Source organism: Podarcis raffonei, chromosome 14, assembly GCF_027172205.1.
Source record: "Podarcis raffonei isolate rPodRaf1 chromosome 14, rPodRaf1.pri, whole genome shotgun sequence".
Taxonomy (NCBI): Eukaryota; Metazoa; Chordata; class Lepidosauria; order Squamata; family Lacertidae; genus Podarcis; species Podarcis raffonei.
The window spans coordinates 18,018,442-18,084,446 of NC_070615.1; the positions used below are offsets into that span (position 1 = coordinate 18,018,442).

General features: G+C 45.5%; 1 protein-coding gene across 2 annotated transcripts; it reads left to right on the plus strand.

Annotated features, from left to right (window-relative positions):
• The first annotated feature begins 6,938 nt into the window (after nt 1-6,938).
• MFGE8 (milk fat globule EGF and factor V/VIII domain containing) lies at nt 6,939-40,693 on the plus strand. 2 transcript variants are annotated; one of them, XM_053365338.1, is made up of 10 exons: nt 6,939-7,171; nt 21,902-22,027; nt 22,907-23,032; nt 24,336-24,449; nt 26,710-26,891; nt 27,440-27,595; nt 30,566-30,710; nt 34,868-35,070; nt 38,375-38,530; nt 38,979-40,693. In XM_053365338.1, exons 1-10 carry the CDS (start codon nt 7,099-7,101, stop codon nt 39,120-39,122), a joined length of 1,425 nt encoding a protein of 474 aa, XP_053221313.1. In that variant the 5' UTR covers nt 6,939-7,098; the 3' UTR covers nt 39,123-40,693. The 2 variants fall into 2 exon arrangements, with proteins under 2 accessions (XP_053221313.1, XP_053221314.1); XM_053365339.1 differs by having other exon boundaries at nt 34,886-35,070.
• Nucleotides 40,694-66,005: the final 25,312 nt, after the last annotated feature.

Below are 66,005 nucleotides of genomic sequence, written 5' to 3' on the forward strand. Positions count from 1 at the left end.
AAACACTGCTTTAAGAGATGTGGGTCATGGGTTTGGAAATACCCTTGGGGAAATAAAAAAGCAGAGTAAAAGTCATTGAGCCATACATGATCAAAGGGCAAAAAAAGGCATGCCAAGAGCTGTGTGCGCTGTAAACCACCAGTTGCCAGGGACTTTTCCCAGATGTTGGCAAGCTCTTCTAATTTAATTTTCTCAAATATTGGATTGTGACGCGTTTGTCTCCTGACAAAGCTGAAAAAAGAAGCCAAGTCTCCAGTCTAGGGATGGACAACTTATTTTTTCTCCTGATGAGAGTCGCATTTCCTTGGGGGCAATATTTTTGGGGCAGGAAACCAAAGATGAAAGGAGGACAGGGTAGAACTCAATGTGGATGGGGACAGAACCACAGACAGTTGTGTGTGGCCAGGCCACCCCCTTTTCTCTCACCTTGCCACTCCTTTCTCTCTCTGGTCGCTTCCAGACCACTGGTTCATTGAGCATTCATCCCAATTTGTTTGCACAAAGCTTGTGGGGAGGTTATATACATCCTCGGCTGTTTATCGAGCATCCATTCCGTATTATTTGCAGGGAGGGTATGCGACGTTGTGTATAGTTGTTACCCTCAACTGCCCTGTTCAACAAACAGTGAGTGATTGTGATCAAAAACTAGTGTGCAATTTTTTTTTATCACCCTATGACAAGGCTAAAATACAGCTTGCACACCTACATTTTGAAACAGGCTATGTGCATAATCAAAAAATGGCATTCAAAAGTCGAATGTATAATAATAATAATAATAATAATAATAATAATAATAATAATAATTTATTATTTATACCCCGCCCATCTGGCTGGGCTTCCCCAGCCACTCTGGGCGGCTTCCAAAAAAAATATTAAAATACTGTGCTACATCAAACATTAAAAGCCTCCCTAAACAGGGATGTCTTCTAAAAGTCTGGTGGTAGCTGTTCTCTTTGACATCTGGTGGGAGGGCATTCCACAGGGAGGGCGCCACTATAGAAGGGAAACTCCCAAGGTACGCTTTTCAGCTCGAGTCTCTTTAACCGGCCTTGTGAATGTTGGGAGATCAGGTCCTTGGGATGAAAATAAGAACCTAAAATGAGCCTAAAATGCTTGACTAGACCGAAGCCACTTCTAAGCCAGTATCCTGATATCCTGTTCTCACAGTGGCCAGCCAGCCAGATGCCTGTAGAAAACCCGAAGATGGATGTGAACACAAAAGCACACTCCTCACTTTTATTCAGGGGCAGGTTTCCTTTGAATGTGGAGGCGGTACACTATCATGGCTGATATTGATTCCAGCCTGATCTTCCAACTACAGTGGTACCTCGGGTTACATACGCTTCAGGTTACATACGCTTCAGGTTACAGACTCCGCTAACCCAGAAATAGTACCTAGGGTTAAGAACTTTGCTTCAGGATGAGAACAGAAATCGCGTGACGGTGGCACGGCAGCAGCAGGAGGCACCATTAGCTAAAGTGGTGCTTCAGGTTAAGAACAGTTTCAGGTTAAGAACGGACCTCCGGAACAAATTAAGTACTTAACCCGAGGTACCACGGTATGTGTCTAATCCCCTTTTAAAGCCATCCAAGTCGGGGCCCATCACTGCATATTGTGGGAGCAAATTCAACAGAATTCTTTCCTTTTGTCTTTCCCGAATCTTCCACCATTTAGCTTGATCCAATGGCCCTAGAGGCCCCATTTTATTTATTTACTTGTTGTTTAAAAAATAATTTTATTGTTTATTTAACATAATTGTTACAAAATATAAGCAAAATATTACAAATACATACATACGTACCGGGTATATATTTCAAATAAGCATATATATATGAAAAAAGAAACAGAAGAGAAGAAAAGAAGAAAAGAAAAAAAGAAAAAATAAAGAGAAAAAAAGAAGAAGAAAAGTCGGAAGAATTTCTTCCAAGTTTATTCTTCAAATATCTCAATATGAAAATAATAATAAAATTTCATTGATTGACTTCCATCGCTTACACTACACTTCCTATATACATTTTCCATTTTATTTATTTGCTATTGAATTTCTAACTTCCCCTTTCCTCCTGTTATAGGAAAATCCTTGGACTCACTTGGATAACCAAACAAAGACACCAGTCAGGAATAGAGGAGCAAAACAGCAGCCAGTAGGCCCGGTCTTTATTCAAAAGACCGTTGCAACAGGCCTTCCACTCACCACATGGGAGAAGCAGGAAGAAGCCCAGAACAAAGGATGGCTCCCACTTTTATCAGTTTTACAAAGATACCCACACCACCCCTAAAATTATATCATGCATACATCACAAATACATCACAGCTTGGGAGGTGTTGCAGGAATTTATATATAGGTTGGGGGGGTTGCCCCTCCAGCAGATACCATGCACATGCAGCCCACTACCAAAATCAGCTCAATCACTTTTGTGACTTTTGTGATTTGTTCCCACAAAACACTTCATCACAGTTTCTTCTTATCTATTCAAAGGGCCTTTACTGCGCGATACCAAATGTAAGAATTCACTGATAAATGTATCTATGTACTGGTTCACTGGGAAAACTTCAGAAATTCACAGAGACATGTGAGTTTAGCTACTCAGCAGCCCCTCTGCCTGAGTGATAATTCCTGGCCTCCTGATACCTGAGTGCCAGACAGGTAGCCATTCCAGAAATAACAAACCCAGATGGAGACAAAAGGGTGTGATTAACTTGGCTGGGAAACAGGGAAATGTAAATATCTCTTTTGTTACACTTGATGGGTGTTTGGTAGAAGGCAAGGAGAAATATGGGGCAGGGTCCAGGATGCTCAGATTACTGCCACCAGACCTCCCCTTTCATGATGTAACCATGATGTAGTTTGTGTGTGGGGGGTGTAACATGGGGATTAGCAGCTAATAAAAGTTTGGGTTCTTCCATCTTGTTTCACCTGGTGGCAGGTGGGAGTCCTGTCACGACAGTCTTCAGTAAAGACCAAGCCTACTTGCTGCTGTTTTGCTCTGGTATTCCTGGCTGGTGTCCTTGTTTTTTGTCCAAGGGAGCCCTCAGTTTTCTCTGTTAACAGTGGGTCTGGTGACAGAAACCTGAGCATCAGGTTTGTCCCCATCCTTCCCTTGACCTCCACCTCACACCCATCAAGTAAGACAAAAGAAGTTCCTGGTTTCCGAGGCCAAGTTAATCACATCTCTTTGTCCTGACCAAGAACCTAATCTATTCCTGGATGGTTTGCCATTGTCCGTGGGATGACTGCCTATCTGACACCCATTTGCCAGGATGCCAGTGATTATCTCTTGTGCAAGAGGCTGCTGTGCACGTGATCCCAGGTTTCAGGGATTATGGCTGCCCACATCCCAGCCTCCCCCCTTCGCAAGCCATTCCTTTCCTGAACAGAACAAAGTTGGAATGGTGCAAATCCATACTGGAAAGATTTTATATGACTTTCTAAAGTTTTCCCAGTGAGCCAGTAAAAGGTAAAGGTAAAGGTACCCCTGCCCGTGCGGACCAGTCTTGCCAGACTCTAGGGTTGTGCGCTCATCTCACTCAAGAGGCCGTGGGCCAGCGCTGTCCGGAGACACTTCCGGGTCACGTGGCCAGCGTGACAAGCTGCATCTGGCGAGCCAGCGCAGCACACGGAACGCCGTTTACCTTCCCGCCAGTAAGCGGTCCCTATTTATCTACTTGCACCCGGGGGTGCTTTCGAACTGCTAGGTTGGCAGGCGCTGGGACCGAGCGACGGGAGCGCACCCCACCGCGGGGATTCGAACCGCCGACCTTTCGATCGGCAAGTCCTAGGCGCTGAGGCTTTAACCCACAGCGCCACCTGCGTCCCCCACAGCGCCACCCGTGTCCCAGTACGTAGATACATTTATCAGTGAATTGTTACATTTGGTTTTTAAAAAAACCAAATTAATTTATTTAACATAATTATTACAAAATATAAGCAAAATATTGCAAATACATACATATATATTTCAGATAAGCACACACACACAAACATATATAAAGAACAAAAGAGGAAAAAAGAGGAAGAGGAAAAAGAAAAAAGGAGGGGAAAATAGAGAGAGAAAAGAAGAAAAGTTGGAAGAATTTCTTCCAAATTTATTCTGCAAATATCTCAGTATGAAAATATTAATAAAATTTCATTGATTGACTTCCATCGCTTACACTGCACTTCCTATATACATTTTAAGCAAGATTGTATCTGTTATTCCGAATTGTTACATTTGGTAATATGCAGCAGAGGTGCTTTGAATAGAGATGGGGAAAACTGTGATGAAGTGTTTTGTGGGGACATTTGCTGAAGTGATTGTGTTGCTTTTGGTAGTCGGGGGTGTGTGTGCATGATATCTGCTGGAGAGGCAACCCCCCCTTTACATAAATTCCTGCAATACTCCAAAAAGCTGGCTTCGGTGTTCCTCTCCCCCCTCCTCATTTTATCCCAACAACAACCTTGTCAGTTAGGTGAGCAACTGGCCTTAGGTCACCCAGTGAACTTTGTGGCCAAGTGGAGATTTGAACCCTGGTCTCCTAGGTCCTAGTCTGACACTCTAAACACTACAGCATAGTGGTGTTATAGGTAAAGGGTAAAGGGACCCCTGACCGTTAGGTCCAGTCGTGGATGACTCTGGTTGCGGCGCTCATCTCGCTTTATTGGCCGAGGGAACCGGCGTACAGCTACTGGGTCATGTGGCCAGCATGACTAAGCCGCTTCTGGCAAACCAGAGCAGCGCACGGAAACGCTGTTTACCTTCCCGCTGGAGCGGTACCTATTTATCTACTTGCACTTTGACGTGCTTTTGAACTGCTAGGTTGGCAGGAGCAACAGGAGCTCACCCCGTTGCAGGGATTCGAACCACCAAACTTCTGCAGCGCCACCCGCGTCCCAGTACTATTATAACGTATTATAATTAATGCTAGTATTATAAGGTGCCGGAGGGACGCGGGTGGCGCTGTGGGTAAAAGCCTCAGCGCCTAGGGCTTGCCGATCGAAAGGTCGGCGGTTCGAATCCCCGCGGCGGGGTGTGCTCCCGTTGCTCGGTCCCAGCGCCTGCCAACCTAGCAGTTCGAAAGCACTCCTAAGTGCAAGTAGATAAATAGGGACCGCTTTCTAGTGGGAAGGTAAACGGCGTTTCCGTGTGCGGCTCTGGCTCGCCAGAACAGCGATGTCACGCTGGCCACGTGACCCGGAAGTGTCTCCGGACAGCGCTGGCCCCCGGCCTCTTGAGTGAGATGGGCGCACAACCCCAGAGTCTGTCAAGACTGACCCGCACGGGCAGGGGTACCTTTACCTTTACCTTTATTATAAGGTGCCATGGCAAACCTAAGTAGGGTTGTCACCTGTTCTGTATAAATACAGTATTGTCCCATATTTCAATGTAAAATGCTGCATCCTGTATTGATGCACCTTTGTCCTGTATTTCAAGTCTTCTCTCTCTCTCTCTCTCTCTCCCTGCCAAGTTAGGGATCCTCTCCAAATGCATGTGTTTGAAAGAGTGTATTTAAGTTCTGGGTAACCAAGCACAGACACATCTACAGATTCATGTGTGCCTGTACGTGTGTGACAAATTCCAGAGGGGCCGTCCTGTTAGGCTGCAATAGATCATAATGCCTTTCTATTGCAGTTGGAAAGACAATAAGGTCCCTACCAGAGCAGAATGGCAGACCAAGTTGTTGGACTATGCAAAGATGGCAAAAATGACCGGGAAAATCAGAAACTTCAACAAAGGTTCAAAACTTCAACAAAGAATGGGGAAAATTTATACAGTGGTACCTCGGGTTAAGTACTTAATTCGTTCTGGAGGTCCGTTCTTAACCTGAAACTGTTCTTAACCTGAAGCACCACTTTAGCTAATGGGGCCTCCCGCTGCCGGAGCATGATTTTTGTTCTCATCCTGAAGCAAAGTTCTTAACCCTAGGTACTATTTCTGGGTTAGCGGAGTCTGTAACCTGAAGCGTCTGTAACCTGAAGCGTATGTAACCCGAGGTACCACTGTAGTTGGAAGATCAGGCTGGAATCAATATCAGCCATGATAGTGTACCGCCTCCACATTCAAAGGAAACCTGCCCCTGAATAAAAGTGAGGAGTGTGCTTTTGTGTTCACATCCATCTTCGGGTTTTCTACAGGCATCTGGCTGGCTGGCCACTGTGAGAACAGGATATCAGGATACTGGATTAGAAGTGGCTTCGGTCTAGTCAAGCATTTTAGGCTCATTTTAGGTTCTTATTTTCATCCCAAGGACCTGATCTCCCAACATTCACAAGGCCGGTTAAAGAGACTCGAGCTGAAAAGCGTACCTTGGGAGTTTCCCTTCTATAGTGGCACCCTCCCTGTGGAATGCCCTCCCACCAGATGTCAAAGAGAACAGCTACTATACTTGAGAGACCACTGTAAGCATTTGAACTCTTTAGCAGGTCTTAAATAACTCAAGTAATGTTACACAGACTTTGGACACAATGGAGAACCGAAAAATTAGATAACTTATAATATGTAGCTGAAAAGGTTAACTAAAGGTTAACTAAAGCACCCATGTAGGGGAGGAGGGAAGTCTCAAGATTGGGAAGAATCTTGTGTAATTTTTATCATTTGTGATTTGGAATGTGAACAAATTTGTAAAATCAAATGAAAACTATTTAATGAAAAAAAATAGATCATAATGGTTTGCTTTGAAGTCACTTTGCATCAGATGGAAAATAAAGAAATCGGGGGCTCCCCCCACCCTACTCTGTCCTGTATTATACCAGAACAAAGGTGGTAACCCTATTTCAAGCACCACTGCGCTTAGCCAAATGTTGGCGTCTAGGCGCCCAGCCGCCCATCCCTCCAAATGGGCCAAATGGCTTTCCTTGGCGCTGTTGTTGCTCCTGCTCCTTCCGACGCCGCTCGCCATTGGCTCGACAGCCGGAGCACGTGGCGGCGGGGCGTAATTGGCAGGCTGAGCCTTAAGGGAAAGAGGGGGCGGGCTCGCTCGCTGCCTTGGGCTGCACTGAGTCATTCGCCTGTGCGGAGTAGGAACACAAACAGGCGGCAGAACTTGCTGAGCTTGAGCGGAGCAGGACGAGACGGGACGGGAGGCGCGCTCAGCCCAGCCCCGCAGGGGAACGACGCACCATGAAGGGACCCAGCTCCTCGCAGCTCCTGCTGGGGCCTCTCCTCGCCTTCTGTCTGCTGGTTGCTGTCAGCGGTGAGTAGGCAGCGCTGATTTTCCCTTCCCTTCTCTCGCTTCCCTGCCTGGTTTTTGGCTACTGGAGGTGGTGGGTGGGGAGCCCTTCTTAAATTGCGCGCGGGGCGCCTCGAAGGCGAAGCTGCCCTGGCTTTAAATCCGTTTGCAGCCCAGCCCCTCTCGATTTGTTCCTTCGCTGCCGACCAAATCCTTCCACGAAACTCGCGTTAAAGCGCCGTGAAATCTCGAAATGCCCATTTGAAAAGATCAGCCGTACGCACAAGCAGGGTATGTTTACGCTTTGGGTTGGAATGCGTTTTGGTTAGGGTTAGGGAAAAGCGCTCTGTACATGCTCTAGAGGCTCTGTGCGCAATGATGGATTCGCGGCGGGCGGCGCTAAGTCCTGACTTTATTTTTATGGTTCTTCTCCTCCCTGCCTGTGTTTTGGGGGATTTAGCCTTGACAAGCTCTAAGACGAAGACCTGGTTATGAAGTTTAGAGAAGCAGGCCCTGTGTTCAAATTGTGGAGGGAAACGGTGGGGGAAGGGAAAGGGAGCTAGTGAAATCCACAAGCCTCTGACTCGCCCAGTTTTACCCTATCTGTATCGTTCCTCTAGTAACATTTTACAAACAATAGCTAGTGGGGTCAAGCAAAGAGTAAGGCTGTGCTCTCTTCCCCCACCCTCTGAACCTTGACTTGATTTGGGGATCATCAGACTAACATTTTGCAATGTGGGAAAATAGGCACCATATTTTCCCACGGGAATTGGTCTGTGGAAATCAAAGTGAAAGGAGAGCCTAAGGGGGCCTGCTCTAGGCTTTCAGGGTTGTCTTGGGTATAAGTAACCTCTTTTCTTAAAACTTGGTGCTAGAGATTTATTTTTGTTCTCCTTCTGTACCAACCTATTTCCAGGACTTAGGTACGTGTGCATGTTTGGCTTAAGGGACTTCCTAATAAATCTCCCAAGGGTGTTTTTGTGTGCTTGTGGGCAAGATGTCGGTAGGCTTTTGTGGGGATGTGGAAGACACTGGATCAGTGCAGTGACTCATTTCCGAAAGGAGCTTAGGGACATAGGAAGCTGCTTCCATAACCGGTCAGATCATTGCTCTGTCTAGCTCAGTTTTGTCAACACTGGCTGGCAATGGTTCTCTGGACTTTGAGGCAGAAGTCTCCCCCAGCCCTTACTTGGAAGCCGCTGTCTGGAAGTTTTACCTAGATGTGCACCACAGACTGAGGCTCCTATAGCTTTAAAGGCACCATGGTTTGGCTTAACGTTGCATCCAGACCTTGGCCCCATGGTTTGTCTTGTTCCAGACAAACCATGCACTTTAACCAAGGTGTGTTCCTGGCGTACCGCTTTATCTAGGGTAGACAAACCATAAGTCTGGGTTTTCGCAATATGCCAAACCATGGCTTCGTCCCTTGTAGGGCAGCGGCATTGGGGAGGAGTATTGTCGCAGTGATCTTTTATTTATTTATTGGTTATTCATTAAATTTGTATACTGCACTATACCCGCAGGTCTCAGGTTGCAACATAAAATCACAATATGAAAACACGAAATGCACAATAAAAACAAAAGTCCCTTCAATCAGGGAACCTGCTTGCTTGCACTAAGCCATGGTTTGGTTTAGTTTTACCTGTAAGTTGGGTCAAAGTGATGGTCTGAAACTAAAAACTATTACTTCTTGCAAAATAATGCAACTTCTTTCCTGCTCACCATGGAGGTACTCCCAGTTGCCTTGAGTATGAAATGTCACCTCTTTCCGAAGTGTGCCCTGGATGACTTTAGGCCAGTAGCTTTCTCATAGCCTAACCTATCTCTCAGGACTGTTGTGAAGATGCAGTGTATTGAACTCCCTGAAGAAACGGTGGAATATAAATGAATAAGTACATAGGGACACAGGAACCCGTCTTAGGTGGAGTCAGATCATTGGTCCATCTAGCTCAGTATTGTCTACTCTGGTTGGCAGCTTCTCCAGGGTTTCAGCCATACCTAGAGATGCTGAGGATTGAACCAGCAACCTTCTGCTTGCAAAGCAGATGCACTACCACTGAACTGCGCCTCTTCCCTAGTAAGCTCATTGAAAAGGAATTCCAAACAATTGCTTTCAGGATTGGGATGTAAGCATCATATTTTTCTTACGCCCTAGCCATGGCAAATAGGCCTTGGACAGCCAATATAATATAGTGCAGCGATGGGGCGAGGGCAGATCTGAGCTCCATCTGCACTATGCATTTAAAGCGTTATCTTATCACTTTAACAGTTGTGATTTCCCCCAAAGAATCCTGGGAACTGTAGTTTGTTAGTTCCATTCTCAGAGCTGCAAGTCCCAGAGTTCCCTGAGAAGAGGGATTGGTTGTTAAAGCACTCTGGAAATGGTAGTTCTGCTAACTGAATAGGGGATCTTCTAATGACTCGGCACCCTCAACAAACTACACTTCCCAGGGTTCTTTGGGGGAAGCCACGACCAATTAAAGTGGTATGATGCAGCTTAAATGTGTAGTGCAGATGAGGCTGTGGATATGATAGTGGCTGGTGATCACCTCATCTGCAAGGAGTCAGATTCCTAATTGCTTATAGTACTAGTAGCAACCAAATGACTCCTGATTAACACTGCTGAAAGGAAACTTGGGATTTTTTGTTTGCAAGGACTGTGAGCGCCATTCAGTTTTGGTACGTGGAGCAAACACTTGGGCTCAGAATTATTTAATTTTATATGCATTTCTTTTGCTCCAGTTTCCCATGGGTGGACCTTGGGTACATAGTAAAAATGACAACAACAAAGCATATTCTCCAAGCCTGAATTTTGCTCACTCCTTTTCTAGTGGATAGGCTGTTGGACTTGGGTCAGGGAGACTTGGGGTTGAATCCCACTTGGCCCTGAACCTCATTAACCGACTGCTGGCCAACAGCTCCCTCTTAGCCTAGCCTACTTAACAGGGTTGCTGTGAGGACAGAACGTGCGTGCATGGGAAGGAATCATGTACAGTATGCCGAACTTGAAAGGAGCTAAAAAGGATATACCAAGAACTCAGGCCACAAGTTTCAATATAAGGAATAATTCCTACTCGACAGTTGAAAAGAAAAACGTGTATATTCTGCTAAGGATAACAGTTTGAAGCTAATGGTAAATTTAAACACAACGTGTAAGTACAGTAGTTTTAAGGTAAAACGTTTAAGTACAGAAATAATGTAGTTTCAAATATTAAATGATACAGACTTCCAACAGATTTATAGCCCTCAAAAAACCGAGCTGAAGAAGGCGTTTACTCCGAAACAGGGCCCTGTCCTGGTCACCACTACTGAGTCGTACATCTGATTCACACTCCGGATACTCCTTTTCGGCCCTATTTGATTCTTTATTCTGATTCTATATAATATGGACTCCTTTTGACTGCCATTGAGACTTGTACAAAATAATTGTTGTGTACTGGTATTTTATGTACCTTTATACTATATTACTGCATATTTGAAACTACATTATTTCTGTACTTAAACGTTTTACCTTAAAACTACTGTACTTACACGTTGTGTTCAAATTTACCATTAGCTTCAAACTGTTATTCTTAGCAGAATATACACGTTTTTCTTTTCAACTCTCGAGTAGGAATTATTCCTTATATTGAAACTTGTGGCCTGAGTTCTTGGTATATCCTTTTTAGTGTATTTCCAACAAGAACTTGAAAGGAGAGCAGGATAAAAAAACAAGTTAGCAATAGAATGAGGAAGTTGAGGGCATATGTTCCTTGTAACATCTCTTCCCACACTTGGCAATGCTCCTTTGTGTGGTCAGAATCGGGGATTTTTTCTTCCACAGTTTTACCTGGTTCCTAAGGCAACTGCTGGAGGAGAGAACACAGCATATTTATATTTCTGATTGATGGTGACAGTGGGGAGGAGACTGTTTAAATGCTTACTGCAGGGCTGTGATGGGTACGGGCCTGAACCCAACAGTGAGCTAAGCATTATCTGCCTCCTCTCTTGTTAGCACTTTAGGGCAGAGTCAGCACTTCTAAGTCTTTGTTGGAGGAGGAAAAAAACAACAACCCGGAACTCAGGATGGTGGAGGTGCAGAGATGTATGTAGCTGAAAGGGATTAGAATGGATTCTGCATGAATGAAAATCCCAATGGATTCTGCTGTTGGTGCAGTCTGTCCTCTTGTCTTCTTTCCTTTTTAAAATTCTAACTTAAGTTCCACATCTGGCATCCTCTGGGCCATCCAGCCCCCTTCGTTGGTGATAAAGGTCCCCCACTCACTCGCCACACCAAAATATATGGGTGAATAGGGGAGCAGCCTCTGATATTTGGCAGATGGGACACTGGTGGCACTGTGGGTTAAACCACAGAGCCTAGGACTTGCCAATCAGAAGGTCAGCGGTTCGAATCCCCGCGACCTTGTCCCTGCTCCTGCCAAACTATCAGTTCAAAAGTGCAAGTAGATAAATAGGTACCGCTCCAGCGGGAAGGTAAACAGCGTTTCCGTGCGCTGCTCTGGCTTGCCAGAAGCGGCTTAGTCCTGCTGGCCACATGACCTGGAAGCTGTACACCGGCTCCCTCAGCCAATAAAGCGAGATGAGCACCACAACCCCAGAGTTGGTCACGACTGGACCTAATGGTCAGGGGTCCCTTTACTCTTTACTTTACTATCAGGCCCACAGGGTATTTAAAGTATATTGCTTCCCCAAAAGAATCCTTGGAACTGTAGCCTGTCAAGGTTGTTGGGAATTGTAGTTCTGCAAGGGATAAACTGCAATTCCCAGGGTTCTTTGAAGGAAGATGTGGGCTTAAAATGTTCTTTAAATGTATGGTGTGAATGTGACCTAAGCCACCTTCAATCAGTGATGCCCCTGCAAAAATAATTCTCATTCCTTCTGCCAAGCGATTTAGAGTCAAGAGTACAGAAAATGCTACTCTTCCCAATGAATCAAAACTCTCTAGGAATGATTTGGGCTTTTATTTGGGGGTCATGAAACATAAGGGAGAGGTGGGCAACAGGAATTGGGGCTATTCCAGTTCCAGGCAAGATGAATGGAATGAGAATGTTATTTTATTATTAAGGTATTTATATCCCACCTTTTGACTTGGAGTTCCATTGTCACAGAAATTGTAGCAGGAGTTCACAGACAGGAGAGTCGCCCTTTAAAACTCACTTTTTCCTTTGCACGCTGTCTACTTTCCCCTCTTCTCTAGCCTTAAAGGAATCCTGTTTTTCCCCAGGCACTTCTGATTTTGGGAAACAGACACCTTGTTCTCACACATGGGGGCATGATTGTGTTTCTCATCCGATTTCCTTGCCTCGTGACAGTGAGTGAAGTGATAATTGGGAATTGGTTCTGACCCAACAGTCCCGATGCAGACACATAGTATTCTTTTAATCATTAGGCAATCCTTCCCTCTGCAAGCAGACAATAGTTTCTTATCCCAGCCAGAAGATACGTTTCCCCCTTTCCATTGTTTGCTGGTTTGTGTATCAGGGCCAAATGGAATGAGCTGGGTTTTAAACAGTAGCTAATCAAAGGACACAAACATTCTTAGCCTGCAGTCAGAATGGGGGAAAGGAAAAGAATATAAAGGAGCACCAATGGGTGTGGGAGCAAACTTTTTATTCTGCAGGGACACCCTAAAGAGGACCCTTGTTGTTGTTTAGTCGTGTCCGACTCTTCGTGACCCCATGGACCAGAGCACACCTGGCACTTCTGTCTTCCACTGCCTCCCACAGTTTGGTCAAACTCATGCTGGTAGCTTCGAGAACACTGTCCAACCATCTCGTCCTCTGTCGTCCCCTTCTCCTTGTGCCCTCCATCTTTCCCAACATCAGGGTCTTTTCCAGGGAGTCTTCTCTTCTCATGAGGTGGCCAAAGTATTGGAGCCTCAGCTTCAGGATCTGTCCTTCCAGTGAGCACTCAGGGCTGATTTCCTGAAGAATGGATAGGTTTGATCTTCTTGCAGTCCAGGGGACTCTCAAGAGTCTCCTCCAGCACCATAATTCAAAAGGAACAGACGACATGTAGGATATGGCACTGCCTTGTACCAGATCAGGCTTCTTGTTCATCTAGGCTAGTACAATCTACTCTGTTTTATATTATAGTTGTTGCTATTTAAATTTACTAGTCCCTTTATAAATTATTGTTACAGAAAGCATAAAACAAAAACAAAATTTTAATCAACTGTATTTTTACAAGGCAGGATTAAAACATCCCACTTGCCCAAGGCCTAGCAGAAAAGCCTGGCACCTAAAATATGTAATGATGGCGCCAGGCAAGCATCCTTCAGGAGAGCATTCTCTGAGTGGCGAACCACCACTAAAAAGGCCCTGTTTTCGTCCAGATCTCCCATGGAGGGGGCACATGAGATTTTAAGCCATTTTTATCTACACCACTGCTCAGAGACCTCTTGCTCTGGGGCTGCTTAGGCATGTCAATAATAAATAAAAGAAATAATAATGCATACTCAGATTGGCAGCAGCTCTGAAGGATTTCTGGTGCGACTCTCTCTCCTATGACAATTGCCTGCTACCTGTCCTTTCTAATTGGAATTGTTTGGGATTGAACCTGAGACTTGTAGAGATATCAAAAGCCATATTATACCAAGTCAGGTCACTGGCCTGTCTAGCTTCAGATGTTAATGATTAAAAGGGTTTATATACTACTTTCATTTCCAGAAGAACTGCTTAGGCAGTCCACAAACAAATAAAGGCAGACATCAAAATTACAAGTATAAAAGCAACTGTAAAAAGACAGCTTCCTGGAATGAAGATGTTATTTTATTATTAGGGTATTTATATCCCACCTTTTGACTTGGAATTCCATTGTCACAGAAATTGTAGCAGGAGTTCACAGACAGGAGAGTCACCCTTTAAAACTACTTTTTCCATCGCACGCTGTCGACTTTCTCCTCTGCTCTAGCCTCTTCCTTGAAATAGTAAGCGGCTTGCAGAGCTGTGCAGAGACCTACTTAATGCCTGTCCTATTAGGAACACACCAGGGAAATTAATTGGTTCTGCTGTAAATTGAGGATAAATGGCGCACCGCCCCCCCAAACCAGAGAAACTCAATTCATAACCTTTTCATGAGAAATAATATGTTTTATGAATGAGAAACCGTGCTTTGTGAATGAAGCTCATGTCAAATTATACATTATTAAACCAAAAGGTGGACAGAACAGCAGTGTTCAGACTGTATTTTACTCGAGCAGCCACCTCTGAAGATGTAGCCAGGAATCTCAGAAACCCCTCAATGGGCTGAGAATGTGTCAAGTACTCTGTAACTGGGTTGGATGAAGTTGCTCATCAGTAGAAGGTGGGAACTGTCAAATGGGGGTCTTTTGCTTATCAGAGAATTTGGGCAAGAGCAAGAAGAACAGATCTTGGAGGGAGAAGGAGACAGGGGTAGTTAAAGTGTCTGGACAGTGAAATTAAATGTGTCTAACTATGGATGGCAATTCAGAAAGTACCATGATGGACAAGTTTGGAAGCTATGTAATCACACATGCTCCAATTTTGCTGAAAAGCTCGCGGATAGTTTTCCTGAGGTTTTAAAAGTTGATCCCCACATTGTTTTCCTTGACGCTTGAGTTTGTTTTATTCTGGATTGTTTTATTTGATATTTTAATGTGTTTTTAACTGCTTTGAGATTTTTTATTTAGAATATAAAGTGCTATAGAAATTAAATGACTAACAACAACAACAACAATAACAATGAAAAACTTGATCCCAGTGGAATGGTGTCTAGACATTCCGTTGGGGTGACCCAACGGTGATTAGCTTATATACCTATCTGGGTTTCTATAACTGGTCCTCCAGGGGTTTTTTATGAAAGCTCCCATCATCCCTGACCATGGCAGTGCTGGCGAGGGCTGATGGGCATTGGAGTCGAAAGCAGATTGGGGAAGGCAGATCTGGTTGTTGTTGAACTTTAGCTCCCACCAACCTCAGCTGCAGGATTGCTTGAAGCATTGGGTCATGAATTCACCCTCCCTTAAAGGCAGCCCCAGAGCAGGCATTAACATCTCTCCTGCTGTGGCCCTGGCCTCTGTCCCAGAATGCCAGGTTCTGAAACCACCTCTACTTGGTTTCTGAAATTTCTGGGACGTTGCCCACCCTCAATACAGCCAAATATTATTTTCCCAGCCTTTTAAGGGTTAGAAACTTGGTGGTGATGGTGGGTTGTTTTTAAATGAAAACTTGGGGTTGTATTCAACTAACTTTTTTAGACCAATTGAAATGAATGCCCATTAAGTATGATGAGTCAATTCCATGGATAGACAAACTAAGGCCTGGGGGCCAGATCAGACCCAATCGCCTTCTAAATCCGGCCCGCGGACAGTCCGGGAATCAGCATGTTTTTACATGAGCAGAATGTGTGCTTTTGTTTAAAATGCATCTCTGGGTTATTTGCAGGGCATAGGAATTCATTCATCTCCCCCCCCCTCAAAATATAGTCCAGCCCACCACATGGTTTGAGGGATAGTGGACTGGCCCCCTGCTGAAAAAGTTTGCTGACCCCTGGAACTCTTTGAGTAAAAGTTAATTCAGTACAACTCAGAGGTTCACTGAGCAGGAAAAAAAGGGTTCCCTGGATTCTGAATTTTTTTTTCTTACCCTTTTGCAAAACTCTGGCATTCACACATCCCTGCTGATTGCTAATGCATTTCTGTTCAGCCACCTCCTTTCACTGAAGACGCTCAGTGTTGTTCTTACAAAAAATTTTTTTCCTTCCAGTAGCACCTTAAAGACCAACTAAGTTAGTTCTTGGTATGAGCTTTCGTGTGCATGCACACTTCTTCAAATACACTTGAAACAGAAGTTGCCAGATCCCTCTATATAGTGAGAAGGTGGGGAGGGGTATTAGTCAGAAGGGTGGTGGGAATGGGTGATTGGCAGATAGCTGTGATGAGCCTGTTGACGACTCTTAACGACTGCAATAGGTCTTACAGGAAAAAGCAAGGGGTGAGAAGGTGAAAAATGGCTTTGTCATGTTGTTCTTGTTTTTGTACAGTGGTACCTTGGGTTACATACGCTTCAGGTTACAGACTCCGCTAACCCAGAAATAGTACCTCAGGTTAAGAACTTTGCTTCAGGATGAGAACAGAAATCATGCTCCGGCGGCACGGCAGCAGCAGGAGGCCCCAGTAGCTAAAGTGGTGCTTCAGGTTAAGAACAGTTTCAGGTTAAGAACAGACCTCCAGAACGAATTAAGTATTTAACCTGAGGTACCACTGTAGTAACTTGGCCACTCCACTCCACGGGAACCTGGCTCTCAGTTGCATTAATTGTCCAAAAGGCAGGGCAGAGAGACATAGAGGGCAGCTAAGTACTCCTGTCTGTTTGGGAGCAAGTCAGATCGGAAGCGATATCTCAGATTCCTATGGCCATCCCTTCCTCCCTGGCTGTAGCTCGTGGCAGCGCATTGATGGAAGATGAGGTCATCTGGCACCAGCCAGGGCGACAGCACAGGCAGTGCCTGAGCTCTGTTGCTTTTTTTATTTCCCCTTCCCAGGCTGGGCTGTGAGAGCTGCCCATGCACCTCTCAACACAGTTTGGAGCCTGGTTTCTTCTTGGCCAGTTGGAGGAGTGGAGTGTTAGGAAGTGAGATTAACCCCAGGGACTTCTGCTATAAAAAGACTTACGAGCAATAATGCTGGGAGGAGTAGCTTAAGCTAATGAAATCTGTCTGCCATGGACGTTAAAGCCCTACCCCAGCAAACAAGGAGCCTGGAGGCTATTTTTGGAGGATCTGCCTTGGGTCCTCTACAGCGGGAGATTCAGAAGAGGCAAAACGAAAGGAATTCTTCAAAGAGAAAGTACTTCTTTTCTCCGTGCGTAGTTAAACTGGGATTCACTTCTGCAAGATGATGTTGTAAACAAAAATTGCCCTTTTCCCTTATGGGGTATCCAAGAGCCCATGTAGAGTACTTACATAGGTTCCCTATTGGTAGGAGAGAATAGCAGAGGCCAGCCAGAGAATATTGAGAAGCAAAGCAGCTAGTAAGCTTGATCTTTATTGATCTGTTGCAACAGGGTGCTCCCCTCACCCGCAGGAGAGAGGAGGAACCCAGAAAAATGGCGTGCAAGGCCTTATAAAGACTTTTGAAATTGCCACCCTGTAGATCAAGACCACCCCCAGAAACATTATACATACATCACAGAAGGGGTGTAACCTAAGACCACCCCTCAGATACATCATACCTACATCACAGAAAAGGCTGTCTAAACAGAAATTTGAATGTTGTTTTTCTCCTGTCCTTGTTTATCTCCTGTCTGGCATGTTACTTGATTGGATTGCCTGGGTAGCCTGGCCAGTCTTTTGTAATGATAAATACTTAGTTCCTGGGCCATGTCACAGGCTCACACCCTATTCATATCTTAAATGTGCCCTTAAGACAGGATTTGTGAGGAAAGATACCATGGGAGATTTCCCACTTTGACCTTGCAGAGAAAACATTTGCTCAGTTTAGGAATCAAAATGGTTCCAGGTCGGTCTTCCTGTGCTGATCTATGTACGTGCTTGGTTGGTACACTTATGAACATTACCATATATCTAAGACCATAAAATTCCTATCACAATGATGACTAGAGCTAGGCAATATATCAATACATTGCCCAAAAATGGTTTGCAGTCCATATTGTGATACCGGTTTCATAATTTTTGACCTGGCAATATGTTGCGAATCATCATGTGCGTGTGTGTGCTGTGCAAAAATCACGATGCATGAAAAACTGTGAAGCCAGCCAGTGCTTCGACATAGCTTCCCTAGGCATCTGTTTGGCCTCTATGAAAACAGGATGCTGGAATAGATGGACCTAATTCAGCAGGCTATTCTAATGTACTTAAGTATACACAAGTACTTCTCCACAGAGCGCATAGTTAACTATGGAATTTGCTGCTCCACCAGGTGTGGGAAACATTTGACCTAGTTATTGTTGCTGTTATTTTATTGAATTTACATACTACCCCATACCTGGAAGTCTCAGAGCGGTTCAGAGTAAAGATAAACATAAAAACTACAACTTACATAATCAGAATAAAAAGAACAACCCAATAATGCCCCCCCCCAAAGAGCCACTTTTTGAAAGGGCATAGGATGTCAATCAGAGCAATCAGAGGCCTGGTTAAAAGGGAACATTTTTGCCTGGCGCCTAAAGGTGTATAATGAAGCTGCCAGGTGAACTTCCTTGGGGAGAGTATTGCACAGATGGGGAGCCACTGCAGAGAAGGCCCATTTTTGTGTTGCCACCCTCCGAACCTTTCATGGGGGGGGGGTCACCGGGTAGGGTCAAATGGGAAGAGGTGGTCCTTGAGGTATTGCAGTCCTGAGCCGTTTAAGGCTTTATAGGTCAAAACCAGCACTTTGAATTGGGCCCGGAAACTAATTGGTAGCCCGTGCAGTCGGACCAGGGTTCTACTTGTTGCTGAACTCCTATCAGCCCCAGCAAGCATTGCCAGTTGCCAAAGATGATGGGAGTCAGAGGCGCCATCTTATCAAGACGATTGAGGGGGCCCAATGTTTTTTCCCCCTCTTTTCTCGAGAAGCATTTTATTTTAAAAATCTGATTTAAATAAAAAAAAAATCCTTTTTAAAAAATCATTGATTACATGATTACAATATAGATAAGGGTGGTCCAACATGCAAACCACAGTTTTTAGCGGCTCTCCATCTCCCCACCCTCTAACTCCACCCAGGGCAGTATGAGCAAGGCCGGTGGAGAGCGTGTGCCACAGCCAAAGGCTCAAGCTACTGCTGCTGTTCCTCCGCCACTGCTAGAGATTGTTGGAGCCGCCAGGCTGTGCTCTTGGGCCAGCTTGGAGCCTGGCAGCATCCCTCCAGAGCAACACAACTTCCCAGGGAGCAGGTGATTTGAGTGCAGACAGTTCCAGGACACTAGGAACTGCTGCAGTGGGAGCCATCCTCACTTGGAGTTCGTCTTGGCTGGGCTGCAGAGATATAAGCCACCTAGCACCCCCAGGGCTGGGCTTCAGACGGCCAGGGCTCATTGAGCTGGGTGCTTTGGGTGGTCCCTTTGGATGCACAGCCATCTCTGAAAGGTTTGTGGGGAGCCTGCGGGGGGGGGGGAATCCTGGGGCACCAGATACCATGGGCTGCCTCCCTCCCTGTACCAGATTTGATCTTCCAACTTTGGCGCCCAGTTGGTGGTTTGGGGCAGGCATGGCAGCCTCTGGCCCAGGGACTTTGGGGGAGTGTAGGGACGCGGGTGGCGCTGTGGGTAAAAGCCTCAGCGCCTAGGACTTGCCGATCGAAAGGTCGGCAGTTCGAATCCCCGCGGGGGGGGGTGCGCTCCTGTCGCTCGGTCCTAGCGCCTGCCAACCTAGCAGTTCGAAAGCACCCCCAGGTGCAAGTAGATAAATAGGGACCGCTTACCAGCGGGAAGGTAAACAGCGTTCCATGTGCTGCTCTGGCTCACCAGATGCAGCTTGTCACGCTGGCCACGTGACCCGGAAGTGTCTGCGGACAGCGCTGGCTCCCGGCCTATAAAGTGAGATGAGCGCACAACCCTAGAGTCTGGCAAGACTGGCCTGTTCGGGCAAGGGTACCTTTACCTTTACCTTTACACCCCCAAAACCCTTCACCAATGGCAGGCAGGCAAGATGGTGCAAGCTTACCGCCTAGGCACTGAGGTTGCCATGCCTCTATCTTAGCAGCAGCCACCACTACCACTGCTGACCCTTCTTCTGGAATTCTTTGTCAGGCAGACTGCTGTAGTTTTCAGGGGGAGTATTTTATAGCTAGGCTGCAAAATCATGAAGTGGGAGAGAATGGAATTTTGGTACAGATAAGAAGTGCAAGTGTAGGTGTGTGAACATGTTTCAATACAGAAGAACTCAGTTTCTTTCTTTTTTTTACAATGCAGATAAGTCTGAGCTTTAGGATTCACCAATCGGTGTGGAAGAGAAAAGAAATTATATATTTATACAGTGGTACCTCGGGTTAAGTACTTAATTCGTTCCGGAGGTCTGTACTTAACCTGAAACTATTCTTAACCTGAAGCACCACTTTAGCTAATGGGGCCTCCTGCTGCTGCCACGCCGCTGGTGCACGATTTCTGTTCTCATCCTGAAGCAAAGTTCTTAACCTGAAGCACTATTTCTGGGTTAGCGGAGTCTGTAACCTGAAGCGTATGTAACCTGAAGCGTATGTAACCCGAGGTACCATTGTATACTCTCACTCAACTGTGAATACTATAATTTACGATAGGGAATTCTAATTCCATGTGCAGCCAACTTGTAATGGTCACATTGTGAAATACTTAGCACTACACACAAGCCACAAAAACTACATCACACACTTTGTACATATGAAGCATTGCGCATATTTACACTCCAAATAATTTGTTGTTGAACAAGAATTTACATACTAGCCATCTATCGTCAATTGTGATACAACAGAAAGAAGCCTACAAAGAATTATACTGCAAGGTTAAGAGGCAATGGAAATAAGAGTTCCAAAGAAAGTAACTAGACATGACGTAATTCACACAATTAGCAATTATGTTAACCATTTTCCCCAGAGTAAATAGCCATGCAGTAGGTGGGAGATCCAATTCAGGTCTGCAGCAGGGTACCCCACCCTCCACCAGGGTCCAGATCCAGATCCACCCTCCTTGCCTCCCCATTACTCTAGAAATAAGCCTAATCTGAAGCTCCGGAGGGCTACTGGTGCAGTCAACGTTGCGCTACCGTGCACCGGTAGCACAGCACGAGGCGGCTTCCTAGCATAGCTGTCAACTTTTCCCTTTTCTTGCGAGGAATCCTATTCGGAATAAGGGAACTTCCCCTTAAAAAAAGGGAAACGTCGACAGCTATGCTTCCTAGGCGATACCCCTATTTAAAAGGGCGCCGCAAGGTCTCTGGGAAAACGTGTGCAGAGGCCGCCGATCAACATCAACCATGCCGCCGGCCCCCCGACGACCGAGGCCTGGTTCCGGCAAAAGACAGGCCGCTCAGGAGCCCTATGAGCAGCGCGTGCGGTTGGGTGGGCGTGGAAGGGGACCCGCAACTCTGATCAGTGACCGGCCTGAGGGGGCCCAATGTGATGTTGCGATGAGCCGAACTCCCTCTGAACATTGAGAGGGCCCACCCCCCTCAAAAAAACATGGCCCCCACTGAACTGCTTCAACCCTTAGGTGTTGGCGTGCCTGATGGGAGTTGTAGTTCAGCTACATCTGGATGCCCAAAGGTTCCCGACGCCTGTGAGGATGCTCCCCCCCCCTAAATAATCCCTAGAAAAACAGGCAGGATAAAAATGGTTTCTGGGGATTGTTTTTGTTCTATTTCTTAGCACATGCTGTACCATTGAGCTGTGGCCCCTCTCCAAATACAGTGGTACCTCGGGATAAGTACTTAATTCGTTCCGGAGGTCCGTTCTTAACCTGAAACTGTTCTTAACCTGAAGCACCACTTTAGCTAATGGGGCCTCCTGCTGCCGCTGCTCCACTGGAGCACGATTTCTGTTCTCATCCTGAAGCAAAGTTCTTAACCTGAAGCACTATTTCTGGGTTAGCGGAGGCTATAACCTGAAGCGTATGTAACCTGAAGTGTATGTAACCCGAGGTACCACTGTATGTTTTCTGTGACCCCCCCCCCCCCACTCCTGGACACAATTGGAAATGGGAACCTCAGACAAATCAGCATCCTGACCCCCTTGGTATTTATGATTCAGAAGTGGTGGGGAAGAGGGACCTTCACTACAAAGCTGCTGCCTTCCACTGATTCACTCTCTTGGTTTTCCAGGTGACTTCTGTGAAGAGAACAAGTGTCAGAACGGAGGAACTTGCCTGACCGGCATCACCGAATCTCCTTTCTTCTGTATCTGTGCAGAAGGCTTCACTGGGATTGATTGCAACGAAACCGAGAAAGGTAAATGTGGTGTTTGGAGCGCTGGGTTTATCGTTAGAACTTAAGCAAGCAGAGGATGGTTTATGGTGATTATTAATATAAATTTATAGGCTACCATTAAGCCGTCAAAACGATGTGCATAATGAAAATGGAATACAACACAAGCTCTAAAAAGAGTAAAACCAACTTGGGATGAATGCTCAATAGTGAAGTCGCTTGGAGGAGCCCAGAGAGGAAAATGCAGGATAGGTAAAAAAGGTTAAAAGCACCTCTGGATGGTGAAGTCCAGTCAAAGGTGACTGTGGGGTTGTGGAGCTCATCTCGCTTTCAGGCCGAGGGAGCTGGCATTTGTCCACAGGCAGCTTTCCGGGTCATGTGGCCAGCATGACCAAACCGCAGAATAGATTGGGCATTGGGTAAGGGACTGATCTGACTCCTGGCACAAGTTCTGCAGTGGTCTCAAAATCTCTCCACCTTGGGACCCCAAATGCTTACTGCAACAATGGCAGAGTTAAAATAAGTGCAAGCCCATCAGTCCTGCTAATTATGCCATTGTTATTCCATTGCACTTCAGAATGCTAATGACATGCACATCTCATTTGTTGGGAAAGGATATTCACATCCCGATTGCCATTTGCAAACCATCAGCTGCTCTGACATACATGATTTCTTTAGAACATAAGGAGTGTCTTGCTGGATCAAGCTAGTGGCTCATCTAGTCCAGCACCCTGTTCTCACAGCGGCCAACCAGATTTCTAATGAAATTGCATGTATGTTGGGGGCGCTGATAACTCTGCAGGTGGTGGTTTGTCGACCTCCTCTTGCATAGTTAAATCTAGCAGGGGCTGTGAGATGTCCTTGTTTGCATCTGATTTCTCTTTCTGCACCTCTTGTTTTCAGGTGCCTGCCACCCAAACCCCTGCCAGAATGGGGGCGAGTGCCAGGTGGTTCCCAACAGGGGTGACGTCTTCACCGAATACCTTTGCAAGTGCCCCTCGGGCTATGAAGGCAAACACTGCGAAAACAGTGAGTGTGAGATGTGTCTTTGGGAAAGCTGCAGCTGCAAACGGAAGAGCAGCTCGCACTGGCTTGAAGCAAATAGCCCATCAGTCTGGTACCCTATTTCCAGCAGTGGGTAGCTACGTGCCTCTAGGAAAGCCCCCAAGCAGGGCAACAGCCACCTCTTGCAATTACATCCATGTTTATAGTAGGCAAGATTATACATTTATATCTCTCTTTCCCTCTAAGGAGCTCAAGGGCGGTGTGCATGGTTCCTGCTCTTTCCCCATTTTTTTTCATAATAAATTTTACTATTTTATTTTAAATTTCAATCCAATAATAGCCTCATTATAACAGTACCAAATTGTAATACAACTACTAATACCGATGGTTCAAATACCAAATTCTATAATTTAGGTGGCCTCCCGCATGCTGGATGGTTTGATGATTTTCTTTTATTTCTGCGTTCCAAAATCTTATTAATTTCAATTACATTCCGGTCAAAATAATAATCCCTTATACAACAGCTGCAGTATTAATAACTTCTATTTGTGTTGACCAATAAATAATTTATAGACGTACAAGTGAGGCACTCAAACGATATCCTTGTTCTTCCTGTGTGTGGCAATTCTGTCCCTTCTCTTTCCCCATTTCACCCTCACAAGAACCCTGTGAGGCAACGAAGGGGGAGATGTTGTGACTGTGGCTCAAGCTCACCCAGTTAGCTCCCTGGCAGAGTGGGGATTTGAACCCTGGTCCTGCAAGTCCTAGCCTGACATTCTAACCAGTGCACTAAACTCGCTGTTCATACTCCGTACTCTTCTCTGCGAGTCTGTTGTTGATGGCAGATACAGCTTCAGCCGGTAACTGTTACAGCTGTTCAGCAAAGAAAATCACAATTTATCTGTCTTTTGGCAACTAAAAGTAGCATCGAAGATAGGAAAAGTACAGTGGTACCCTGCCTTATCTTCTGTTTGGCCACAAATGACCTTCAGAGATTTGCAGTCTTAAGACATGGCTGGCAAATGCAACAAAGCTTTCTTTTATGGCTTTCTTTTCGTTTATAGAGTTTATATCCTGCCCTTCCTCCCCAAGGAAGGCAGGGAGGCAAATAGATATACAAGAGAAAAACACATCAAGCCAATTCTAAAACGGACCGAAACATTCTAGCAGCAATTACAATTTGAAGCATGCTTCCATCCAGCAATCTTGAGGTTGCTAGGAACAATATTCTTAAGCCATCAAATGCCTGGGTATTTAGTCAGACGGGGGTCCTGATTTGGCTGCATTGGGGGCGAGCAACTCAATTCTTCTTTCCTTTTGGCTGTAGACATGAACGAATGCTCTTCGCAGCCCTGTAAGAATGGAGGAACCTGCTTGGATCTCAGTGGGGACTATGCCTGCAAGTGCATGCCGCCCTACCTGGGGAAATCCTGCCAACTCCGTAAGTTCCTGCTCCGTGACAGATGTGGAGGGTGGTAGTGATGAAATGACCAAGATCCGTTTAGAGCACAGCTGGTGAATCATTGGTCCTGCAAATGTTGTTGGGCTAGAACTTGTAACATCCATGACCATTGGCCTTGCTGGTTGGGCTGTTGAGAGTTGGGATCCATCAAGATCGGGGGTGGGGTGGGATGTCTCCCATTTGTGATCCAGCCCAATAGTCTGCTTCTGAAAACTAGTGGCTGGAAGACCCTGGGGAAGCTTGCAAACAGGTTGATGAACTGAAGTTTATTTGCTTACACTGATATCTGTTCAAAGAGCTCAAGGCAACATGCACTGATTATCTTCCCACCCTCGAGTTTATTCTGTGAGGTAGGTTAGGCTGAGAAGACTCCAAGTGGCTCAGAGAGCTTCATGGCTGGGATGGGATTTGAGCCTGCTCCTAGTCTGTTTTTTTTTTATTTAAAAAAAAAACATTACGCCAGCATTTTGTATTCAGAAATATATAGAAGATTGTGTATACGCAAAATAAAATTCTGCCCATGGATAACCCAGTTTCTGCATTGTTACCACCTGTATACATGCAGAAATCTTGCAAAATTCTATAAGCCAATAGTGAGCTAAGGTGCCCTCTGCATTGTGAAGCAGTCATGGCTTCCAACTAAGCTCTAATCTCTTGGAGTGCAAATAAAAAGAAATAAATATAATTTATATATATGTGTGTGTGTGTGTGTGTGTGTGTGTGTGTAGACACACACACACACACACACACACAAATGACCTACCTGTGCAATGCCCTACACTAGCACTATGCAGTAGAATGAAAGACGAATTCTTCTGACTGATTTGCCCTTTCCAGATCAGTGCAGGAACCAAAATGCAGCTATCCTTCGCAATGTTCACTTCTTCACTTTTCCAACCAAAGCGTATGCGCAAGAATGTGTACCTTGGGGGGAAATGTGTACACAAAAATGCGTCTGTATTAGAGAAAATAATGCATGCAAATTCTACATGTAGTGGGAAACGGCTTGCAAAATGCATATGAAGCAAAAGTGCTTTCAGAAATGTATGTTGGGAGAAATGCATTTTTTGGGGGAGAGGGGAAGATTGCAAGACTGGGAAAAAAGACAAAATGACATTTACAGATTCAACCACCGCTACAAGAAAGCCTCTTGAGTGTTCACCACCGTTCCTTACTCTCTTTTAAACTTGGGTTCCCGCTCAAGCTATGCCTGCCCAGTTCTCGTGAACTTCCCTCACATTTACACGTCAGAGATAATTAACACGTAATTGTCTTCTCTGCTTAACTTAATTTAAGCATGAAGTGATTGAGAGTCTCAGTCCCCCAAAAGCTCCTCTAGGACTTATTTTCATGATGTTCTGCTTCTTGGTGACACTTTTATTGCATAAACAAATTAGACACTTGAAGGGAGATAAGAACTAGAAAAACACATTATTCTGAATAACCCCACAAAGATATTTCCCCTCCCATCTCCTTGAGGGCTTCTTTGCTAGAAATAGGGAGCAGGAGCCATTGGCTTGAGAACAGCATTCCTTTGAGGTTGAACCAGAGCTTGCACCCACCTCCGGTCAGAGATCAGGGATCTTGCAGGCCCCCAGGTTCTCCAGCAGCCAAAGATGGCATATGTATGTGTGCGAGATTAAATTATATACATTTATTTGTATATAGCTATCCAGCCATCCCAAGGACCAAAGTTTGAACCATATGAAAAGTAACACAAGGCAACATCATAAACAAACTTATAATGCCATGTTTCCCTGGCAGGTTGCAACATGCTTCTTAAAAAGGGAGGGGATGTTCTTCTTGTTTAACAAATGTTAAAATAAAATAACACGGTATGGAATAAATTGAGTGCATGCAGATCTGAATAAAATTCTATAAAAGCACAGAACAAAGTCTCTGCTTGAGACTTTGAAGTCTCACTTTGCTTCATATAGACTGATAAATACTTCACAGCCAAAAAGTCTGATTCTCTCCTACTCTTTTGATGTGGCAATTCTCTCTGTGTTGTTGTTGTTGTTTGCAGGGTGCCAACTCTCTCTCGCTGTGTGTGTGTTGTTTTGCAGAGTGCAAGAGGCAGGTCCCTGCCCCAAGGAGTTTACAGTCGAAAAGCTGACACAGGGGAAGAAACTGGGGAGGGGAGGCATTTATTAACAGGGAAGCAATATGCGATGGTTTCAGTGTCTTCTCTCCCTCCTTCCCTGCCCTCCTCCCTGTGGTCTTGGTGCCCCCCCTCCAGGATGTTCAAATTTGCTCGGCATGGAATCAGGAGCCATTTCGAACACACAGCTCGCCGCCTCTTCAGTGCACTACGGGTTCCTTGGCCTGCAGCGCTGGGGGCCAGAGCTCGCCCGCCTCAACAACAAGGGGATTGTGAATGCCTGGACCTCCAGCAACTATGACAGGAGCCCTTGGATTCAGGTAATGGTGCGCTTGGAAGCAGCGAGTCCAATGTGGGCTTCAAAACGTGGGAGGCCAAAAACTAAGCAAGGAGCATTTGTCCATACTGGGAGGGCCAGGTGGAAACAGGCCTTTGATAGACTGAGTCGATTATGTAATAATGGTGAATGTGCTGTTACGGTTGAGGCAGCTTGTTTGAATTATAGAAACATTAATGCGACTTCCTTTTTATGGTGTAATGTATTTTAATGCAAGTTGCTTTGATACCTTCTTAGGTTACAAGTGACCAATAAGTCTAATAAGCATAGCTTGGATTGTGTTGCTTTCATTGTTTTTAAGGCTGATGTTTTAAGGCTCCTTTGGGAGGGAGGGATATAAATGGGAATTAAATAAATAGAGAAGGGTGGGGGTGATAAGAGAAATGGGTGCTTCAATGTTGCTGTGCTTGTTTCTGTGACTCCCAGCATGCTGTTGGGCATATAAGCCACACACAAAACATCTGATTAGTCACAAACACACACACATACAGAGATGTTTATCCAGTTTCTGCCTGCTTTTCCTCACCCCAGGTCAACCTGATGAGGAAGATGAGGGTCTCTGGCCTTGCCACGCAAGGGGCACGCCGCGTAGGCCGCCTGGAATATGTCCGGGCCTACAAAGTAGCCTACAGCCTCGATGGGCGCGAGTTTGTGTACATTAAGGATGAGGAGCAAGATCATGACAAGGTGAGCAAAGCGGGCAGGTGCTGCAGCTGTGCCTGAAAGGTGGAGAAACAAAAAAAAGTGGATGGTAAGATGGTAACGGTAAAGGACCCCTGGATGGTTAAGTCCAGTCATAGGTGACTATGGGGTTGCGGCGCTCATCTCGCTTTCAGGCCGAGGGAGCCAGATTTTCGGGTCATGTGGCCAGCATGACTAAACTGCTTCCGGTGCAATGGAACACCGTGATGGAAACCAGAATGCATGGAAATACCGTTTAACTTCCCGTTGCAGTGATACCTATTTATCTACTTGCACGGGTGTGCTTTCGAACTGCTAGGTTGGCAGAAGCTGGGACAGAGCAACGGGAGCTCACTCTGATGCAGGCATTCAAACCGCCGACCTTCCGATCAGCAAGCCCAAGAGGCTCAGTGGTTTAGACCACAGCGCAACCTGTACCCCTGAACGATGCTGAAGTGCTTTATAAAATAATTACCTTGTTTTTCTTAACAGCAGCCTCCCAAGGTAGGCCACTAAAACAGCACCTTTGTTGTTAGGCTTGGCACCATCCCACAGCCGCTTTTTGTAGTTGCTTCAGATGCTGATGCCTGCCCCACGACCCACAAAACTGGGATTTTGATTGGTGCAGAGTGGCAGTTGCTTGAATTTCCCACAGAGCTCCTGATGTACAAAGGACACATTGATTTCCTTGCCCATTTTCCCCCCTCTGGCCGTTCTCCCTTTGGCCCCTGTATGTGGCCTCCAGAAGGTTGTCCATGAGGGGATCTGGCCCTTAGTCTAACCCCCCCCCCAACTCTTGCCCTAGAGAATGATTAAATTTAGCATGTGTATTTTACTTACTTTTAGTAAACTAAAAACAGTGGGGTGACTCCCATGCTAGCCGTACTCCGAGTAGACCCATTGAAATGAATGGACCTAGGTTAGTAATGCCCTTTTGATTTCAAAAAAGTGCTCTTACCATGACTAGCATCGGATGCCTTAGTATCTATGTTAGGCAAAGTTGCACACAAAAAATGGCCTGGATTCATAAGCTGGACTGTAGGAGGGCCTCCCGAGATGGGCAGTGCATTGGACAAATGCCTTGCTTAGAAAAAAATGGGCTTCCTCTCTGCCACCGGCCCTCTTTTCCATTGAAGCGCACCACCTTTTGCTACAAAAAAGGAACAGTTTTGAGCACAGCATACATTTTTAGTTGCAATCGTGGAAGAATCCACTGTGATTGAAACATATCTGAGCTTGTCAAATGGTGTTGCAAAGAATCTTATGAGCGGCAAGAAATTTTCCATGAGGACTTAAAAATTGCCTTTTGCAAACTAAGGTGGAGAAGTGAATTTAAGATTTGAGGGAAAAAAACAAAAACCTGAGACAAACTGAAATTGGCAGGTGTGCCTTGAGGGCTCTCCTGCCCTGCCCTCCCTGTTTCCTTTAGATTGCTGCAATTCCAGCCTCTCCCAACCATGGAAGAAGAAACATTTTAGCTCTTCTCAGAGAATACTAATGATGCTTAATTCACTGTGCTGAGCCTGGTGGGGCCTTACTTGTCCCCATGCAGGTGTTGAGGAAGCTATGCTGAATATTTGGAAGTCCAGAAGTTCTTGTGAGTTTTTCTGCAAGCACCGACAAAGCCCCCCTAAGCGTGATAATCAGAAACACATTGCATAGTAGCCATTCCTCAGACCCACCCTTCCTCACCCCACCTTAAACGTTTTCTCTTGTCCCAGTGGAAGCCTGATAAAGGTACATAAGAGTTGATTTAGCTTCTGCATGAAAGGGGGGGGAGTTGGTGTGGGGGGGGGGTCCCAGCACACGAACAGCCCCCACCTCACCCCAATTAAATAGCTGGTTTAAGCTGTTCTGATTATACTTACAACAAGTTTGTTTCGTGAGCTAGCAGAACTGTTTGAGTTGGTATCCCGCAAGACAACAGAGGTTTAGGACCAGAGTTTTCCTTCTCCTATATATTGGCTCCCTCTGTTATTCCTGCAAGCTCCAAACTCCTCTATAGTAGAAGTAGAAAGAACATAGGGAGCTGCCTTAAACTGAGTCAGACCATTGACACATCTAAAGGTAAAGGTAAAGGACCCCTGGACAGTTAAGTTCAGTCAAAGGCGACTATGGGGTTGCAGCGCTCATCTCGCTTTCAGGCCAAGGGAACCTGCGTTTGTCCACAGACAGCTTTCCGGGTCATGTGGCCAGCATGACTAAACTGCTTCCAGTGCAATGGAATACTGTGACGGAAACCAGAATGCATGGAAATACCGTTTAACTTCCTGTCGCAGTGGTACCTATTTATCTACTTCTGCTGGTGTGCTTTCAAACTACTAGGTTGGCAGGAGCTGGGGCAGAGCAATGGGAGCGCATCCTGTTGCGGGGATTTGAACTGCTGACCTTATGATTGGCAAGCCCAAGGGGCTCAGTGGTTTAGACCACAGTGTCACCCTCATCCCTTGATACATCTAGCTCTGTATTGTCTTCACCGACTGGCAACACCATCTGCCACTGAGCTACAGATTTTCTGTTGTTATTTCAACTTTCCTCCACTGAGTTCAGGATAGTTTGCATAGATGCAGGTCACCACACGTAAAACTTGCTAGAAGTGAGAGCTGGATTTGAGCTCACAATCTCTGTCAACAAGTGCCAGCATTCTAACCATTCTGCCATGCTGCCTCTTTGAAGTAGCTGCCTAAGAAGATGTCCCCTTTAGAGAGCAGATGTAACTCTAGACCAGGGGGTGTCAACCTGGTCCCTACCACCCACTAGTGGGCGTTTCAGGATTCTAGGTTGGCGGTAGGGGGTTCTACGGCACAAGCTGAACCCTCCTTCCCTCGAGCACTGGTGGGTGGTAAGGAAATTTTACCATCAAGAAAGATGCATTAGTGGGCGGTAGCTATAAAAAGGTTGACTATCCCTGCTCTAGACCATCAACTCTGTTCCTAAGGTCTCATCCTTTCAGTGTTGCCCTCTCTCCTCTGGCAGGTTTACACCGGCAACACAGACTATGAAGACACGGTGACCAACCTCTTCAATCCTCCGGTTACGGCCCAGTACCTCCGCATCTACCCTGTGATCTGCCGTAGAGCCTGCACTCTGCGCTTTGAGCTGGTTGGCTGCGAAATGAATGGTAAATGCTTCCCATTGGTCTAAGGCCACTGGCACCGTATGTTTAAAGCACTGCGATGCCACTCATGGCTTCCCCCAAAGGATTCTGGGAACCAGGAGTGGTTTACCAGCCAGTCCCTCTTCCCAGGGAATTATGGGAATCATAGCTCTGTGAGGGGAATAGGTAACGGTAAAGGGGTAAAGGGACCTCTGACCATTAGGTCCAGTCGTGACCGACTCTGGGGTTGTGGTGCTCATCTCGCTTTATTGGCCGAGGGAGCCGGCGTACAGCTTCTGGGTCATGTGGCCAGCATGACTAAGGCGCTTCTGGCGAACCAGAGCAGCGCACGGAAACGCCGTTTACCTTCCCGCCGGAGCAGTACCTATTTATCTACTAGCAGTTTGACGTACTTTCGAACTGCTAGGTTGGCAGGAGCAGGGACCGAGCAACAGGAGCTCACCCCGTTGTGGGGATTCGAACCGCCGACCTTCTGATCGGCAAGTCCTAGGCTCTGTGGTTTAACCCACAGTGCCACCCGCATCCCGTGAGGGGAATAGGGGTCTCCAAATAAATCAACACCACAACAAACCACAGCTCCCAAAATTCTTTGAGGGAAGCTGTGACTGTTTCGAGTAGTCACATAGTACTTTAAACGCATGGTGCGAATGTGGCCTAAATGTCTTTGGTGGTGGTGGACTTTCTTGCATGGATAATCAGAGGGCAGCAGCACCCTGGAGAATTTGACTTCACTGTCCTTGCCTCCATGTTGGAATTCTTTTTCCTTAATCTGGTTTGGGTAAGCCAAAATTTCAATGTAGGTCTAGGGATGGGGGTATAGGTCAATGTTGGTTTCTCTGTTTCTCATTTTTCCAGTTCTAAGTTCAGTTCTCCACATTTGCACATCACTTTGTGAACTTTGTTTTTAAAAAAGAAAAGGTCCTCATGAAAATTCATTGGCTTTTCATTGTGAATTTTCCCCAATATATACATTTTTGCAAAGCCATCTCTTCTAATACAATGGATTTTGGTATATTATTTTCACTAATATATTTTCACCCTTTACCCTGACATATATATTTTTTGCTACGTTACTTGGCTGTGGAGAACTGCAATTCAAAATTTGGAAAAATGCAAACTTTCCAAGGGTAGCTGTATGTTTGGTTTTCATGTTGCTTTGGAAAAGGCAAACCAGGTATGCTCACCTTAAAATGTGAACAGAATTGAATTTCACCCCTGTCCCCATTGCAGGTCACCCAAATTGCCCTGGGGGAATTCTTCAGGGTTGAAGCGGTTGCCTTTGCTGACCTCTAATTTCCAAAATCTGTTGGCACTTAACTGTGAAAACTGGGACTCTCAGATTGGCCACTTGGGTACTGTGGATAATTGCCAGCGCTGTCTGCTCTGTAAAGAAACATTTAACATTTCTGTGCAGAGGCAGCCCAGATTTTGCACTAAAAAAGGGCCGAATTTACTACCTGTTTTTGCATGACTTCTTGCTGTTTGTATCATATTTTTAATCTGGCCTTGTTTGGGCCACGGAGAGGGGAACTGAGAATCTTTCTCCAAGTTGCTGGGAAGCTAAGAAAAGACTAGACTTGATAAGCAGTCCTCACTTCTGAACTTTAAATATGCATCTGCCTGGCTGGGGTTTGATGCATTGCTCTGTCTCCTCTTTATGGGACAAGCTCTCTGGGATAGCTCAGTTGGTAGAGCACGAGACTCTTAATCTCAGGGTTGTGGGTTTGAATCCCGTGTTGAGCAAAAATATTCCTGCATTGCAGGGGGTTTGACCAGATGATCCTTGTGGTCCCTTCCAACCACAAGAATCTCCACCGTTGGGCTTTGCTCAAAATAGTCATTTCCAGTTTGATCTTGGAAGCGGCCCCTTGGTGAGGACTGGCCTGGTAGGACTAGGCTTTCTTTGGCTTCCCTAACAGTGATGAAGTCTTGGTTGTTGGGTCCTGTTGTCCAGGCCAGGAGGTCTCCCTATTGCAGTGGTGCTGTCAGGGCGGGACTTATGGGCAAACGCCTGGGGTCCCCAGAATAGAATGAGTAGGTGGGCTCCCCAATCCAGGAGGGCTGGCTTAACTAGGGCTGCCATACGTCCGGGAATTGGACTGTCAAAATGGCGTCTGGGTGGATTTTTACCAAGTCGGCAAAATGTCCTGGAAAACCCGGGTGTATGAGATTACGCTAGTAGGACTGCAAGAAGTTCTGTAAGGAGGACTATTTGAAATATTGCAAGAAAGACTATGAGGAGAATTGTTAGTTAATGATAATTAAGAGTAATAGAGAAATTAAGAAATGCAGAATAAGTGATAAAGAATGGAAAATCATCAGAGGTGTTGACAGAAGTCTAAAATATTGTATAAGATAAGAAGTTATGTTAATTGAATGTTGGAAATGATACGAAAAAACCCCTATAAAAATGTGTGTGTGTGTGTGTATGTATGTATGTGTGTATATATATATATATATATATATATATATATATATATATATATGCTTTTTAAATCCCCCAAAAGCTCCAAAACTTTTTTTGGGGGACATGTTCCCAGAGAAAGGTCATCAACTTTGCCTACCCTCCAACAACTTTGTTCGGATTTTCACTTTTGGAAATATGGCTTAACGCGTTTCCAGAATAGAAGTAACGCATATTAGCATTTTCAATTGGCAGGCGGAAGCCCAGAGTCTAAAATGGCTCGACTTGCACCACTGCCCACATCCAGACTTTGGGGCTCTTTCTGTTTCTTCCTCCTTCTCTGCATCCATAATTACAATCGTACCTTGGTTACCGAATGCCTTGGTACCTGTACGTTTTGACTCCTGAAGGATTGAAAACCAGAATTGTGTGTTCTGGTTTTCGAACGATTTTCGGAAGCCAAACGTCCAGCATGGCTTCCGATTGGCTGCAGGACAGCCAATCAGAAGCCGTGCCTTGGTTTTCGAATGGTTCTGGGAGTCAAACCGGCTCCCAGAAGGCATTCTGTTCGAAAACCAAGGTACAACTGTACAGTGACACCCTCTGGTGGTGCTCAGAATGATAGGTAAGCTGACGGTTTTCCTGCTTCTTACTGTCACAGCTCTGTTGTAGCATTGTAAATTTGCTTGGTGCTTTGCTGAGCAGTGTCACAAAACCCAGACTGGCCCCTGCCCTGAGGACCTTACAGCTGAAATGTTGGTGGAGGATGACAGAACTCAGTATTGCCCACACAGACCGGCAATACCTCTCCTGGGTCTTTCCGAGTCCTTCCTGGAAATGCCAGAGATTGAATGTGGAACCTTTGCATACAATGCAGATGTTCTTAACAATGAGCCACAGCTCTTCCCACCCTCCGCATTAACCCATGACTTTAAAAATATGTACTTTAAAAATTATCATTTAATCACAAAACGCCAATTAAACATCTTTGCTCTGAGTATGCATCTCAAATAGTTTATCCTAGAACAGCATTTGGGTGTGTTGTGATTTGAGAAGCGTATCACAGAATTCAGAGAAGTGGGAAATCTGAAGGATAATTATTGAGGAATATCCACTGGTGAAATCGGAATGGAATTACACCGTTATTGGGTAAAAACCAGGGTGGCTAACCTTTGATGCTCTAGATATTCCTGGACTGCAGCTCCTATCATCCCCTGACCATTGGGGCAACAGGAGGTGTCATCCAGCAACACATGTTAGATGCCGAGCTCTTGCACCCTCAAAGTGACTTGTAAATATTTGTGGACATCATTGGGATTCCATCCTTTGGGTTGGCTTCCTCCTGTCCCCCCTGCCTTTGTGTTTCCATCTGTGCTTTGGTTTCTTGTTTTTAAAACAGTTTCCAGAAAGCTGCAAGACTTGCTTGTCCCTAATGGTGGACAAGTTGGTTTGAAGCATCAATCAGCTCTTCACCACTGCTGATGTTCAGAGCACAGGGATGCAGGTTGCAGAATTCTGCCTTAGAACCTTCCCCAGAATCTTCGCAACACATGGGAGTTTCTGTGGCAGGCATGTTTCTACGTGGGGGATCTAGGCCGATGGGTCAGCATGGAAAGTTTTGAAAGCTGCTGCTTTGGGGAAAATGTGTTTGTGTGTTTCTGTCTGTCTGATGGTGCTTAATTTTGTTTTCTTTTGAGCATCTGTTGCTTCCGGTCTCTTCCCTTTCACTGTGTCTGTGTAAACTGTTGTGTTACAGTGTATTTCAACATGGCAGGTTGCTCGGAGCCGCTGGGCATGAAATCCCACTTCATCAGCGACCAGCAGATCACAGCCTCCAGCGTTTACAAGACATGGGGCATCGACGGATTCACTTGGTACCCGCACTATGCCCGCCTTGACAGGACGGGCAAGACCAACGCTTGGGCTGCCCTCCGCAACAAACAGGACGAGTGGCTTCAGGTAAGGCCTTGCCGCTCCTATGCAGGAAGGAGGGGCGGAAGGGCAGTGCAAGCGTGAAGACTGGGCACTTGAATGTGTGGCATAAGAGGAGCCTTCAGGTGGCCCATCTAGCTCACAGTGGCCGACCGGATTCCTGAAACAAACTTGGAAGCTGGGAATGAGCACAACAGCATCCTGCTCACCTGTGATTCCCAGCACCTTATATTCAGTGCCTGGAAGATGACCATCATGGCTAGTAACCATTGATAGACGTCCTCCGTGAATTTGTCCAATCCTCTTTTAAAGTCATCTATTTGGATGACGATCATTGCTTCCTGCAGCAGTGAGTTGCAGTTTAACTATGCCACATGAAGAAGTACTGTCTGAAGAATTACACCCACACCCACCCACACACCCCTTTATTGCGGTCCATAAACCCAAAATACACAGTACAGCAATGGTTATATATCAACCGTTATTGAGGTGTAAGAATGGCCTTTCAAGTCTACAAAGGTGCTTTAGCCCGTACATACTGGTTTCTAATTCTTACTGCCTCTGGGAATTTTTTTGCTACGGCTAGTGTAATGGTATCAGTCTTATCCTTGAGGAGAATCTCAGCATAAAAGGAGTCAGCCGTTGTAGGTTGTTCTGTTAATATTGGTTTGATTAGATGCTTTCTAATCTGTTTATACAAACAAGAGTTTAGTAAAACGTGTTTCATACATTCAACATCCTGGGAACATGGGCACAGCCTGTCTCGGTATGGGAGGCCAGCTAATTGAAGAATTCCTTTCCTTTTACTTGTTCTGAATCTCCTGCTGGTGCTCGCGGTAGGCGAAGGGCCCAGATCCAAGTGGTTTTACCTTTGCCCTGCTGGCTCCCCCCCGGAAGACCCACAGTTTGGTCATAAATTTTGCTGTTTTGTTTTCTAATTTTCATGTTTGTATTCTGCATTTTATTTTGTGACCTGCCCTGAGATCTTACGATGAAGGGCGGCATATAAATCTAATCAACAAATAAATGAAAATAAAATGGCAAATGGCAGAAAACCCGACTGCTGTTTGCTCTGAATCAACGTTTTCCTGGGGAAAATCAGCAGAGTAAATGCATACGCCAAGAGTCTCCAAAGTAGTTCCTTTTTATCAGCCCTGAATCTCCCACTGAATCTGCTACGAGGGGAGAAAAACATCTCTCTATCCATTCTTTCCATGCCAGCCATAATTTCATAAACATAGCATGTCACCTTCTCTACCACCTTTTCCTCTCAGTGAAATGGTCCCAAATGCTGCAACCTTGCCTCCATGCCCTTAATCGTTTGGTTTCCCCCTTTTCTGAACTTCCCCAAACTTTTCAGTATCCCTTTTTGAGGTGAGGCAGCCAGAACTGAACACAAATTCCAAATGCGGTTGGCACCATTTAAGGTGACCTTTTATAAGGGGGCATAGGGGGCTAGGAATTTGTGCCCTAAACTTCTCCCAGCAGCTGTTCACATCCTTATCGTGTGGTGGAGATTCACAAGGGCAGAGGACCCTTCTAGACTGCATGTGTTCAATGCCATACCGACAAATTTAGGTTCTGCACTGAAAGTCGATGTGGGACTTTTGCACAACAAACCTGTTTATTATCTCCCCATTCACCACCAAAATCGATTTTTTGTATGTGATGTGGATGGGAAAATGTGCAGTAATTAACGTTTGCTTGATGTTAGCATCATCAACCCCCCTGCAAACAAATTGAAGAAATCCTCAATAAACAGTGGATATTGCACAACCTCCCTACAAACTTTGCTGCATTCAAATTGGGTTGGAGGCTCCATAAACAGTTTGCCTGGAAGTGACCTTAATCCATAAAAAAAGCAAGTGAGTTAATGGTAATCCAACCTCTTTCTTTTTCACTTCAAAAAAATAAAATTGCTGCGAGCCAGGATTATTCGTTTCCAGAAGTAACTTATCTCAAAACGGGAAACAATTTAGACTCAAGTGCTTCTATACACACCCTGCTCCAAAGGTTGTTATCTTCTCTTGCTTCCACCCTCCTCATCCCATTTAGTCAGAGGCCAATGTGTAGCTGCCTGTATCTTGTCTGTAGCTGATCCTTGCTACTAGTGATGTTGATTATTTTCACATCCCTAGCAGCACATATCCCAGTGCTCTCAATGAAAATTAGGGGCGGAAGTTCCCGTTTCTCTGGCAAGAAACTCTCCCTAAACAGACATCTAAAAACTAACACGTGCATAATCCACGCTTACCTTTTGCCCTGCACTTTCTAGAGACAGGTCTGAGTGCTTTACCCCAGCGCTTTCCCCAGGAAAATCTGCTCTCTTAACACTGACTCAGAACAAACAGCAATTTTGGTTTTCCGTGGATAGCAGTTTGCTCCGATCAGCAGCGAAGACCATGTTTTTGCAGGGAAGGCAGAGTCAAAGGGGGGGGGGGAGCGCTTGGATATATGGTGCTTTAAAACGCGTAACTGTGCCAGGAATGTGGTGTGGGAATGTTATATAACCCTTTGTGGAAAAGTTGTGGATAGTAGGAGATGATATATTGATTAAATGTTATTCTTCCTTACTCATGCTAGTGAGTTAGTAGCAGAGTACATTCCTTTGTATATTGCAGGAAGCTAGTTGCAGATTCGTTTGAATATCTTTAGTTAAGTAATCCAATCTGGCATGCCCAGTTTAGAGTATGTTCCTGGTAAGACCCCTTTGATTCCCCCCAAAAAGAATAAAGACACAAGAGTCTTCCTTATAAGTAATGAAAAGTTTACTCACATTCAGTTCACAGTATGATCCTGAAGGCAGGCTTTAGCTTGTAGTTACAGAAGTGAGTTTGAGTTCATCCCATATGGGAATGAGCCCATGTGTTGCTGGCTGAGAGCCAGCAGACAGCAAAATACATAAGTATCAGAAGAGAGCAGCAAAAGAGGAGGATGGCTGAGTGACTGGCCCTTTTACAGGGTCTCAAAGGGTTATGCCCATCTATCTAGTCACACACAGAGGATGCTCCAGACCAGGTGGGACAGGAAGTCCTCCTGCCTGGAGTAACATCCCCCTGTGTGTCCACTCTGGGCAAACAGGAAGTGTTTTATTTTACTGCTACAGTGATGTCACATCCCACACATGGCACAAAAGGAAGTCTGGATGAGTCCTCAGTTGTATGCAAACTTGCCCCCAGGTTTGGATGCTTTTCCTGCAAATCTTCTGAGTCTTAATAGAACTTGTGTGTTGGGGTTAAAAGGTTTCCAGGGAAGGTGGCCTCACCTGAGTCCGGGCCCCTCATTTCTTCTTCATCGTCACAAATTAAACGCCATCCTTGTTTCCCTACAGATTGATCTTGGGGCCGAGAAGAAGGTGACAGGGATCATTACACAAGGAGCTCGTGACTTTGGGCACATTCAGTATGTTGCTGCCTACAAAGTGGCCTATAGTGATGATGGGAAGTCCTGGACTCTTTACAAGGATAGCAGGACAAACGCCACCAAGGTAGGCTTGGGGAATTTTGCATCCTCTGTGTTTTAGAAACCACTCCCATCCTCACTGAGGAATAGGAGAGAAATTCAATTCAGTTTGCATTTAAGGCCAAATCTTATCAAATCTGCGCTCTCCAGGACAAGATGAGAACCTAAAAAACAGCCACCCTTCAAAATCTGCACTTATCCGAAATTTGCGACGCAGTTCCCTGACATTTTTCAGTGCCTAAAAATGAATACTTTAGTGAAAATAAACATAGAATGCAGCATTATATCAATAGAAATTGCTTGCAACAAAGGGTACATTAGCCAAGTGTGTATGTGTATTAAAAGAGAAGTTCACACTAAAATGCTGAAGGATCAAGAAAGGGTAACCCTTGCTTACAGCCCTGCGAGGTCGGCCGGCCTGCTTCCTTCCCGCTCTTGTGTTTTCTAACCGTTCTTTCTCTTCACCGGCACAGATATTCCAAGGCAACTACGACAACAACTCGCACAAGAAGAATGTGTTTGACGTTCCCTTCTACACCCGCTTTGTGCGCATCCTCCCCGAATCTTGGCACAACCGCATCACCTTGCGAGTGGAGCTTCTGGGCTGTGATGAGTAGCCCCCTCACCCCTGACCATGGAGGCCATGAAGCAGAGAGCCAAACTGACTTCCCCACCCACTTTGTCTCCTGCCCCCTGCATCCCCTGGACCTGTGGCGCTTTCTGTTCCCAAATCCACTACTCCTAGTTCCAATTGATAAAAAATCCTATGCCCTGTGTTAGGCACTGGGAACACCATTTTTTGTAGAGCCAGCAGCTATCAGGGTCCGGGGGCCTTGTTACCTCCTTGACCCTCTGCTTGTCTTCTATCTCCTCCTCACTTTTTGCTTTCGAAGAACGATTGACAAGCTGGCTCCTTCAGGGATTGGCTTACTTTGTTTGCATCACCACGGCCCCCTCTTGCGGGTCCCTTGCACTGCACTTTAAGAGCCACTGTTGAGCGTCTGGGCTCTTGCTTTTGTAAGCCCTACCCCATGCATGGTTGATTCCCTCCTGGCGACATCGTCGCACACACAAACCGGTTCAAACAGTCCTTGCCCTCTCTCCAGGGAGCCCTGGAAACTGTGGTTCAAGGTGTGGGGCGACTATAAAGGAAAATGCTTAGCAGCCTCCTGGAGCCACATTTCCCAGAATTCTTTGGAGGAAACAATGTCTGGTCTAAGACGCAAGTTTAATAGCCTAGGTACGATGTAGGTCACAGGCAGTGCTGTATATATACTCCCTTGCATTAGCATTATTTTTCAAAATATGATCAGAACTTCGGACCAAAAAAACCCAGGGTTTCAAAGTTCTAAGTTTTTGCAAGATAAGTTGAAGTTTAGCGTAATTTATTCTGCTTTCACAAGTCACAGAGAAGCCCATAATGTCCCTACTTCCTGGAAACAGAGGCTTCCGCCCCTCTCGGCTCCTCACATGTAACCACGCGGTTGCCCACACTTTTCCAAGTTCGTTTTCAAAGCCATGAGGGACTAGCAGCTTGCTTTTCCTCCTCCATCTATGGAAGTCACTGCATGAAATCCACATAGCCCTGCTCCCAGTTTACCTGTTCCCTTGATAAACTTTTCTCAGGATGCTAAAAGATTGGAGACTGGGTGAACTCACAGATTTGTAAAGTATTACTCAAACTTTGCTGGGGCTGTTTTGGCAGTAGTTTAACCTTTCCCCAACCCTCCACTTTTTGCATACCGAAAAAGACACGGCACTGTTGTTGCTGTTGTTTGTTAAACCCACTAGGTCCCTCTCCTTGCGACTAATGCAACAGCTTCCCCTAATTGCTTCTCTCTTTTGGAGACCACGCTTGGCAGAGGCCCTATGAAGAAGCGGGGCTCTGAGAAGCTGTGTCAAGGAAGGAAGGACAGCGTTTTAAAACGAAAACAAATGTGGAATGTCCCTTTTGGAAGGGGTCTGTGTGGTGGCGGTTGGGGGAACATATGGCTTTCGGTAAGACAAACCTAATAAGAGGGGCTTCAAGTAGGGCCACCGTCTGGGATCTGGAAGCAATTAACCCAGAGCACAGGGGTTTTTTTGGGTTTTTTTAAGCCATAGGAAATTCTGAGGGTATCCGCTATGGCTTCACAGCAAGACACAGTCCCTAAGTAAAGACTCTCAGTATTAAAACAAACTTTAAGAACTCTTGCTTTTTGATGTCTCTTTCAAGGCACGGAATCCCAGGCAGAACCAATGGATGGGGGAGAGGGAGGCGGAGTTTGGGGTGAGAGGTAATACTGTAAGTTCCTGGCCTGCTGTACAGATGAAAGAGATGGGCAATGAAAGTTGTCTTCAGGTGGCCAATGGTATTAAGTGAGCAGCGGAGAACCTTGGCCCTGGGAGCCCGAATAGGCCCCTTCAAGCCTTTCTGTGAGACACCCCCACATCAAGCCTCTCACCGGCCCTGTTCTCCCTCCTTATGTATATTTGCCTGGCTGGAAAATGTCCTTGCACTTGGGTGATGCTTCTTCCCTAGTGGGAGGAGGGAGAGGGGTGTATGAATGTGTGTAGAAAGTAGCTCAGGTGCTCTAATATGCAGCCTAAGGGCCACACACAGCCCTCAAGGCCAATGGACAGGGAGGTCTTCCAGCTTCATGCTTCTGGTGCTATATTAGTGCAAGCATAACAACATCCAGTGTTTGGAAAGAGTGACAGCCAATCAGAAAGGAGCCTAAATCTGAAGATGCCCTGCTGCAAGATAAGGCAGATCCCAATGAGCTGAACTAACTCTTCACATGAAGCAGATGCACTGGGTAGCCTTTCCTTCGCTGTGGTTAAGGGTTTGGGAATGAGGCCACCTATTAGTATGCATTCTTTGCCCGGCTGAGACTGCTCAAGCACAAATCCCGGTTGCTTTTCATGACTGGTTGAGGAATATATTGACATTGTTAACCAGGGTTCTGAAGCTAGTTGCAGAACCAAGGTCAATAGGTACCCTGGTGAAGACTTGTCCTAATATAAATGTTAACCCTGGTTAAGGCTGGTGTCAGGGAGGCAGGACTAGGGTGTGCATAATGCTATGGCTTGTCTCTGATGTCTTAAACATGGTTAAGAGGCAGATCGCATTACATCTGTGCCGGCCTATAAGAGGGAGTCCCATCCATTGTGTTGCACCATGGCAGACCATCTTCGCGGTCAGTCATTGCCCCATGTGCTGTTGCCTGCTCACTCTGCAGTGTTCTGTGCTTTGAGCAAACCTGTTCAGAGCACGCCTGGCTGAGGCTAGCCATGCGCCCTGCCTGCAGAGGATGGTCTTCTGTTGGAAGGTCAATCAAAGGACAGTCTTCAATTGGAAAGACTGCCTCTATTTGAGGCGCTGCCCATTTTGAGTTTTAAAGACACCAGGGAGACCATCAGGTGCCTTGAAGTTGCCTACAGGCAGCACCCAGACAGCAGATGAAGAAGACTCCCAGCAGCCAGCTCACCTGGTCATCTCCCCCCCCCCCCCAAATGGAGGCATATATTGCCTTCAAGTTACAATTTTTCTAAATTTGCACTGATATATATATAAATGCACATTTTATGCAAAACACTGGTCTATTGCGCTCTTGCTACTTGACAATGCACAAGTAACCACCCATGTCTGGCCTGTGGAATACAGGTGTGTACTCAAAAAGTGCCCCACATCAGCACAAAACAATTGCATCTCTGGCCCACACAGGCCCAGTCTGGGTTTGGCTTTGGCAATTCCACTGTCTCCACTAAGGAGGAAACAGATAACCTACTGAGTAGGGTGGGAGAGCTCAATGCATCTGGCAAGGCTGTTTATATTATGTGTGTGTCAATCACATTTGCACCATACATCTAAAGCATTATGATACCACTTCAGTCCCCTCTTCCTGGAAGCTAGAGTTTTCTTTTAAAGGGTGCTGAGGCTTGTTAGGAGACCACCTGTTTCCTTCAGAGAGCTACAGTCCCCAGAGTTCCCTTGGGGAAAAACAGGATTTATGCTTAAATCACTCTGGTAATTGCAGCTCTGTGAGCAGCATAGAGGTACCGATGATCAGTTGTGTTGTACCTTTGCATGTAGAGTTTCAAGTGAAAATGGGTCACTTGGAGCCATTGTGGTGTCAGGTGATGGAGCGGTGAGCAGCCCTGCCCAGCTGTCAAGCTTGACTCATGGAATGTGGGGGCAGTAGAGATCTGGCTTGCTGGATAAATGCAGGCCCCACCCCTACCCTACTGGCTGCACTTGCTTCCTGATCCACAAATGCTTCCCGGGTACATCATGCCAGCCTTCCAATGCCATACTTTCAGGTCTTAGATTACAGCTGCAACTTGTTCCAGCTGCAGGTCACACTGCGGATGGGATTGTGACGTCTGTTGCTGCTGGGAACCAGACTCTTAAGTCAAAGCATGAGCTCAAGAGAGACATTCCTTTGGGGAGGGTTGGCTAAGCAAGCTCCAAAAAAGAAAAGCTGCTGATGTGTTAGAGATGCCCAGAAGGCTTTGATTATCTGTGTGCAAATGAGAAAAGGCATCAGCTGGCGATGGGGAGGGACTGCATCATCATAAGAAGATGAGGAATTAATGCAGGATCCTGTCCCAAACAGTAGCCAACCAAACACCTCTTGGGAAGCCCATAATAAGCAGAGCATTGAGGCAATAAATATTTCCCTGTCTGTATCAACTGGTATTCAGCAGGATATCACTCTCAATATCAGTTTTCTGCCTCTGATACCTGAGGCAATGCATAACCACCATCAGTAGTGACTGGTGCCTATTGGGACTGGGAGGGTGTAAAGGAGGGAGGCCAACAGTAGGTGGCACCAGAGACAATGGCAGGGGAAACAAACTCATTCTGCTTTACTGCAGAGTTCCACAGTGGCAAAACCGAGACTAAGGAGGAAGAAGCAGATAGCCAAAGCCACCTTCCAGGACTGGTGGCCTCGGTGGACCTGTTTACATTAATGGACCAGCCTCCACTGTTTATCATGACCAGCAGCCATGGACAGACTATTCATCTATGCATTTGCCTAATCTCCCTTTATTTGTGATTTATTTTCTCACATTCATATCCCACCTTTCTTCCATGCTGGCATACAATTCTCAGGTGCAGACCAGAATTAGGTCGGTTTAGTTTCAGCATCATGGTGGTCTCATGTGCCTTCACACCACACCCTGGTCATTAAAGCCATTGATTTTATGCCTTTGGCCATTGTTACATCTTGTGGCATTTCCTTTTGGGTTGTCTGAAGCCCTATTTTTCTTTGGGTGGTCATGCTATTTTAAACCAACCACATGACATGTTCACACCATACATTTAAAGTAGTACTGTACCACTTTAAACAGTCATGTGGCTTCTCCCAAAGGATTCTGGGATCTATAGTTTGTTAAGGACACTGAGGGGTGCTAGGAGACCCCTATCCCCCCAACAGAGCTAAAATTTCCAGAGTTCCCCTGAATTGTTAAACCGCTCCCACAACACAGCTGATCCTAGAAGCCTTGCTGTCAAGCCTCACATATGATGATGGGGCAAGGGGGCATGGTTTGGGGAAAACAGCCAAATTGGGACCCTGATTGAAGTCCACCATACCTGTTGCAAGAAATCATGATGATGATGGTGTTCAACCTAGGAAGCTAATGGAAATCTGCTGGCATGTTTACTGCCATGAAATTCCACCTATTCTCAACCTGTATGTTTGCATGATACACTAGGCTTCCCCAACCCAGCCCTAAAGAGTAGGATAGGATTGGTGCGTGGAAATTGCAAAAAAGCAGGTTTTGGCTAAATATGAGAATAATTATCTTATGATCACCATGGTACCAGCTATGGAGTCCATTACCCTAGGAGGTGATAGACTCTACTCCACTGGTGGAGGCAGTAATGTTGTCACAACAACAATGGTCTTGTGCGGATGCGTGATTATCATCTTCCAAAGCAACTGCTCTATTCCCAACTTGAGAATGGAAGGCGTAATGCCTGTGGACAACAAAAGAGGTTTAAAAACACTATCAAGGCAAATATATAAAAAATGTATAAACACTGACAACTGGAAAACACTGGCCTGTGAGTGCTCCAATTGGAGAATAGTCTCTACCAAAGATGTCATGGACTTTCAAAAAGCACAAACTCAAAATGAAAGGGAGAAATGAGCTAAGAGGAAGGCACGTTTGGCAAATCCCTACTGGGATCAACTCCCACCTGGAAACCTATGTTCCCATTGTGGAAGGATGTGCAGATCCAGAATTGGCCTCCGCAGTCACTTGCGAACACACTGTTAAGACATGGAAGACAATCTTACTTGGCCACGAGTGATTGCCAAAGAAGAAAGAAGTTTCCAGATACCAGTTGCTGGAAGCCACAGGAGAGAAGAATGCTCTTGTGCCTGGGTTCTGCTTGAGCATTGACCCACAAGCATCTAGTTGGGCACTGTGAGAAGTGGATGCTGGATTTGATGGGCCATTGGTCTGATGCAACAGGTTCTTATGTTCTTAGTGGAGGCATTTAATCAGAGGCAGCAGGGATGCTGTGGCTGCCAGACTCCTGCATTGGACAATGACCCCCAGGGTCCTTCCCAACCCCACAATAGCTAAGAGCACCAAGGTACAATGCAAAGCTCAGCCTGTGATTTCTCGCACAATGCAGCTGATGATGAATGGTGGGAACGGCTGACAACGTATTGTAGGAATCTTCTGGGGTTTTTTTCCATCTGTAAGAACAAACAACTCTCTTGGCATATCAGCCAGTGGAGTGCCAGGTTAATGCAGAGTGAATGGCTTCCCTGCTTGGGAAGGTCTGTAGCTCTGTGGCAGAGCACATACTTTCCAGGGGCCCCCAGATTCAATCCCCACCACCTCCAGGTAAGGCTGGGAAAAGATTCCTAGCTGAAATCTTGGACAGCTTCCTAAGTTCCTAAATACAGAGTGTTCTCTATTGAGGAAGCAGCAAAGAGCTTACAACAGTATGCAACAGAATAGTGGAAGTGGGCAGAGGACACAATGTGATCCTGCAGACGAGAACAAAGGTGTTACAAGGTACTCCTGGTTTGTTTGTTTGTTTGTTTGTTTGTTTGTTTGTTTGTTTGTGTGTTAAGTGACATCATACTTATTTCTTGGGGGGGGGGGGTTATACAGTGGTATCTTTGTACTCAAACGGCTTGGCTCCTGAGCAAATTGGCTCCCAAATGCCACAAACCCAGAAGTGAGTCTTTCGGTTTGCGAATGTTTTTCAGAAGCTGAATGTCTGACACTGCTTCCGTGGCTTCCGCCTGAGTGCAGGAAGCTCCTGCAGCCAATCGGAAGCCACACCTTGGTTTTCGAACAGTTTTGTTTTTTGTTTTAAATTTTTTAAATACTAAATTTTATTAGTATTTTCCACACAACAACAACACGAAAAATATCAAAAAATAACAAAACACAAAAACCAGCATACGAAAAACTCAAATCCATATCTTACAAGATAATAATAAAAACACTAAAAAGAAAAACAAACATTGACTTCCACCAATCCCACAGCATCTCCTTTACCTCTCATTGTATCATCCTGTTTTCCTATCCTAGCATCTAGATATAAATCTCTCTTTCTTATCCTTTCACTTCACGAGGTTATTCCAGACTCAGCTGGATTTCTGTCCTCAAACCCTGGCTGTTAGGCACTCCCATTCCTTTTTCACTTCACTTTTTGGGTTTTGTCTTATTATATCTGTCAATTTGGCTAATTCTAAATATTCTGAAAGCTTACATTTTCGAACGGTTTCAGGAGTCAAATGGACTCCCGGGACAGATTAAGTTTGAGAACCAAGATACCACTGTACTCAGTTTAGAGGCTGTGTGAATGGTTTTATTCACACCTCTTGCACACAACCATGAAATCTCACCTTTGTGTTTGGTAGCATGACTACAGAGACTGTGGTCGCAGTGAACTCTGCCCTTGGAGACTCCTGGCTATGCTGCTGCTGCTTCTCCACCTTCTCCTTGTGCTTACTGCCTGCCCACTTCTTGCCCATACAAACAAGTGACCAGAACAAGGAGCTACATCAGAATCCATCACTTACCTTGGGCACTCATGGGTAGCTGTGCAGACTGGGCCCAGAGCAAGCGGCAAGCAATGTGGGAGCAGGAAGCACCTGGTTAGACTAAGAACAGGTGTGGGGAACTGTTGGACCTCCAGATGCTGCTAATGGCCAGCAACACCCTGAAAGTCAATGGTTTCCCACACTTGACATAGAAAGTTACGTTATACTGAGCCAGACCATTGGTCCATCTAGCTCAGTGTTGTCTATGCTGACTGACAGCATCTCTCCCAACTCTCCCTCTGGTCTACCTGGAGATGCCGGGGTTAAACCTGGGACCTTCTGCCCCTTTGCATGTGTTCATCTAGCCCATCATCATCATCGACTCTTACTAGTGGTGGCTCCCCAGGGTCCCAGGTAGAAGTCTTTCCCACTACCTGTTGCCTGAGGTCCTTTTAATGGGAGATGTTGGAGATCAAAACTAGGACCTTGTATGTGCAGGACATGTGAAGAACTTAAGAAGTGCCTTCTGGATCAGGTCAGCAGCCCGCCTAGTCCAGCATCCTGCTCTCACAGTTGCCACTGAGATGCCTGTGGGAAACCTGCAAGCAGACCTGCGCACAAGAGGACCCTCCCCCTCCTGCGATTTCCACCAACTGCCATTCAGAAGCACTGTTGCCTCCTCCAACCACGGAGGAGGAGCATCTCCATCAAGTGCTCTGCCAGGAGGTCCTCCCTTACCCTACATTGGCTCCCAGTATGTTTCTGAGAACAATTCAAAGTGTTGGTGCTGACCTTTAAAGCCCTAAATGGCCTCGGTCCAGTAGACCTGAAGGAGCGTCTCCACCCCCATCGTTCTGCCCGGACACTGAGGTCCAGCGCCGAGGGCCTTCTGGTGGTTCCCTCACTGCGGGAAGACAAGTTACAGGGAACCAGGCAGAGGGCCTTCTTGGTAGTGGCGCCCGCCCTGTGGAATGCCCTCCCACCAGATGTCAAAGAGAACAACAACTACCAGACTTCTAGAAGATATTTGAAGGCAGCCCTGTTTAGGGAAGCTTTTAATGTTTGATGCATTACTGTATTTTAATATTTTGTTGGAAGCCACCCAGAGTGGCTGGGGAAACCCAGCCAGACGGGTGGGGTATAAATAAATTATCATTATTATCATTATTATCATTATTATCATTATTATCATTATCATCATCATCATCACCTTCAAATGGTGGTTCCGATCCACAAGAAGGGCAAGTCTGAAGTTCTGTGAGAAAGAACATCCCTCTTGGCTGCCCAAAGAGCTATTTAGACGCCTCTCCACTTTGCAGGGAAACTGTCCGCAGGATGATGCCTCTATAGGCAGATTGTATCACCCAGGGTGGGAGAATCTGAGCCTATTTCCAGAGCGGTTGAACAAATGCCCCCTGTTCTCAGGGTTTGTGAGCCGTTTCAAAGAGAGAAAAGGGGCTCGTTTGAAGAATATTGGGAGTTGGTTCCTCTCTCTCTCTCTGTGCTTTTTGTGACCAAGCGGCTCATAAGCTTTTGTGCCTTAGCCATGCCCCACAGATGCTCTCATTTGGCAACCGCTCCCAGCTCATCTGGCCCTGAGCTGCTTCTCTCTCCCCTATGCATGGGAAAGTGTGAGCCCCAAAGGAAGGGCTCAAACTGCAGCTGTTTAACAATCAAAGGTTTTTAGGTGCCAGTCCCAGAGGGAGGATGGATCAGCTCTTAATTGCCTCCCAGCTTCTAGTAAATTCCTCAACCCCTGGCTGCTATCCGAGACAGGCACGGATATAATAAAAGTCTGTGCCAAGACAGGGCAACAACCTTGCCAAATCGGCTAAAACCTTGCCCTGTGATCCCACTCCACAATTATAAATAGGACTGTCAGCTCATTAATTTTATTTTTTATTTTAAAAAGAAAGCTGAATAGCGATCTGGCTTTTGACTGATCAATAAGTGGATTAAAAATTTCATACACTTACTTAATGCAACTCTTGGAGAAAGTTGCTTTTCTCCTGAGGATCCTGAATGATCCATTGAAGTGTGAGATTATTGCAAGTTATAAAACTAAATTATGTTACTGTTAGGACTGGATGAACCAGTCCATTTTCTCTCAGGCTCACATTTTTCCAGTGTTGAGTTCCGTTTGCCACATTTCCGCATTGCATTTTAAATATTAATATTACAAGATATATTTATACAAAATATATCCAGTATCCATAAATGTTGCAATTTTTTAAAGGTCATAATGAAAAGTGATTTTAGTGCAAACTTTTTCTCACACTTCTACAAACAATTTCCCCTGATATACACATTTTTGCAAGCAATTTCTTTTTGCAATTGCTGGCATTTTATGCAAGCAAATTTGCCTACATAATGCATAATTATCTGCTATTTTCATGAATGTATGCATAGTTTCCCCAATATGCACCCTTTCATACCCATTATTTGGTCGCATAACAAAATTTGGAGACATTACCATTTAAAATAATGGCTATGTGTTTCAATTTGCATATTGCTTCACATGAAATTCTGGACCAAAACACATTCTTCAACCACCTATGCATGTCTGCTCAGGAGTAAGTCCCTTTGCTTCCAGTAGATAGTGTTTTAGAATCTGAGCAGGGAAGTTACAAATTCAAACCTTAGCCATGGATTTACCATGTAATCTTAAGCTTCACCTGCAGCATGGAATAGATCAACCTTTGCCAAACTGGTGTTCTCTATGGTAGCTTATAGCCTACTTTACAGGGTTGTCATCAGGAGTACAGATATTTTGCCCTTGTGAAGCATTTTTAGCAATTCGGCAAAGCACTGTGTAAATCTCCTTTTTCTGTTTGTGCGTTTAACCGGAGATTTGTTTAAACAATAGTAGAAGTTAATGGTACAATGATGTTCCCCATTCCAGCGATTTCAAACACATCGGCTTCATCCTGCGAGTCTCCAGAGATGCACATAACTCGCTGACGATACCTTGACACTTTGATGTTCTCCAGGCCCCGTAGTTATAAAGGAATGGATTATAGCAAGATTTTCCTGGCACCTCTGCCTTTTGCCACAAGCATCCTTCCGACATTTTTTCTGGGGAGCAGTTGCTGATAACAGCTCCAGGATGTAGAGGCAGGAAATCGATGGGAGCCCCCCTCATGCTGTAGGTCACGCTGCAGAGACAAACATTGTCTTTAACTCCTGGCTATCAGCAGGCTTGTTCTGCTGGGTGCCTGGAAGACAGCTGCTCAGGAAACATCAGGAGATGGGCATCCTTGTCTCCTGCGACCAGGAAATTCCTGGCTGCAAGCATAGCACCAAAGGGTGGGTTTTTGGGGGGTGGGGTGGGGAGAAGCTGTTCAGTGCTTCAGTTTCCTTTAGAGCAGGCATAGGCAAACTCCGGCCCTCCAGATGTTTGGGACTACAATTCCCATCATCCCTGACCACTGGTCCTGTTAGCTAGGGATGATGGGAATTGTAGGCCAAAACATCTGGAGGGGCGGAGTTTGCCTATGCCTGCTTTAGAGCATCACTACAAGACCATTTCCCCAAAGCAATCAAGGTCATGAAAATATTGATTCCACCAGTCATCTGTAGAGATCAAGGCAGCAGACTTGTTCTCCTTTCAGTCCTCCTAACAGCCATGTGTGGTGTGAAATGTGGGCGATATTAAGTGGCCCAAGGATAGCCTTTAAGTTTTGTGGGTAACTAGAGAGTTGAACCTACACTGGCGATTTCCTGGCCATTTCACTAATTGCATGGACAGCTTGGTGGAAACCAGTCAACGCTGGATCCCTGATAGGATAGGCTGAGAGACTCTGTCCAGTTTTACTTCAGGATAAGCACTTCAGAGATTTTAATTTGTATGTTGTCTTTCAGTCGATCTCACCTGTTTGTCTTTGACCTTGTTCTTAAATCAGTTTGGGTCCTTTGTGTGTATGTGAGGGACGCGGGTGGAGCTGTGGGTTAAACCACAGAGCCTAGGACTTGCCGATCAGAAGGTCGGCGGTTTGAATCCCCGTGATGGGGTGAGCTCCCGTTGCTCGGTCCCTGCTCCTGCCAACCTAGCAGTTCGAAAGCATGTCAAAGTGCAAGTAGATAAATAGGTACCACTCTGGCGGGAAGGTAAATGGCGTTTCCATGCGCTGCTCTGGTTCTCCAGAAGCGGCTTAGTCATGCTGGCCACATGACCCGGAAGCTGTACGCCAGCTCCCTCGGCCAATAAAGTGAGATGAGCGCCGCAACCCCAGAGTTGGTCACGACTGGACCTAATGGTCAGGGGTCCCTTTACCTTTAAAGTGGCACTAACAGATGCAATGAATAAATATTGAGCACTACTGTGGGGTAGTTGTCAGAGTTATTAGACTAGGACCTGATAGACCAGGGTTCAAATTCACACTCAGCCATGAAGCTCACTGGCTGACCTTGGGCCAGTTGCTACTTAACAGTCCCAATGATTAAATAACTAAATAAACAAAACAAATTCATTCATCCTCCGCAATCTCCTTGGAAGAATGTGGTGTGTAAATGCGAACAGCAGCTAGAGATGGGTTGTTGAGGAATCAAATAGGGGTGCTCACAAAAGTGACCACTCCTGTTTTGACTCCTCACATGAGTGGAGTCAAGGTGAGCAGAGCCCTGGTTTAACCTTGCTGGCCCCAATCCTAGACTGCCTGCCCACCCCAGGACTTAAAAACCTTATCTGAGGTAGACAGCAGATACCCAGGCTGTTTATTCCCACAAGGAACTAGGATGACACATCCCAGAGAATAGCATCATTTTTCTGTCAGGAATGCTGGGATGTGTAGCTCATTTCTACACGGGGAAAGCATCCACCCACCTCCCTTTTCTTTCTTTCTTTCTTTCTTTCTTTCTTTCTTTCTTTCTGAATTTATTTTTATTTGGTTTTACAAATATGAGTTTATAACAGTACCAGATGCATATCCGTATAAAGAGATTTCTCTCAATCTCACGACCATTCCTTCCATGTGTCCTAATGTGAACATTTTCAGCTACTTATTATTTCCTAATCTATATTTTGTATTCATCCATATTATCCATAATACCTGTTCATTACAAGTGATATTAAAATCCTGCTAATGTTTTCATCTGCTTACAGTGGTCTCCTAAGTAAATTATAATTTTTTCCTTTCCCCATTCTTTTTTTAAAGTTTTTGTCCTCTTGGTTCCTGAGCTTTCCAGTCAGCATCACCATTTTGGCGTAGTCCATCAGCTTAGTTTGCCATTCCTCTCTGGTAGGAACTCTTTCTTCTTTCCATCTCTGGGCTAGTAGCATCCGTGCGACTACTGTCGCATACATGAAAAGTCTTTTCTGCTCCTTTGGAATGCCGGTACCTAAAATTCCTAATAGAAAAGCTTCTGGGTTTTTTTTTAACGAAAGTTTTTTTAAACATTTTTTGCAGTTCACCCACCTCACTTTTCTCTCTCCTCAGGTAAAGTTTGTGGGTGCTATGGGGTGGCAGTGGATGCTTTTAAGCACCTGCAAGCATTTTGCAGAGTGCATCACTTGCCCTCCTCGCTGATTAACTAGAGAGAATCTCTGAATGCAAGGAATTAAGGGCTTCCACATCTAAGGGTGCCGGTCTTTCCAAACATAGGAAGCTGCCTAGGTGAGATCCTTGGCCCATTTTATCCAGCAGGGTCTACAGCAACTCTCCAGGGTTTCAGCTGGAGTCTTTATCAGCAGCCCTACCTACTACTACACCTTGCAGCACGCGAGACCAATGCTCTCCACAGATGTGAACCCTCAGATCTATTCATGTAGAAACCTTGGGCTGGCTTTAAAGGCTTGGTCAGTCTGACCCAGTTCCAGCTGGCAAGTGGACACAGGTCCTGATTGTCTCGGAAACTGCAGCAGGAGCAGGAACCAACGACCAAAGAAACAGAACCTTTCCGTGAAGGACAGCACAATTCAATAGGGCCTGTTGCCTTACATTGTTTACAAGTCTCCCAGTTAAGGAAAGACTTCTGGAACTATAAGATGTTGACTTGGATGAATTCCTTTAAGTTGGCTTCTCATCCAGCACTGAATAGAAAAAAAAGTTGTTTTCTTCTAAAGGGTGCCTCCAGATAGTCACTATTTTGTGGGAGAGATTCCAGTGCATACTGGAAAATTTATGTTCATGGCTCCCGGTGGAGTATAGGGTCAGGTTCAAGGTGCTGGTTTTGACCTTTAAAGCCCTTTGTGGCTTAGGGCCCTCATATTTACGGGACCGCCTCTCCTGATATGCCCCGCAGAGGTCCATGAATAACCATAGTTTAGAGGTCCCGGGCCCTAAGGAAGTCAGACTATCCTCCACCAGGGCCAGGGGCTTTTCAGTGATGACTCCGACCTGGTGGAATGCTCTGTCCCAGGAGAATAGGGCCCTTCAGGATTTAACCTCCTTCTGTCGGGCCTGTAAGACAGAGCTATTCCACCTGGCTTTTAATTGGAATTCAGCCTGATCTTTTATTTCCCTTCTCTTCCCTCCCCCTCCCCTTTTATAAAGATTACCCGCTCTGAGACCCCACAGCTAATTCTCCCGTGGCCTCCTCGCTGGCCCAAGTAGGACCAATTCGGCCAGCTAGCCCTGGGGATTATCTAATTGCTTATTTCCCCTAAATTGATTTTTGATTTTTGAATTTTATTGTTATTCATGTTTTTATACTATATTTTATGTTGCTTTTACAATTACGGTAAGTGTTTTAAATTTGTTGTTAGCTGCCCTGAGCCCGGTTTTTGAACCGGGAAGGGCGTGGTATAAATCAAAAATTATTATTATTATTAATTAATGTGGATTCAAGTGCTCTGTCACCATAGTTTAACAAGTCTTCTTAAACACACACATATACACACGCTCCATAGACTTTCTGCAGTTGGGAAAGTGATGGAGAAACAGATTGAAAAATGTGGGATAAGTGACTGATTAATGGGCCGATGTAGAAACACCCCACAAGCAATAACCCATGGACATACATTGAAGCGAAGTGTTGGAAAATCTAGAACAGGTAAAAGAACATACGTACATCTCCATGCAGCGCAGAGTTAAGTTATGGATCTCGCTCCCAGAGGAGGCAGCGATTGCCACCAGCTGGGATGGCTTCAAAAGAGGATTAGGCAAATTCATGGAGGACAAGGCGATCCATAGCTACTCGCCATGATGGCTATGCTACGCCTCTTTGGTAGAAGGCAGTAATGTTTCTGAAAACCAGTTGTTGGGACTTACATGAGTGAAGAGTGTCTTGGGCTCTGTTATATACTGAAGTTCTCACCCTGGGCCAGCAGGGGGATACTGTAGATAGTTATGCAAATAAGGGATTGAAAGTGACGTTCAGTGATTGGATAGTTTTAGAAAATTGTTACAGTTACGTTGTACTGGAGCTCTATATAAGCAGGCTGACTGAACCCTTCAGTTCAGTTCTGTTCTGGCCTGTGAATAAACAAGAGCTGTTTGAAGAATCACTGTGTTGCTTGATATGTTCACCCACAACTTAACAGGCTCAGGTTCTGCTTCTCACAGGCATCTGGTCACTGTAGGAACAGGATGCTGGACCAAGAGTCCAGCAGACTCTTCTTATGTTAAACAAAACAGAATGAACCCAGTGTGAATGCTTATTGTTGTATAACCTCGCCACAAACAAATCAGAACGAATCTGCTATATATTTTGGAATGTGCTTTGCCCGTTCGTTCTCTCTAGGTTAGGGATGCCTCTGGAGATATCACCACTGTTATTATTGAACTTACTGCAACATTTTAATTCTATATTATTCTATATTATTGTTTTAATTGTGTGTGGGGAGGAATTTAAAGGTGGGATGTGAAACTATGAAGGAATGAAAGTGAATGATGGTGCTCTGTTCCAAAACGCATGTTTTCTTTTTGAAAGGGTCTGTTCTAACCAGAAAGGTTAACAGTTCACAGGAGGGTCAATAGTTCAGAGTGGTAGTAAAGAGGAAAATGAAGCCTAAAGTCAAAAGGGGAAAATGTAGGAAGCTGCCTTATATGGAGTCTAGTCATTGGTCTATCTAGATGAATATTGCCTACACGGACTGGCAGTGGTTCTCCAGGATTTGGACAAGCCTCTTTAATAGAGGTACCTGAAGATGCCAAGATTAGAACCTGGGCCCCTTATCAAAACTGTAAAGAAGTAGACTCACTAGCAGAGTTTGAGTAAACATTTACAATTAGCAACACAGAAATTAAGATGTAGAAATGGAGAAATAATAAAGTGCAAGACGAAATGTGAAAATACGCAGGGTATAAAAATGTGAAGAATGTAATAACATTTAAGTTAAAGACTGCATATTAAGGTAAAATAAAACAAGCAGGGGAAGTAAACATTCAAAGAACCAGAAAAGGAAGTTGGGGGGGGGGAAGGGGATTGGGAATTTATGTTATTCTGTTTTTGAGATAATGTTGATTGTGATGATGAGAAAATCCGTAAAACTCAATAAAAATCATTCAAAAACAAACAAAGAACCTGGAATCCTTCATACAGAAATATGATATTTCATACAGAAATATTTCATACGGAAATATGAGCCACAGCACTTCTTCAAAGGAGAAGGAACCTAAGTGATGGAACCTAATTGATTAGAGGAAGTGGTACTGTATCCAGAATTCTGCTCCCCTTCTGAGGTTGGGAGGGAGGAGTTGAAGTAATGCAGACTGCCCCCCCCCAGTGTTCCTATTTTCCAGGGACAGTTTCAGATTTACAGAAGCTGTCCTAGTTTCGGATTTGATGTCCCGCTTTTCCTTAGGACATCCCTATTTTCATTGGAGAAATGTTGGAGGGCCTCAGCCTAGTATACCTGAAGGAGCATCTCCACTCCCATCGTTCAGCCTGGACAGTGAGGTCCAGCGCCGAGGGCCTTCTGGCGATTCCCTCCCTGCGAGAAGTGAAGCTACAGGGAACCAGGCAGAGGGCCTTCTTGGTAGTGGCGCCCGCCCTGTGGAACGCCTTCCCATCAGATCTCAAAGAAATAAACAACTATCTGACTTTTAGAAGATCTCTGAAGGCAGCCCTATTTAGGGAAGCTTTTAACATTTGATGAATCATTGTATTTTAATACAGTGGATGCTTGGGTTGCAAACGTGATCCGTGCGGGATGCACGTTCGCAACCCGCAGCGTCCGCAATCTGCAGCGGTGCGTCTGCGCACGCGTGGGTTGCAATTCGGTGCTTCTGTGCATGTGCAAAGCATAATTTAGCGCTTCTGCGCATGCACGATGAAACTAGGAAGTAACCCTTTCCGGTTACTTTTTTGGGTCCGTAACCCAAAAAAATGCAACCTGAAGCATCTGTAACCCGAGGTATGACTGTATTCTGCTGGAAGCCACCCAGAGTGGCTGGGGAAACCCAGCCAGATAGGTAGGGTATAAATAATAATAATAATAATAATAATAATAATAATAATAATAAATAATAATAATAATAATAATAATAATAATAATAATAATAATAATAATTAATAATAATAATAATAATAATAATAATAATAATAATTGATAAGGGAAAGTTAGAGAGAAAAAAGATAGTGTAAGAGAGCACTGAAACACTGTGGATGAAGAACCGTAATCTGGTGTAAAAGAGAGAGCATGTTTGGTGAGCTGTAGAAGCTAGATGGCATCAAATGCAGAAAGAAGCTGAACCCTGAAAGGTCTTGAAATTGGTAAGGGAAATTGATCAGGTTGGTCTAAACAAAGCTCAGTGTCAGGGCTGGCACAGCCATTAGGTGGGGTGAGGCTGCTGGGTTGTTGTTGTCGTTATTTATTACCCTCTAATAAAGGTAAAGGACCCCTGACAGTTAAGTCCAGTTGCGAACGACTTTGGGGTTGCGGCGCTCATCTCACTTTACTGGCCGAGGGAGCCGATGTTTGTCCACAGACAGTTTTTCCGGGTCATGTGGCCAGCATGACTGAGCCACTTCTGGTGAAACCAGAGCAGCACACGGAAACACCGTTTACCTTCCTGCTGGAGGGGTACCTATTTATCTACTTGCACTTTGACGTGCTTTCGAACTGCTAGGTTGGCAGGAGCTGGGACTAAACAATGGGAGCTCACCCCGTCGCGGGGATTCGAACCACCGACCTTCTGATCAGCAAGTCCTAGGCTCAGTGGTTTAGACCACAGCGCCACCCGCGTCCCTATATTACCCTCTAATACATTATGTTAAAATGGAGTATGTTTGGATTTTAAATGTGTCTGAGGCCGTCACCATCCTATGCCTAATCGCCCAACCACTCTGCCCAGTATAGAGAGGTGGTTGGGCCGGCCATTGTCATGTGATCCCTGGAAGGCTGATAGAGGTTCTCCATCCCTGCTCTCCAGCCAATCCCAGTCCTCCTTTGTTTGCGACACCCGATCAGCTCAGCCAATCCCTTGGCAAGAGAGATTTGTGATGCTTGGCAGCAAACAGGCATTGTGATTATGCATCCTCCCTCAGCGGTATTTCCAGGAAAAGGAGAGAAGGCTGCATACACCTCAGCACATTCCTTGGGCCTCTCGGGAGCCATCGCTGCCCCATCGCCACACGCATCACACCAGACAGCTTTTTCCTTTGACCTGGAACAATGGAGCAGGTGACTCAGTGTCTCCGAGGCTCTGGAAACATTGTACCCGTGACAGAAGATACTGCCAGGGCGAGTGGCACTTCCGAAAAACAGCAAGGGGGTTGCAAGGGCAGTGGCATAGGGGGAGAGGGAGGCCCTGGTCCACAATCCTTCAAAAGCAAAATAAGTTTTGTTGAGGTGCTGCTTGGGAAGCTGGGAAAACAGCTGAGAAAAACAGCGGAGTCGTGCTCTGCTGGGTATTAACTGAGAGCTTTCCCTAGAAGCAGCCATTCATTTCTAACCACACTACAGAAGTGCATTGGTTCCCGCAATGAGACACCCATAACTCTGTAGGGCTGCAGCAGATATATAGCTGTCAACTTACAGATTTGAAAATAAGGGACCAGCAGCCTCAAAAATAAGGGATCGGCAGCCAAAATAAGGGATTTTCAGAGCACAGGTATGTTCAACTTCTGAGCCCCTCCGAGCCAAAGGCAGAAAGCCCAGCCAGCAGCCAAACGAAGCCTCAAGTGGTGGTTCCCACAGCGCAGCAACCCAGTAAAGGGGATGCAGCAAGGAAAAGCACCGTCACCTCTCCGCTGGGAAGCGCTGAGCAAAGGCGAGTCCCCAGGCAATGCGGCCAATTTGATCGGCACAAGGCATGCAAGCTCCACCCCCCAGTTGTTCTTAGACTCCTTATTGGGTGAGCAACGCAGCCAAGCAACACAGTTGGAGCCTCCCTCCTCCCTGGCCGGCAGGGAGGGAGGGAGAGAAGCTGCTTCCTTTGAAACCCGGGAAATTTAAGGGACATCATCAATAAGGGGCAGCAGGGGGACACAGCGCTGGGATAAGGGACTTTTCCGCCAAATAAGGGACGGTTGACAGCTATGAGCAGATATGACCCAAGGCATCCCATATGCCCAAATCCTGCTCCAGGAAACAAGGCTTAAACAAAGTACTATGCATCAGAAGTACAGCGGTACCTCGGGTTACATACGCTTCAGGTTACAGACTCTGCTAACCGAGAAATAGTGCTTCAGGTTAAGAACTTTGCTTCAGGATGAGAACAGAAATCGTGCTCTGGCGGCGTGGCGGCAGCAGGAGGCCCCATTAGCTAAAGTGGTGCTTCAGGTTAAGAACAGTTTCAGGTTAAGAACGGACCTCCGGAACGAATTAAGTACTTAACCTGAGGGTACCACTGTATTATGATTTTTGGTTTAAAGGCTTTTGCCCATCAAACATTTTAGCCTGAATTAAAGTTAATAAGATCCATAGCTGTCAACTATTCCCTTTTTTTGAGAGGAATCCTATTCGGAATAAGGGAATTTCCCTTAAAAAAAGGAAAATATTGACAGCTATGATAAGATGTTAACATGAGACTGCAATCTTATACACACTTACCTCGGAGTAAGTTCCATTGAATTCAGTGGAGCTAGTTTTTTGAGTCAACATGTATAGAATCACATTGGGCTCATTCAAAATTTCCTTTGTGCCTCATTTCTAGGCAAAGGTTTGGGATTTCTGTGTCCAAGTGGTTTTCTTTTCTTCCACCCCTTCCCCCAGGAAAACCCACATTTTATAGCTGAATCAGAGTAAACAGGACTCAGGTTTTCTTTGCCATGGACCTGGAAATCCCAAACCTGTGCCCAGAAAGTGTGGCACAAAAGGAAGTTTGGATGATTAGGCTGCAATCCTATTGTCACTAATCTGGCTGTAAACCCCACTGAGCACAGCGAAAGTTACCTCTGAAACTGAATTTGCTTTTTGAATCTGACTCCTTAAAATGTATTGATTGTATCTTTAAGTTCTGCTTTGATTTGTAGTGTTAAAACAGAGCCAAAGAAATGAGGGGGAGTGGAACATTTAATGGAATAATAAGAATTGTGACTATTGCTCAGTCAGCATATGGCATTGTTTAGACTCATCTACAGTGCTGATTGTGACACATTCTTCTATCCATATGTGTGTGTGTAAAATTAGAATCACTGCAATACTCAGTGTAAAGATGGGGTAGAAATTCAGTTTCATGTACGTTACAGAAAAACAGAAGTCAAAAAGATGTATTGTTCAGCAATAAATAATGACGATTTTGATATTAAACACACTGGGCTGTATCCAATGTTAGTCCTACTCAGAGTAAACCTATCTGGGTTAATGGACATGGCAGATCTATTAATTTCTATTCTGGGCCTACTCTGAGTAGGACTAACATTGGCTACAAGCCTATATTTTCCTGTGATATATTGGTATAATTATATCGATACCTTAAAACACTTTGAGAGTTCCCTTTGATCGAGGAAGCAAGTGATTTCTTCTACAATATTAAGGAAAGGTTTTTGAGTTTAATATGGAATGTTGAGCTGTGGAATGTTACACATCAGCTGGAAAAGAAAAATGGAAAACTGAAGAGGGAGGGGAAGGATGAACGGGCTTGCCTGAGCCCCCTAACAATTTACAGTATGCTGGAGGATGGCCTTGCAAGCTGGCAACCTCAACCCTAATATGGAAGCACTCCTCTTAGGGAGCAAGGATATACTGCAACATTTAGTTGCAGTTTGCACTTGTAAAGTCTCTTCCAGACTACCAGTTTATTGAGTATTCATCCTGATTTTGCTTGCATGTGGAAGTCAGGCTATGTCTAATTTTCATTGAACATTTGTTCTGATTTAGAATAATAGACTCATAGAATTGTAGAGTTGGAACGGACCTGGAGGGTCATCTAGTCGAGCCCCCTGCAATGATGAAATCTTTCACCCAAGGTTGAGCTTGAACCCACGGCCCAGAGATTAAGAGTCCCATGCTCTACCAACTGAGCCATCCCACCTTGGCAGTTTTCTTTATGGGAGAGTCAGAGGACGAACGTCCATCCAGATTTGCCTCCTTGAAATCATTCCTTCATCCTACACTTTTCAGTCCATCTTCCCGTCACTTTCCTAACTGCAATAAGTCTCCCCCCTTTTACAAAAATAAATAAAATAAAAAGTGTTTCTTACACTAGGGCAGCAGAGTGCTTTCATTCATTTCAATTGCACAAATCCACATTTCCAGTATCTGCTCCAATCCCTCTTGCAAAATACTGGAGGTGACCTAAAAAACTCCACCTTTTGGCTCTGACACGAGCATTTAAGGGTGGTTCAGAATAAAAATTACAAATCACACATATAAAAAAAAGCCTCCCACAAGATAATTAAAAACAGACTTGTCCCTTCAACGGAACCACTTGTCTGTATCTAATATTATATATTTCCTTCCTTTATCTGTGAGACATTTGGGCTGTTTTATACAAGAGTTCTGCCCATATTCTTAAAGAGAGGACGGAGGCCTGGACTCCATCTCCTTCCTTGCAACATATATTACCCTAAACACACCATCCTCCCCACAGATTCTCACCAGAATGCTTTCTAGCAAAGAAACGACATTCCAGGAAGGAGCTGACATAGCAACCTGGTGGTGCCCAGGCACCCATGAGATCTTAATCACCGCAAGCTCGTTAACAAACCAATTAGCTGATTTATTTTAGGGGGTGTAAAAAAACAACAACAAGCACTGTACATATTGTTGGAAGGAATAAGGAACAATGATGAACATGCCCTCCCCAGGAGACCAGTACTCCCGACTAGGGATGATTTCATGCTTGGTGAATGTAGCAATGGGTGTCCCATCAAGGCCTCTCCCTTCTTGCGGTCTCCAGACATCCACCAGCTTGCCAAAGACATCTGCAGCTGGACCCGTCATGGACACACATTTAAAGCACATTTTCCTCCCACCCACAAGAGTCCTGGGAACTGCAGTTTTTAAGGATGCTGGGAATTATAGCTGTGGGAGGGGTAAACTACACTTCCCAGAATTCTATGGGAATGTTCAAGGAGGCAGGAGAGGATATATTGGTTATTAATATCCTTCCTAACTTACGCTAGCAAGTTCTGTAACTTAGCAGAGTTTTACATTCCCCTTTTAACCTCACAGCAGGTAGCTGGTTGCAGGCTTGTTTAAGCCTCTCAATATTAGATTCCTGGCAAGTTCCCTTATTTCCCCCTTAAAAGAATACACACACCACAATCTTGTGTAAAGTATATAAAAGAAGTTTACTCACATCATCAGTTCACAGTTGGATCCCTGAAAGCAGACTTTGTTACAAGGATATACATGTGAGTCTATCGCATATGGAGATAGTCCCTTTGTCCTCTGTTGGCAGAAAGCCAACAGAGCATCTCTAGCTGAAAAGCTCTTCAATGATGCAGAAGCTCAAAGAAAGGAAGATGGCTGCGTGCCTTGTCCTTTTTGTTACCTGGACAGGTAAGGTCACACCCAACTCTAGTCACATGCAAAAGGAAGGATGCTCCAGCCCAGGAAGAAACAGAAAGTTTTGACTGACTGGATCAAACATCCCCTTGCATGTCCACTTTAGGAAAACAAGGAATGTTGTACTTGACTGCTACTTATGTATCACATCCTACATTTTTCAGGTGGAAATGTGCCATAAATGTGGTATAAATATATGATGTGTACACAGCAAGTGTAAGAACGCTGGCCCAGCTCTCTTGAATTTCAGACAGGCTTGTCTATTGCCTAGGGTTGCCATACGTCCGGAATTTCACGGACACAACCAGCAATTGGCCATCGGAAACAGTGTCTGGGTGGAAATTGGTGAAACGTCCAGGAAAATCTGGATGTATGGCAACCCATGTCGGCAGTGTCGTTTTTGGCGATTTCCCTCAGAATTAGCTCAAAGGGGGGGGGGGAGGAATAGAACGAAAGCTCAGCAACTCCCCGACCCCCAAAGAAAAAAGCTCAACAACTTTTCTTTCCAGATTTTCACCTTTTTGAAATATGTCAACCCTGCTACTGCCCCTAGATGCTGGGGGTTGAACCTGAGACCCTCTGCAACAAAAGTAAATAATAATAATAATACCCCACCCATCTGGCTGGGTTTCCCCAACAGATGCTCCGCCTCTTCCCAAAACACACACCTTTTATCAGTCAGCATCTCCAATATCTATGGTGTTTCACACAACAGCATCCTACTTAGATGTAATGGGAGGGGGGATGCGATTCCTTTTTGCGGAGGGCTGATGTGTCCATGGCTATCCTAGTCCCGCTACTCACCTACTGACCTTAATTTCAAGAAGCTGCAAATCTACTTTGTGGGCTAGCACTGAGCGTAAGCTGCTCCATTTGGGTTCTGGTCGAGTTGTTGCCCTTTCCCCAACCCCAAACACACTCCTTTCTTCTGGCGCCTAGTTAGAAAGCTCCTTAATCCAATACTAACAGAACTGTGTAACAGATACAATCGCCAGTCTCCTTCTCCTTTCTGCTATCCAGCTTTTCCCAGATCAGGTTTTAATGCCTATTAAGTGTTTAAACATCTATCGTCCTAAACTCTTGCCAAGCAATTTCTTTTTATTAAGCCACGTGGGAGCAGGGAAAGAGATGATGCATCCATGGTTTCGCATGTGTGATATATTCCAAAGATCTCCACGCGCCCAGAAAGATTAGGAACAGAGGACAGGGCCTTATATCAAGTCAGACCATTGGTGCATCTATCTCAGTTTTGCCTACACTCACTGGAATAAGTTCTCCAGAGTTTTAGACAGGCCTCTCCCACTCTTACCTGGAGTTGTCGGGGATGGAACGCGGGACCTTCTGTTCTGCCACTGAATTATGGCCCTTCCCTTGGTTATGCAGGACCTGAGATGCCTAGGACCTCAATCCAGGAATGGGGAAGCTGTTGGAATCCAATACCCATCAGCCCCAGTCCACCATGTTCAGTACTCAGGGATGATGGGCCTTGGAGTCCAGGAACATTCTCCATCCTTGCCTTAACCTTTTCCAACTCAGGAATAAAACTTGCACCCCAAATCCAGATGTTTGGGACTACAAACCCCAGCATCCCTGTCCATTTGCCATGGCTGATGGGGGTTGCAGTCCACAACATCTGGAGGGCACCATGTTGGCTAGGCTGAAGTATTCAGGCCCAGTAAGTTCTATAAGTTTCAGAGAGGTGAGTGTGGACAGAAAAACGCTCACAGATATTGATCTTTATGGGAGAAGGGGGGAGTCATAAGAACATTCTGGGGTCCTGTCTTGAAAGAGAAGGTGGTAGATGCCCCACACAGTTAAAAATAAATAAATCTGTCACTGCTTCAAACAGCATTTTGGCTCCCCTTAGCTGCCTTGACAGGATGTTCCAATGGGAACAATGTTATATCATGACATAGCACTGTGCCCAGGGGTGTTCTTGGGAAAGCAAAGATGGCTGCCCTCACCGCCATTGGCCAGCTGGAGCGGGGTAGGAAATCATTCTTCTTTTGGGACCAGGTTCAGAACTGGCATTCTTGGGCCGTTGCCAGGGGCCCAGATGCATGGCAGGACCAACAACTATATGGGGGGGGGCTTTCTGAATAATTAAAACAGCTCACAGCTGTCTAGCACAACTGGCTGTGCTGCAACTGTTTCTCACTTCCCACACCCAGCAGGTAATCCTGCAGGGTGGGGGGTATAGCAATGCAGGATGATGACTTTGTCAGCGCCTCCCCTCAAACCCAGAGCTGGACCCAGATGTTTGGGCTTGATGCTTTAAAGATGCTTTGGAAAGCTCAGCTGGTCCAAAACGCAGCAGCCAGATTGCTAGCTGGAGTTCCATTCAGAGCTCAAATAACCCTTGTTTTAAAACAGCTGCACTGGTTATTAATTTGTTTTGGGACCCAATTCAAGGTGTTTAAAGCCCTAAACAACTTGGGCCTCAAATTTCCAAAAGACTACCTCCATCATGACCAAGCCTCTCAGGTGTTAAGATTGGCAGAGGGAGACCTCATGGTAGTTCTGCCACCCTCAGAAACTTATTTTTTTTATTTTTTGCAAATTTCTGCAGTGAGGGGGTCTTAAAAATACATTTTTGTGAGGAATTCAAATCTGCTCTGATTTTTATGATTGGACAACATTTAGCTTGGCTAATCTACGTTTTATGAAGAAAACTTTTGGTTTTCTTGGAAAACCAAATAATTCAAATTTTACCTCCTGAAAATGTCAGGCAATGCCACAAAAAAAACTAGTTTCTCTGCATAAACCATATCTATGCATACAATATTACATTGTAACCATAAAACTACATTAGAAAGTAATACATCAGTTAATAAGAAGTTTCATCGAGTCTTGAGAGCCAGCGTGGTGTAGTGGTTAAGAGCGGTTGACTTGTAATCTGGTTGTCAGCGCTGCCCAAGGTCCCAGCTCACACAAGACCAACGCTGCTTCTTCCTCAAGTTAAAAAGTCTTTATTGAAGTTCAGTTTCATTTCCAGACGCGCAGCGCGCAACGCTACGTCTATCCATCAGACCGTAGAAGTCCCATCTGAATCTCCTCCCCCCTGACACCAGCTTAAGATTCTAGCCTTACTCCACCTCTTCCTCTGTTCCTTCTTTCTCTGGGTCCTTCTGCTAGTCGGAGTCTCAGCCCTCCTAGATTCTTCTGACGCTGATTCTGCCGACTCTTCTCCCCCCCTCTTTCGGGCTTTAGGACCTGGCTCCCAATCCGGGTTTTCTGCTGTCCCGCGCTCCTCCACATTTGAACTTGGCGCGCGCGCGCAGCCTCCCACTTTCCTTCTGACCGTTACACTTGTGTCACTGCTCCCCCTTTCGGGGAGGCTAGCTGGACCTGGCCTTCCCTCCGTTTCCCCACTCCCCGATGGAGGAGAAGCTGGTCCTGACTCACGTGACTCTTCCCCCCCACTGTGCTCTGGTGGGGGAACTGGCCCTACTCCTCCGCTACTCCTTTGGGACTCCCCTCTGGTTCCTTGTTTATGGATCGTCCCCCCTGGGACTCGCCTCGCCCTTACCATAGGCGCCCCCTCCTGGGAATCTTCTGATTCGCTGGAGAAGCTCATGGAATCTCTCGGTCCACTGTCATATTCCCCTACGCTCCCCTCTGATTCCTCTCCTCCGCTCTCTATTTGCTCTCTCCCCTGCTCTTCTGCTCCTGAGCCTCTGACACTGGTGAATCGGGTTCACTTCCCCACTCCTCCACATGCAGGGTGACTGTGGGCTAGTCACACTTCTCTGAAGTCTCACAGCCTCACTCACCTCACAGAGTGTTTGTTGTGGGGAAGGAAGGGAAAGGAGATTGTTAGCCGCTTTGAGACTCCTTAAGGGAAGTGAAAGGCGGGATATCAAGTCCAAACACTTCTTCTCTCTTTGAATTGATCTTGGACATCAGTTGACTTGCTTCTTGGCCTCTGCTGCAGCCTTCACATTTCTCATGTATACTCACATGACAGCTGAAAAATTCAACATGCCCTAATGTGAAATGGTAGCCTGGGAGAGGATTTTCTCTGTGGCAGCCCATAAGTTGTGGAATCCTACCAGAAACACACAATTAGAGATGTGTCTGGTGCCTTTATTGTATAACATTCATCATATCCTGGTGACAACTCTTTACCCTGACCTTTGACACTTAAGACCCTCCCTGCTGAAATAGGAGGGGCCCCATCAGTATTGGCATTCCGCCGGCTCCTGAATTCCCACAAAGATTGAATAGTTTCTGCTGTTTGCTAAAGAAGAAGCACCTGTTTACCTTGGTGTTTGACAGTTAAGGTATTTTGTGCTGATTGGGGCCACCTCTTTTGCTGAATCTCTACTGTTCTCTTTTCATTGGAACAAATTTACTTGTTTTTATCATTGTAACTGCTTTAATTTGTTTCTAATTGTATGATTATATTTGGGTAAACTTATGGTGAAGAGTGGGCCAGAAATCTTATGAATGAGGAAATTATGGATGTTGGAGAAATTTTATTCAGTTTGCATTTAAAGGTGACCCTACCCAATTCACATTTTCTAAAGCAATATGTGAACCGAAACACAGCCGTCCTTAGAAATTCACACTTCTGCGAATTTTGCAATTCTCCAGCTAAGTAATGTGAATAAAAATGCATATACTGGGGTAAAGTGTGCATTAAAATGCATATAAGTGCA

Excerpts from the sequence above, each read along its gene's own strand:
- MFGE8 (XM_053365338.1), top strand. The coding sequence starts at position 7,099 with ATGAAGGGACCCAGCTCCTCGCAGCTCCTGCTGGGGCCTCTCCTCGCC. Across the intron at positions 30,711-34,867 it reads GGTTGGCTGCGAAATGAATG|TGTATTTCAACATGGCAGGT; the intron begins GTAAATGCTTCC and ends GTTGTGTTACAG. Across the intron at positions 35,071-38,374 it reads AACAGGACGAGTGGCTTCAG|ATTGATCTTGGGGCCGAGAA; the intron begins GTAAGGCCTTGC and ends GTTTCCCTACAG.